Source organism: Galeopterus variegatus, unplaced genomic scaffold (assembly GCF_000696425.1).
Source record: "Galeopterus variegatus unplaced genomic scaffold, G_variegatus-3.0.2 Scaffold5263, whole genome shotgun sequence".
NCBI lineage: Eukaryota > Metazoa > Chordata > Mammalia > Dermoptera > Cynocephalidae > Galeopterus > Galeopterus variegatus.
The window spans coordinates 1-62,971 of NW_007731374.1; the positions used below are offsets into that span (position 1 = coordinate 1).

Sequence of the window (62,971 nt, forward strand, 5' to 3'; positions counted from 1 at the left end):
CTCAGGATCGCGCTGTTTCCTGACACGGGTGCTCCAGACCCGTCGCCATTTTCAATCTCAGTCCAAACTTTGACCCTTCCTAGTTGTGAAATCTTGGCCCTCAGGACTAAATAACGCCTAGCATGTAGTACGGAGCTCAGAATCTGTTAGTATTCTTCCCCATTTCCCCTCTTCTTCCAAACAGTGAGATTTTAAGAACAGATTTTGATTGGATTTGGCAAAGCTGCCCATAGCAAAAGCTCAGAGTACCTGTTAATTGTCAATAAAATGACACTGTTTCAATTAGTGAAATCTCTCCTAATAATCCATTTCATAATGAAGAGGAGGAGGATTAGCAAGTATGGCAAGCAAAAACAATAAACATAAAGTCAGGTGCTAGCTGGTTACATGCAAATTATTCGACTTCATGCAAGCTGCTTAAATTCCTGAGACTCAGTTTCTTCATTTGAACCTGGCAGGTGAAAGAGGAGGAGGAAACATTCCTGGTTCAAAAGAATCAAAATAAGTCACTGTCCAAGAAAAGCTGCAACAGGAGAATCCAGCAATTAGGGATACTATAAGCAGAGTCCAGAATCCTTAACTGCCCAGCCCTTATCTCTTGTTCGCGTCGTTCTCCTTAATTTTTTTAAAACAAAAAAAAAAGGAGTTATCTGCCTCCCGTCCCTCCTACCCTGAGAAATGTTGAAATTTTCACACACTTTGATCTAGCTCTTCCACTTCTAAATCTAGAAAAATTCTTGCACGTGTAAATAAGATCTTTATAAGATCTTGTTGGGAATAACTTCAAAATGAAAACTACCTACATGGCCATAAGGAGGAAATGGATATGTCTGGCATGTTCCTATGACGTAGTATTATGCAACATTTAAAAAGGAATAATCTAGGGCCGGCCCGGTGGTGCACTGGAGAGTGCACCGCTTGGGAGCGTGGCGGAGCTCCCACCAAGGGTTCGGATCCGATGTGGAGACCGGTTCCCACTCACTGGCTGAGCGAGGTGCGGGCGCAACACCGAGGGTTGTGATCCCATTGCCGGTCCCCGGTACGGGCGCGACACCAAGGGTTGTGATCCCGTTACTGGTCAGTAAAAAAGACAAAAAAAGGGAAAAAAAAAAAAAGGAATAATCTAAATCTATATGTACAAACATGGGTAGATATCTAGCACATAAAGTTGCTTAAGAAACAAATGCAGAGTAATATATCTAGCCTGACACCACTGATGTAACCTTAAAAGCACTCAGCCACACACACTCAATAATGTTGATGGATATTTAGTGTAAATAAAGAAACACCAATGAGAAGGAGACATCCTAAGTTCCTGTTAGTGGCTGCCTCTGGAAGGAGAGGGAGAGAGAAATGGAATAGAAATGCCACAATGGGGACTTCAAATTCTATCTGTAATGTATTTTATTTAATAAAAAAAATTAAAATGTCTGAATCAAACATGATAGCATATTAATATTTGTTAGTTCTGGGATGGGCACATGAGAATCTGTTGTATTGATCTCTGTACTTTAGTGCATGTATTTTAAAAATTAATGATAAAAGATGTCATTTCTATATCTAGCCTATTCAAACAACCCTCCCACCCATCAACCCCTAGGGAAGTCCATAAGTAGAGCAGCCTCAGGTGAGGCCTGATCCGATGGGTCTCTTTGCTTTTCCCCTCTGCCTTCCTCGTTGTCTGATTCATCTTCAAGACCCCTGCCATGTTGTCTAAACTGCTCCAGCTGCTCCATTCATAAACTGCAAATGGCTACGGTGCTGCAGACCTCGCATTCTCATGCTGCACTCCAGGGGAAGAGAGAGCTTCTCTCCAATGATCTCCCTCATGAAAGAGAAAGCTCTCCTTCCCAGGAACCCTAGAAATAGACTTCTCATGCAGCTCATGTAGTTATCCCTGCACCAGTCACCATAACCAGGGGAGTGGGCTATGTGAGACATGTGGCTGGCTTGTTCATCTGGACCCACACCCAGGGCTACAAGTATGGGCAACTCCACCTCAACCTTGTGCCTGATCATGAGGGAGCAGTTTTCATAAAACAAAATCAGAGCAGTGGGCACTGGAGGCTGAGATGGCAATTACAAATATTCACTTTATTGACCCACTCCTGGATTCCCATAATATATTAATTATGGCATTATCACACACAACACCTGGCTTATTTCCTTTTTTGGTATTCTCCACCTGACTGTGAGGGCAAAGTGTTTCTGGCTCATTTCTGATGCCAGAGTGTGCCCTCCGAGCTTCTACCACATACTTAGTGCCCAGTAAGAAGTTTTTGAATGGAGGAGTAATTGCCATCCATCTGATGGGTGACTTGAAAGCCTCAGAGAGCACGTGACATCATTTGAAAACAGGGACCTCAGAAGTTTCTGGTTCTCTGCATTATAGGTTTAAGTTCTTTAAAACTAACAAAGGTCTTTTTATGATGACAAACAGAAACCTATGTCATGTTTGGCTCTTAGTTTCTAAGCCCCTCACTTGCTTGGGCCTCAGAAATGTGTTTGGAAAATTTGCTAAAGTAAGGTATTTGCTCACAAAGGTTAAGAACGCAGTCTCTCTCCACCGTAACTTCTATCAAACCTTCTCATATGCTGGGTCGTACTGAACTGGCTATAGCATTTTGGGGATCCAGCTAAAGGAAAATTAAGTTACAGACACATTCAGTTTGGGTTCAGTAGGTTACATATAGGACCGGTGTGCTGTTGCTTCATTACATAGTTAGACTATTACTACCCATCCAGGAATATCTATTTTCCATTCAGTGTCATATGCAGAGATAGAGGACTAGAGACCCTGGCATACCGTGCCTGGCACTGCAAGTAGTGCTGGAGAAACAGATTTGAGCATGTATGGAGCCAGCTGCTAGTCTGAGAAAAAACGTCTTCCAATCATGAGGTGTGTATGGTTCTAACTGGAAGATTCTGTTGTCATTGGTGCTGAATTCAAACCAGCAAAAATAAAACATACATTTTGATTAATCATGTGACTAAATTATATTTCAATTACATGTATAGGAAATTATGTATTGTTGTTCAATAAAGACATGATCAAAGAGTACACAGCCAAAAAAGCAAAAAGTGGGCAAAACGTATTGTAATTAATACAAATATTACTTTTTCTGGATTTGCTACTGTTGTCAACTTTTCTCATTCATTCTAATAAAAATGTCTCATTTTAATACGTAATTTTGAATTTAAAACTTTGCATTTTGTATTAAAGAGGACTCCCCTAATTATATGAGTTTCAGGCCCCATAAAACCTAGATCTGTCCTTGTTCACATCATACAGATAAGCCACACAGAGACGCTCAAGCGGGTGTGGTGTCTTGGAACTGTCTGTGGTACTGGACCGGAAGTGCGCCTGGCTCTCTCCGTGGTACTTACTGCACCTGCCCTGCCCGTGTCAATTGATGGTGTCCGAGATTGAGGGGTTTATAATTGAGATCATGGTAAAAGTCAAGAAATGAATGCTTTTGCCCATGCAGAGAGTTTCTAAAGAGAAGAAGGTTGAGGAGAACACCATAGCTGACTCCCAAGTGTTGGGGAAATCCAAAACACAGGGGCACAAAGAGTGTCAGCTCAAGGAAAACACTGACCATAAAGCCATGCCTGAGTCTAGACCAGGAGCAGAGAGGAGGAGGGAGGGACCTAGCGTGAGAGAGAAGTGCTAAAATACAACACACTGAGGGTGGCGCCTGTCTGGAAGAGGACTGAGAGGGGTGGTCCTGAGAGAGAGCCCTGACGGCCAGAACAAAGACCCTTCACAGTGAGTTGCTGGAAGATGAGTCGGCTACCACTGAGGTGTCACTCCCAAACCCCCAGCCACTGGAGAGTCTGCATGAGTTGGAATAGATACACATGATGGTTTTGTACATGGCTTCTGGCATCCATGAGTATGTAGGACTGACTATCAAAATATTGCTTTAGTTAGCTTTTTTTACTTTAAAATGGGCATTTGGTTTCTTTAAAAGTTGGAGTTGTTTAGGCAGGAAAAGGAAGTCAGTGTCTAACCTGCTTGAATGAATTTAAGAATTTCATCTGGCTTCACCAGCTGAGACTAAGCCCCATAAAGATTTGGATGCTGTGGGAGTTGTGATCTGGCAGGCATGAGGGGTTTAAGCCTCTCACCCCCAGATCTATCAAACTGCCCCCCCATGCCTGCAAATAAACAATCTAAGTAAAATCAGTGTGCCAACTCAGCTGGTGAAGCTTCAACCTTTCTTGCCCTTTGTTCTGGGTAGGGCTGGGTTTCCCCAAAAGTTATATTAAAGTCCTAACTCTGGGTAACTGTGAATGGGACCTTACTTGGAAATAGGGTCTTTGAAGATGTAATTAGTTGAGGTCATGCTGAATTAGGGCGTATCCTAAATCCAATATAACTGGTGTCCTTATAAAGAAGGGTAGGATACACAGAGACACAGACATATAGGGAGAAAGCCACGTGATGACAGATGAAAAGATTGGAGTGGTGCTTCTACAAGTCAAGGAATGTTGAGAATTGCTAGTAATGCAAAGAGAAGAGCATGACGCAGATCCTTCTCTACTGCCTTCAGAGAGAGAATGGCCCTGGCATGCCCTGATTTTGGACTTCTAGCCTCCAAACTTGTTAAAATAAATGTCTAAGACACACAGTTTGTGGTCATTTGTTACAGCAGCCCTAGCAAACTAATACACATTACATGTTAGTTCATTTCCTATCTTAGTGCACTTACTCTTGGTGGTCCCTCTACCTGGGATGCTCTTCCCATAAATGTCAGTGGGGTCAAACAGGAGACGACCTAATGAGGCTCTGAGGCTCGGAATGCTCAAATGCTTACATGCTGCACCTCTGGCCTTCCCTGGCTGCACTATCTAAAATAGCCCAGCCCAGCCCCAGTACTCTCTACTCATTAACTGCTTTATTTTCTTCATGACTCTGTCCTCGATCTAACATCACATTCTTCCTTCATTTACTCACTGACTGTGCACAGTAGAATGTGAGCTCATGAGAGCAGGGACCTCTTCTGAGATACTTACCAGTGCCTGAGAACAGTTCCTGGCACACAGACAGCACTCGAGAAGCATTTGTTAAATGAAAAGTAGGTGCTCGATAAATATTTGTTGAATAAATAAATGAAAGCCACACACCCTATTGCCACCATCCTCCTTCAAAAAAGATTGACACTTCCAAGACTCTTTTTATGGAAGGTCAGGAAAGAACAATTTCGGAGGCCAAGAAAAATGATCTCTACTTGAGTGTCTACAAGACAAACCTAAACAACCAAAAGGTTGTTTCTGGACTTAAAACCATAGTGCCTGTCATATGCTAAGGACTGCCTCTCTGGCCTAGAATGAGCGTGTGGAAGAGCTTTCAGTGAGTGAGTTTTACACGTTGAATTCATAACCTCACATGCAGGACGAGGGTGGGGTGGGGGAGCCATCTTTGTGTTCAAGGCAGAGCTGCTGCAATGGGCTGTCCGTGAGGGAGCAGCCTCACAGAGATGGGAGCCTCAGAAGCATCTCCACTGAGTTCACTTGAGGGTGACTGACAGGCAGGAATTACAAGCCCCCTTTCCCCCTGAAAAAGCAACATCACTACTCTGAAGATCCCCCAAATCCCAAAAAGATTAATTGGTGTGATTAATTGATTAATCAGGGCACAGAACCCCCTTAGGAAATGCAGCCCATGAGAGAGACCACCCAGGATGGAGGGAAACAGGAATGATACAGCCCTGTCCTCCCCAGAGACTGGGCTGGGTTTCAACGGGCAGCAACAAGCAACCCCTGTCTTGAACAGGCAACTCTTGAGTCATCCTGTGGTCCAGGTTGAAGACTGCACCCATGCTTTGCTCTCAATATAGTAAACTGAGACACCCACACAGCCACTCAACCTCTAGTCTCCCACAGGCGTGGATGAGCCGCTTGACCACCATGGGACTGCCCAAAGAGGCTAGGGTTTGAGATGATGACATACAACTGTTCCATTCTCCTGTTCCAATTGTACTAAGATGCAATAAATTGCCGGCCTTGCAGTGAGCCGTGGCTATGTGACTAAACACTGGCCATTGAGATGTAAACAGATATGAGGCTTCTTAAAAGATGACTAACGTAGGAGGAGAGATCCTTTCCTTCTCCCATTTCCCTCTGAGTCAAGTGACACCCAGGGCTCCAGGAGCCATCTTGGACCATGAGATGACCTGGGAACTGGAACTCACGTGATAAGGATGGAGGAGCAGATAGACACTTGAGTCCCTAGAGACCAGGAAGCCACATCAGCAGCTCTGGTTTATCTACCTCTGGACTTGATATGAGAGCAGTAAACGTCTGTCTTCTTTAAGCCACTTGTTATTGGGGTTTTCTGTTATAGCCCACTGAACTCAATCCAGTTGGTCCAGAGACAGCCTTATACTCACTTTGATAGAGACTAAATAGACATACATAGGCAGGTTTCCTTTGGACCTTTTCACCTCCTGTTCCTGTCACTAGCCCAAGAGGAAATGTAAATGAGGGGTCATGCTGCCGATGTCCATGTTTGTTCTCTGCCTCCGGGGAAGTTAACCCCTGCCAGGCCCAAGGTGCACACGCAGGGGCTGGGATTCCCACCCAGTATCCTTGGTTAGAGCCTCAAGAGCAATGGTTCTTAAAATATTGTCTTCCCAACAGCAGAAGCACCTGAGAACTTTTTACAAATGCAAATTGTCAAGCACTACCTCAGACCTACCAGACCCAAAATTTTGGGAATGGGTCCAGCAATCCAAGTTTAAACAACCCCTCAGAGAACACTGATGCAGGCTAAAGTTTAAGAACTGCTGGGCTCCCAAGAGGAATGACTCACACTACCAGTAGAACAGAGCGTCGTCAGGGACAACCAGGAGTCAGCATATCCTTTTGAGGGGCTTGGGAGAAAAGAGGGCTGGAATAGTCCATCAATATGAGTAGGGGAAATGAGATTTAATAAGCACTCACAGGGACTAAGGAGTCTGATGATCTTCACAGCTGCCAAGAAATTCAAGCCTAATATAAAATTCAGGCCTTTCAACTTACTTTTGGCTCTTCACTCTTGCTTCTTGAATGCAACCTTCCTACCATGCCCAGAATGACATGAAAGCTACGAGGTGCCAAAGCCTGTGGGGCAAGTTGCTTCCATTTCTAGGAAACCAAGACTTCCAAGTGATCTTGTCAAGATGCATGATCCTTGCAGATCCTTTTGAGGCCAAGACTGGTCCTTTACTTTTCCAAGTCTGTCCTAAGCTTGTTCAGGCCCATCCTCAGACCTCGCCCTCAGGATCAAAGGTCACAGTGCTTTGTAGACTGGATCACTCAGGGATAATATGATTTTGTTGGACAGTCCTCTCCCCCCCCACCTCCTTTCCTCCCTACCCTCCACTTCCACCAAGTTACAGGAAAAGCCACCAGGAAAAATGATAAGACATTTATTGAGTCACCTACAGCAGACTGACATTCTTAAAATCCCGGACAAGATTGTGAGCACAGCATTAGTGGCAGCAGCAGTTGCAGTGAGGTCTGTGGGGCTTATCTTTATTGAGGGAGATGAAACCCAGGCAGGTCCAGCTCCCACGAGCGAGCCCAGAACCATGCCTGAGATACAGGGCTGTGCACTCCAGCCCTGATGGGGCAAAGCTACAGAAGACAGACATCAGACACGACACACACAGCTGAGTGCAGACGCATCCAGGGCCTCAAGTTCAGGGAAAGAGAAAGGGATGGGCACACGGCCCATTTAAGAAACATCCCAAATCCTTGGAGGATTCCCAGAGGCAGGGCAAGGAAGTGCTGACATCATGTACATGGAAGTCTACCCACCCTAATCCCAAGAGCAAGCTGAATCAGCTGATGAAAATAAAGCTGGAATTCCATGCTCGTCAGGGCCCTCTGGCCTTCCCCCACCCCCAATGCTGGTGGTTTTACCAATGGGAGGGCTCAAAGCAGTAGACACACAGCAAGGAGTCCCTTTCAGGGGTCTTCACCCTGGTAATGAGCCCATAGCTGCAGTTTCCAAAGCCCTTTCACACACAAGGGCACCTCCCTTCACCCTCATCACTGGCTTGCAGGGTAGACGATTCAAATCATGTCCTCCCACTCCTCAGACTAGGAGGCGAGGCCCAGAGAGAGGGGGAGCCCTGGATCAGAGCAGGCCTCCCCACGCCAGGCTGACTCCATCACTTCTGCAGTCCGGCGCCTCAACAACTTCCTGTAGCTGGAGCCCCTCTCCTGTGCAAGGTTGTGTCATTGTGCGGATGCTTGGAGTGTCATGTCCTGGCTCACATGCAGAGCTGTGCACATACTGATCCCAGCACAGTGGCAAGCGCCCTGCTAGGCTCACCTGTGTTTCCCCATCAGCCCTATGGGGAGGTTTGACCTGCAGATCTCAAAGTTTCTTCCCAGCTCTAGCAGTCTGTGAGTCTCCCCAAAGATATATAGGGGATAAGTCAAAGTCAAATCCATCAGCCCTATGGGGAGGTTTGACCTGCAGATCTCAAAGTTTTTTCCCAGCTCTAGCAGTCTGTGAGTCTCCCCAAAGATATATAGGGGATAAGTCAAAGTCAAATAGTCAGTGGCATAGCTAGGAGCCCAGGGCCCCCCACTCCTTGCTCAGGGCTCTCCTGGAGGGCTTTCACGGTCCCTGGGCTCAAGTAGTAATTCACGATGACAAAGTGCTCATTACTTTCACTTTGGAGCGTTCCTGAAGGGGGCAGGTACTCAATTCAAAAGAGAGCTTCTTCTAGCTTCCCATTCCAGGAACAGCGAGGGTCAGATCAAGGAGATGGGTCGGCACCCAGGGTGGGTGAGGAAGGACATGGATGTATTTCAGGCTTTTGGCTTGGCTCTAGCTCCTGACCCCTTCCCCAGAGAACCCAGTTCGGAGGGGGTGAGGTTACAGGAGGGAAGGAATCACTGTGGGCCACTGGTTGTTTCAAGGAGGGTCACAGCTGCCCACTGAGACTGGGAGTGTAGCCTGGCCTCAAGCACGGCAGGGAGTCCTGAAGCCCACAGTGCTGGGTACCAGAAGAAAGCCACTGCACCACCCACATCCCACACTCTGACCCCAGCTCTGACCCCAACAGCCTCAGCATTGCTGACTTGGAATCCCACTTCCCCCAGGTCTAGAGTCCCCCTCCTGGCACTGCCTGCTCACCCCATGGCTGGACAGTCATGACAGCAGATGAGATTGCTTCATTCCAAGAATTCTCCCTCCCACGGGTGAGTTTTGCCCTCTAGGTTTGCAGAGACCAGAAGAACCCCTTACCCAGTAATGATCCTCTATTGGCATGGAGTCTACAGCTCTGTTCCTCTCTAATCTGCACTTTCCATGTCCATACAGCTCTCTTCACAACAGGATTTCTTACCCTTTCCCGGTCCAGGCAAATGCCACAACCCTTGCCTGGGGCCCATTCCCAGTAGATGGCTGGTGTTTAGATGGAATTCCAAAGAAGCACTGGGCTATGAATCACCTAGTCTTACTGCCCATTTTACAGATTTGAAAACAGAGGGTCAGAGGGAAGAATTCTACTCAGACCTCAAGCTGCACCCCTCATTGCCTGTGACCCTAAAAGCCAGAACCTCCTGAAACACTGAGAATACAAATACATCAGGCACATCTGCTCACGGGATTGGCAAAAATTCATCCAGACAGAAAAATCAAGAAACCGATAGGAACCCAGAACCTGAATGAGAACACAGGCCCAGGGCTCAGGAAGCAGCAGGGTGAATAGGCTCAGGGTTGATTTTGACTTTGCTCTTTTGTGATGACGTATCTCTGAAGCCAAAGTTTCTTCTTCCACGGTGAAGCACACCTGCTGGTGGAGGTGATGACCAATGAACAGGGCCACACTCAGGGGACAGCTCCTTGCAGGCGGGGTTTGCCCCTGGGGGTGGTGCCCCACCCCAGCCACGTATGTAGAGCTGGGTCTGCACGTCATGCCCAAGGCACCTGTTCAAACAGCCATGGCCTGATCCTTCCAGCCCACCAGCTTCCACCGTGGTGTCCCAATGGAAGAGACAGAAGTTCCATTTCTAAGAAATGGAAAATAAACAGCGCTCCCCCACCCCACACACATCCCAGAACCTGAGATGGCACACACAACAACGATGCATGCCTTTCACCTGCCTTAGTCTTGAATTGGAAAATTACTGAAGTGCAGAGCTTGGAGAAGCATTAGAAGTTGACTCATCTCACATGTGGGGAAACTGAGGCCCAGAACAGGGAGCATTGTGTCCACAGTCACAGCAGTCTGTGCCCAATGGAGGCAGATTCTGGGTTTCTGAGTCCCATGCTGTGGCTCCTCCCAAGCAGCTCAGGCCGCCTAGCAGTGACCAAAGTGTATGGTGGCCAGTGGACACTTGCTTGGGTAATGCACCTGGCTCCCAGAGCAGGAGAAGGCGATCACAAGGTCAGGTGTAGAATGGAAGAGCCATGGACACCTGTGGCCAGCCCAATGTGCCCAGGAAAGGGCAGGCAGCTCATTTCCCATTCTGGCTTTGGACTTCGCTGGCCAAGGATATAAGGCTCATCTCTAAACCACAGCAACTAGAGCCTTCTCCAGTCACTCTGAAGGCCTCTCCAGAAGCATTTTTCCCAAGTCCCCCAGGCCCCTTCCTCTTTACAAAATCAAGCAAAGCAACATCCACCCAAACTCCCCAAGCATTCCAGAACATGGTCATGGAACAAGCCCACAAATACATTGGGACAGGAGCACCACCAAGAGCTGACATGGAGAGAACTCAGCCCACAGGGCTGTGCTCTACAGCACTTTCCTGTACCTTCCCCACGCCTGGTTCTGCCCTATTTGAAATTTTTAAGCTGCGGCTGGAGGGTGGGAGTTGGGGGACAGCCACTCCTCCTGTTGGCAGCTTTTGCTCAAGGGCATGCTGGGTGTGGCTTCCCCACGGTGACTCACTGTCACATGGCACACAGGGGGAGGTCTTTGCAGAGGTCTCCGGAGATTTCAGTATTTGAGTCCAGGCCGCAGGAGCTGGTGTCTGGGGCTCCTCACCACCCACAAGGGTGAGGTGGGGGAGCCCTGGGCCCTGGCTAGGGCACATGGAGGTGAAAGTGCTTCAGGATTCGCTGACATCACAGGCAGGTGGCTGGCTCATCCTAGTCATGGCTTTGACTTAAGGGCAACATGGGTAGGGGGAGGGCTTGGGGCTCTCTGTGGTGGGCATGGTTGGGGAGCAGCTTCGCTGGGCATCCACTGGGGGCTGGAGAGGCAAGAAAGGAGCTACCAGATGAACCCTGCCCATCTTGAATCAGGTAAAATAATGGAGATGGTGAAGGTCTTCTTCCATGGGTCTCTCAAATTCTTTCCATCTCCTTCACAATCACATCCACATTTCCGGCTCTCAGCTCTTCTTGGATCAAATGAAAAGCACCAGAACTTTCCCTGACGCTCAGCTCCCCACCCAAACTGCAGTCTCCAATAAGAAGAGCCCTGGAGCTGACCACTGGCCTGGTATCCAGGGTGCTGGGGAAGCACGAGGGAGCCCCAGGCTGGCCTGCACTGAAGGGAACTGTGGCCACCCAAGCTAAATCTCCAGCAAGCCTCAGGGACTGGGCCAGGCCTGAGAAGGGCCCCACAGCGGTGAGCAGAATGGAGGCATCCACATCCAAATCAGACATTGCGGGGACTGTCAGGGTAGGCACCACCTGGCCTCCCAAAAGCAAAGTCTCTGCAGCCTGAGCTCACAAGGCCTCACGCCTGGGGTCAGGCCATCACTGAGGCTGGCCAGGAAGCAGCGGGTAGAGCTGGGACCTGGCTTGAGGTGAGCAGGGCACTGGGGCAAAGGACAGAGGATGTGATGACTCTTTCAAATGTGAGGAGTATTTACATATCTGGGGTCAGGGTCCAGGGGACCGTGGTGGCCAGTACCAAAACGGGGAGGGGCAGTAGCAGTCTGTGCCCTGCCTCCTTCACCTGCCTCGGGGAGCCAGCTTCCAGCCCAGGGCCTGCCCAGGAGAGGGAAGAGGCACGAGCACGCGAGGCCAGCGCCTGCCCGCAGCCCCAACCTGTGTGTGGAGGAGAAGCGAGGGCTGCGGCTCAGGTGGCCAGGTTGTCGGCCGGGAGGCCGGACATGCGGATCTGGGAGCTGCTCTTGCTCAGGATGGAGAGCTGGGTGCCCCCGTTCACCCCGCTGCTGGCCAGGGACGGGTGCCGGTGCTTGAAGTCCACAGTGAAGTAACGGTTCACCTTCCAGCTCCGCCATTTGCGCTTGATCTCCGCCTGCACCTGCAGGGAGCAACTTGGTGGTCACTTTGGGTGGACATCCTCTCCAGCCACCAGGTCCTGTCCTGGCCTGGGCCTTTCCCCAGACTGGCACTGTCACCTCCAGCACCTGTCCTGTTCCCCACATGCAGCCTGTAGCCTTCAAGGCCACCAGTGGGAGCTGTTACCAGCCATGGAATGGAATGTCTCTGAGGAGCTGACCTGCACAGCCCCTTCCCCCAAGCCACTGTCTGAGAAAGGCCCTCTAACAGCTTCCAGTTGTCAGTGGGCAGAGACTAGCCCATAAGGTCTTTCAGGAAACCTTTAACAAGCAGCTGCTCAGGGCAGATGGGTCAGGGCAAGGATCCCCACTCACTGACCATAAGCAGTAAGCTGCATAGTAGTCACCAGGAAGCTTTAAAAACTCCAGGTGCCCAGACCATACCCCAGAACAATTATATCAAAATCTCTGGGTAAGACCTGGACATTCATATTTTTTAAAGTTTCCCAGGTGATGCCAATGTGCAGTCAGGATTGAGAACCACTAAATAATGCCCCCCTCTGGGTGAACACACCCCTGTGTAGCTCTTAGCACAGTGAGTGGCGGCCACATCAAGTCTCAGCCTCCGTATGCTTCCTAAACCCAGCACCTTTGTGCAGCACAGGAACTGTCCGACTGGAAGTGGCGCACACACCCACGCTCTCCAGCTCCAGCCCCCACTTCTGTTGTGGGCCCTTGACAGGCTACACATACTCCCACCTCTTGGCTTTCCCAGCCACTGCTGCAGGGCCCGCTCTACCTCTCCTTATCTGACCCTTCTGCAGGTTGTCTTAGAGATCACTGAGCTCAATCTCATTGTTTCTCAGATGCAAAAAAGAGGAGGGGCCTACCCAGGTCAGAAGGTAAGACCCAAGTACTAGTGCAAAGATTCCTGAACACTCTGCAAACCCACCCCACCCATCCAGCCCCCACCCCTGCCTCTGTACCTCTGTTCTGGGCTATGCTCAAAGAACATCACCCCAACAGGATAGAGGGGGAGTCTCTAAACCACATCTGTGGAATAGAAGCATTACCAGAAAGTTCCAGGTCTCTCCCAAATCCTCACAGTTCCCACTCTTCCAGGGGACAGGTTTGGCCCAGACAGGCTGGCCTGCTAGGGGCAGCTCCAGCTCAACAGCTCTGCCCAGTGCAGCCTCATGACTGGCAGGCACTGTTCGCTGTGCCTGGCCCTTCCATACTAAGGGGTGTCTTACAGGAGAGCCCCTCCCAGGAGATCTGCACTCAGCACAGCTGATGCCTTTGCTAGGGGAGCTCTGCTCTACATGCCGGGACAGCTGGCAGAATGGGAGAGATTCTGGCACAGGGTAGAGAGTGTCAGGAGCCCCTAGTCCCACATGATGCTAGTAGCTGTGTGACTGGCCCCCTCCACTCAGTGCTGGGAGCCCGGCAGGGACCTCATCTGGGAAAGAAGCCCTGTGTGTCTGGCAGGCCACTCCCCAGCACCCCCACTTCCACTGCTGAGAAGCCAGAGGGCCAGGGTCTTACCTCCCCATTCAGAAAGCAGTAGAGAACAGCTACCACAAAGCCCTGGGGAGAGAGAGGAAAAAGAAACCTGAGAAAGAACACCAGAGTGGGATGGGGGATGACGCCAGGAAGCAGAAAAATACCATGACGTGGGCAGGGACACCTGCCCAAAGACCTAGGGTAAGACAGGACAAGCTCTGCTCCACCAAGGTGGGCATACCCACAAAACCAGGTGGCTGGTGGGTAAGTCCCCTCTCACTGCTACACTCTGGCTTTGGACCTCACACTCCCTTGCTCAAATCTTTCTCAGTCCCAAAGGCCAGCTTTCTCCCACTCTCTATCAGAAGCCTTCGCTGAATGCCCCAGAATATTCTCTAAGTTCCCCAACCAGCCTGCAGCCTCCTGAGGGCAGGGCCCCTCCAGGACAGAACAGACCTGTGTTGTCCACTGCCCCCTCCCCATTCTGCCAGACACTCTTGTACACAGCCACACAAAACACCACGCGGAGCAAGTACTTGGCACAGAGCATGCACTTAGCTAGTCCACACATATCCTCTACACCTACACCAAACAAAGCAGTAACATTTTTGGAAATGTTGCAAATCAGTTCTTCACCATCCCTGTGCCCTGTGCTATCACTTGAAGGTGTAGGAGAAGTGATCGCTTGAGGCCCCCAGAATATGTCAGCGAGCACAGAGACAGGAGCCCGGGGCTCTGATCCCCGGGCCAGGGCTTTGTCTGCAAAATTCCCAGGCTCAGCGGGCTAAAAACCTGAATCAGGTAAAACGGACTTGAATTAAAATGGGGGAAGATGGATTCAAGGCAGATGCACATAGTAACCTTCTGACCATCAGGATCAAACACCAGCTTAGATGCTGGCTCTGGGAGAGACACTGTCCTGGGATGCTTGAGGGAGCCATCCCCACCCCCGTGGACCCACTGCTCTCAATGACTCACCTCGTCACCATGACTCCCTCGCATGTTTCCAGCCCCCTACTTACCTCTTCACGCACACAGGCTTCATCCCATCCTCTCTACTTCCCATGCTCTCCCTTATGTTCCTCTTGCTCACGTACCTGTCCAGCTCACCTGCTCCCTGTGGCCAGGTCCTAGGCTGTGGCCCTGACTTGGGTAGGACAGAACTCCAGCCCTCAGGATGAGCACAATCCAGCAGGCCAAAGTCAGGATGTGGACCCACAGGGCTCTGAGGCCACTCCACCCCGCACCCAGGCCGGTGGGAGCTGCCCTCTCAGATCACCCAAGGGGAGTCTGGCTCAGGACACCCAGACACAGCAACAGCCAGACATTAGTGTCTTCCTGCAGGAGCCCAGCGGACAGATGGCAGACAGGGCTCTCTCAGCTCACTTCTATCCTAGCACTGTTCTTTCAGGGACAACACTGAGGCCCAGAGTCTGGGCTAAAGAGGTCCCACAACCACCAGCAGGTTAGAGGCCAGAGCCCTGCTGCCTGCTAGTTCTGCCCTCCACATGTGCCAGGCCTACCTGGAAGGAGCCCAGCCCCAGCTCAAACACGAGTCTCTCCCTCTTGCTGACATACTCTGGGGAGAAGGCGAAGACCGTGTAGTGGATTCCGAACAGTGGGATGAGCAGCAGGGTGGACCGGGCGAGCCGCCTGTCGGGACAAAGCAAGACATCTGCTGCAGGCGCTGCCAAGGCTTGGCACCAGAGCCGCAGAGGGCAGAGAACTCAGTCCCAGCCCCTCGCTCTCCCCCTGAGCTGGGGGCCCTGTCCACAGACCCCCTCCTGCCCCCAGCATTCTCTCCAGTGCAAGGGGCCTGGGAGGGATGGAGGCCAACCAGAGCCCGGGCTTCCAGGACTCCCTAGGAACTGTGGGGGGCATCCCCGTCTGCAGGGCATCCAGCCAGCATCCTGTAGAACCACTAAAAATGTACACGCAATGTACAGGGACCCTTGTGTGATGTGCAAAATCCTAGTGGAAGTGAAGTCAGGACAAGACACGGGGACGGGATTCAGAGGGCTTGAGGGAAGCAACGGTTGTCAAGCAAAGCCAACATTCTCCTGTTCTGTCAGGAAGCTCCATGGACCAGTGAAGAGCAGCCCCAAAGGGGCCACAGGGACAGTTGGTTTTCTTAAGTCTGGGGCTAGCCAGGGCCACTCAGTGACAGTGACCAGGACGTCCTGTGACAGGGAGGGAGGGATTCTAGAAAGAACTTCTGACTCTGGGCATCAACAATGTCCTGTGAGTCAGAGGAAGGAAGGTCGTCTGCTCTGAGGCAGGATTGGCGGGGAGCAGGGCTCAAAGGGCCCACCTGCCTGCACTGGCCCCTGGGCCCGCACTGGGTGGGGCTCTGTTCTGAGGGTGTGGGGCACAGAAGCCCACGGTTAGAGCATCAGAGCAGGTGCACTCGTGGGTCCTGCTCTATGGGGGAGGGGGGCCCCCAGGGGTTCTCCAGAGTGGGACCCATCTCTGCCCATCCAGCACCCCGGCTCCCTGGGGATCTCCAGAGACCACCCTGCTGCAGACGGGCCCGCCCCCTCTGTTGCACCAGCCCAGCTCCCTACCCTCTCCTGGCAGAGCTCGGTTCACAGGGGCAATTACACCACAAGCCCCTCCTTCTTCCATCCCACCTTTCTGGGAGAGACCATTCTGTGAAATGTGGGAGTTCTTTTCTTTTTTGGAGGGGGCAGCTGGCTGGTATGGGGATCCGAAGCCATGACCTTGGTGTTATAAGGGTATGCTCTAACCAACTGACCTAACCAGCCAGCCCAGAGCTCTGGATTTCTAGAGAGATTGGATGGAGTGTGTGTGAGGCCCTTGGCTTCACAGCTTCTGCTGATGGAGAAGGAAGGAGGGAAGGGAGAGGAAGAAAGAGGAGGGAAGGAGACAGAGAGCAAGAAGCAGAAACAGCCTGAGGACACCTCCAGGCAGAGGAAGCTCAGCCCAGAAAAGAAGAGTCCCCTCAAGTATGGGGCCCACCCGTCCCCTCCCTGCTCACAGGAAACACATTCTGCAGGACCCGGGAGTCACTGAGCCAGAGCTAGGGCCAGCAGGATCTGAGCTGGTCCCTGCTCTGAGTCCTGATGCGGTCCTGAGTGGTCTGTCCTTTCTGTCTTCTCTTATCTCTCCGTCTCTGACCATGGCACCATGAAGGCAGGGGCGACCTGCCTTGTTTATCTCTGTTACCTTCCATGGCAAACACTTGCCCGGCTCGGAGCTGACACTCAGAAAATGTTTGCTCCATGAGAAGATAAATGGACCACACAGGCCTGGTGTGAGAGCCTCAGGTCCTTAAAATCGAACATTCATCTCTCTGTGTCCTATGCCTGGCACCAGGAGGCAGCAGGGAATGTTTGTCAAAGGAGATCCAGGAAAGCAGAGGAAAGTGGCTGGGAATGCATGCACATGGATGTCTTGGGGCTCCTCTGTGGCGCTGCGTAAAAGCGTTACTTTAAAGAGATGTTTCATTGAAGGAGATCAGGAAGGGTGCCAGCCCTGCCTTAGGCCTGCGGCCCCTGCCTTCCTCCCATCCCATGATGGATCTGTTTCCAGCTGCTTGTCTCTGCAGTCTCAAAAGGGCCCTCGAAACCAAGAGGTCAAACCTCTCCAGCTTCCATGGTGGCAGTAGATGGGTCAGGCTCGGAGTGTGAGAAACAGGCCCCCTCAGGCGTGGGCTCAGGCCCTTCCCAGCCACAGGATGGGTATGGTGACTGCAGCGCAGGCAACACCTTCCCTCCCAGCAGCCCCGGCAGTCAGGGATTTCTGCTGGGGACCCAGGGCGTGCCAGTGGCCCCACTGCAGTAGGGACAGATGTGGAGGCCTCTAGAGCCCAGGGGTCTGGGGCTTCTGTAGTGCTGAGCTGCCCAAAGGCCTTGGAGTGGGGACACATGATGTGAGCCTCACACTACAGTCTGAGTAACTCAGAGACAGTGACACAGGCTCAGTCCTGTCCTCCTGCCCCAAGGAGACATCAACAGGCAGACGAGTCCTAAAATACCAAGCGCTTCCACTGGTCAGGCTGCCCAAGTTACAGCAGGCTGCCCAGGGATGCAGCGGCCCCCAACTTGACGGCACATCCACACTGAGGCCCATGTTCTGGTCAGAGATGCCTGGGGGCACAGCACTTAGCACTCCCTGGTTTAAATCCTCACTCTGCCAACTGTGTGGTCTTGAGTAAGTCACTTCCCCTCTCTGTGCTTCAGCTTTCTCATCTGTAAAATGGAGATAATCCAAGCACCCATCTCAGAGGATTGCGTGGGCATTAAGCGAGTTAATGCCAACGCACACATGAAGTGCTGGAAACACTAGAGTGAGGTCCCCTGCCCCATGGAGGGGGACGGTCTGTATAAACTCAAGCTCTAAGACCTACAAATAATTTCACAGCTGCCGAGACTGAAGCCCAGAGAAGTGGGGGTTGGGGGAAGACCACCTACGAGGCAGCACTGGCAGCACAAGCCAAGCCCCAGAATGCTCCCACCACAGGCCACGGCTCCGCCTCACACCCTGCCCTCCCGCCCCATGGCACCAGATTGCAGAGAACTCACAAGACACAGACATCAACATGCAGCAGCCAGGGCCGGGAGGCACAGGCTGGCTCTCCATTCTCCTCCAGCCTGGCGGACGCAAGCTCAAGGCAGCGGCGGTGGCAGCATGCGTCCCCCTCCCTCCAGGACACCCGACCACAGCCACGGCCACGCACACTTACAGAGTGATGGTGGACAGTTCTGACATCTTGCAAGAGTGCTGCTGAGCCCGCTGTGGCTTGCAGTAGCATTTCTGCACGCAGCTGCTGGGTGTGACAAGATTAGCACTTGTGTCAGCTGGGGGTGTCAGGCAGTGAAGACACTGAGGTGGGGCTGGGGAGGGCATAGGAGGGTGTGGAGAAGGTAGTCACGAGTGCCAACACAGGAGCAGCTCGGGACAGAGAAATGCACATCCATACGTGTATGTGGGCACGCACACACAAGCACTCACGTGGGGCCACTGACAGGCGGGTGGGCTTGGAGGGCAGGTGTGTGTTAGGAAGACGGGGCCCGGGCCGGGCCTCGCACAGGAGCCAGAGGCTGCTTCCAGAGCCAGCTCCAAACTCAGAGCACAGCCTCACCAAAGGTCACTCAGCAAGGTGCGCAGCTGAAAACTCACGCACGGGGCTCACACCCCAGCTCTGTGCTTGGCTGCAAAGGCAGATGTGGGTGTCCACTGGCCTTCCCCCAACCCTCTGGCCCACACCTTCCTCTGTGTCCCCAGGTACCTCCTGTCAGTGCACATGGGGGAGCAGAGATAGGTAGAATTGAACAGACTATTAGCCTAGACCTGCACTATCCAATCTGGTAGCCACTACCCATGTGTGGCTATTCGAATTCAAACTAACAAAAATTAGACCAAATGAAAAACCCACTTCCTCAGCAGTCTCAGCTATTTTTCAGGGGCTCAACAGCCCCGTGGAGCTAGTGGTTACCAGATTGGACAGCACAGACAACGGGCATTTCCATCACTGTGGAGAGTCCTACTGGACAACCCTGGGCTAGTCTTCTGAGAAAAGTTCAAAGTTCTGGGGGCTAAGAGGAGCACTTTGAAACTGCAGACACAGCCCTGCAAGGAGGTGGGCGCAGCCTCACTCTGCATCCCACTGGGTGGGGCCAGAGCTTCCATCTCCTCAGAGAGGTCTCAGGCTGATTCTCCACCGCTCCAGCCCTGCACAGTCCTGCTCGAGCACGGGCTGGCACAAGCCATGGACGCTTCTTTCTCTTCCCTGACAGACATAAGAGAGATGGATTAAGAGCTGTGTCATCTCATCAGACTACAGCAGAGCTGCCATCTCACTCACCCTCCTCAGGTGCCATGTGGCGCTCCTGGTACAGGCCAGCGAGTCAATAAACCGGGTGTGATCTGATGCGAATGAGGACAGACATGCAGAGAGACTAGACCTGTGGCACTCCTGGATTTACTGCTTGTGACTCCCACTCTTTGAGAGGAAGTCTGAAGGTACTGACAGGTGGTGACATGTCATTTCGCTAAGGCAAGAATTTGTACCACCCACTTCCAAGATGGGTCAAGCCCAGGCCTGCCCAAGCATCTGTGCCTCTTTGGGTTTGTGGTTTTCACTTAATAAGCAGCAGCCTTCAGCTCACCCCACACTGGGAAGAAGAGAAACACCCCGTTTTCTAGAAGAGGAGCACAGAGAGATGGTTCGATGCTTCGCTACGCAGACTGTGTCCCCAGACCATCAGCATCAATCAGCTCCACCTGAGGGCTTGTTAGAAGTGCAGGCTCTGGCACCACCCCAGACCTGCTGGCTCAGAATCTGCACTTCTTAACAGATACCAGGTGATCCACAAGCACATCAAAGCTTGAGAAGCACTATCGTGAGGCCTTCATGCACCCAAGAAGTTCCACGGAGTGTCAAAGGTCTGTTTCATACACATACAGAGACGGACTCAAAGAAGTCTGTTTTTTCAATAACTAAAAGAGCTTCACTGAGTATTTAGGAGTGGTAGCTATTCTATTCTTCAAAAGCATTATCTTCTTTGCCCAGATGAAGGTGAGCTAGTCTCTCCTATGCCCAGTGACCCTTAAATCACACCCTGAGTGAACCACAGAAACCAGGGTCCAGGAGCCCAAGACCCCAACCTAGAGCCCCTGCCTCCGACACACCAAGCTCAAAGCCTCACCCTGAATTCTAAAGCTTCATCTACAACCCTCTTTCTTTAGCTTCTAAATTGTCCCCGCCCTTCTTGGGTCCTACATATTTTGACAGTAAAAAAAGACTCTTCTGATTTTTGGAAAGATTGTTTGGAAGTGTTCTGAAGATCATCTAGTGACAAGTCAGCCGAGAAACCCTGCACTGTGTGCAGGTGCCTGGTTCTGACAGGGACGGAGGATGAATAGCCGGCTGGGTGCTCAGGACAGACGGATCTGGGAGGGAAGTCCCTGTCCTCCCAAACACTCCCCTGACCCAAACTTTCTGTGACTGTGCAAAAGGATTCACTGAAAAGAATGGTGCAAGAAAGGGTAGAAAAGCCAGAGACAGAAAGAGATGTTGGAATCTCTGAAAACTCAGGGCAAATAGTGGAAAGAGAAAAGAAACTCAGGAGGAGGACACAAACCTAGGCTGGCTGATGAGGACAATTCTGAGTTGGATCCAAGAGAGGCTAAGAAACTCAGGCAAGGGCATTGAGTGGGAGCTGCCTAGAGAACAGGGACAGCCTGAACCGGCAGGTGGGAGACCCCCACAGCAGGTGCAGGGCCACCACACCCACGGCTGCACATCAGCGAGCCTTGCCTCCCAGCCTGGCTGTGCCATGGCTTTGCTGTGTGTCCGCAGGAAGGTCAAGGCCATTTCCACGTCTCAGCACTCTCACCTCCCACCCAGGGATCCAGCACCTGGTTTCCACGGGGGCCAAATTCCACAAAGGCCTCAGTGGCCTTTGTGTGCAGGGCTGCCTGGGCTGCAGACCTAGGAAACAGCCAGCAGGATGCTAGACAGAGACCCATGTGGGGAGCCCTTCGCAGGCAGCACCCCTGCCTCCTTCACCTCTGTGACCCTAGGGATCAGTGTAGTACTGGACACCTGGACGTCCACAGAGCATGGTGGTTTGAGCTGAATGTACTCCAGGGTCCCTCCTGATGCTACGATGCTGGGTACCACCAGAACTCCACCCAGTCCCCAGGAAGCACTCCCCACCACACTGGTACCCCAGCCAGAGCACAGCTCAGCAAATCCTGGGGGCTTCCCCGCCCACCTCCAGATTCTCCCTGCCATGAGGACACACCAGCCCTCTGTTCTCCTGGACAGCACGGAAGGGCCCTGGTGTGGGGTCGGGGCACCTGAGCTCAAGGCTTTGTTTGGCCACTGACTTTGTTTGGCTGGGTGATCTCAGGTGGTGCCACTTTTCTTCTCTGGTCCGCAGTTTCTCCATCTGCAAAGCGAGGGTAACAATTCCCTGCTGCTGACACCTAACAGGAAGTGTGAGGCTGGGGTGCTCCTAGGCAGGGGGGCGGTGCTCTGGAAGTGGAGAATGGAGCCCCACATGACCCAGGAGCCTCTGGCTGTGGGTGAAGTCCCTGGACTGAAAGCTTCCTGGCTGCACCTCCGCCTTGCCATGGCATGGCTTGTCTCCAGAGGTGTGTGTCACCCTCCCTGATGGAGCTGAGGAGACTCGGAGGAGGGTAGAGCTGGGTGTTCCCTCCTCCCATCCCAGATCCAAGATGCAGCTTCCAATGCCCATTTTCCAGGGGGAGACCACCGGGAATGAAGCCAGCTCACTCCAGAGCCGGGGCTGAGGCTGTCCCTGCACAATTGGTGTCCACCCTGGAAACCACACCCTTTCCCCTTCTGAACAAGTTAGTTGTTCACAGAGCTAAACTCTAGTCCCTGCCCTGCCCCAGGCTGAATGGCAACCCCAGCCTCAGACTGAGCCCTGTCCCCTGCCCCAGACCAAGTTGCCCGTGGGCCATGCTGAGCCCTGACCCAGCCCCTGACTCCACCTCTGGCCACAGCCCAAGTCCTGAGCCCAGCCACTCCTACCAGGAGCACCAGGAGAGTGAGTGAGTGCAGGAGGCACAGTGCCACTGTCCCCTGCGGGCCCCAGACCCCACCAGGTCCTTCTGATGTGTGGTCAGGAGCATCGGCTTGGTCTACGGAGGACAAACCCTTATCACCTGAGCAGCTGGAACCAACCTACAGGAAAGGGAGTGAATGCTGGTCTGAGGGCACAGGCAGGGGGTCCTCTCGGGCTTTCTTGGGGACTCCCAGGCTTAAATTTGTTCTGGAAACAGAGGAAAAAACCGGAGAGTGGTTGTGGGCAGATCTGAAGGGGCTTCTCAGCCCAGCACATAACTCTGGTGCCCAAGGGGACTCAGGCACTGCCCTGGAATCTCCCTCTCCTCCCACCCCCTTCCCACATTTTTCTCCCCTCCTCCCAGGGCAGACGCCTCCCAGCTCAAAGCCAACTCTTCCTCCAAGCACTCTGGGGTGGGGGCACTGTTACACAAGGCTGGAACCTGCCGGGGGCCTCTATTTCCAGGAAGCTTTATTTTGTACACCCGCTTAACACCATCTTCCTGTCTGTAAACTCCTTGAGGACAGGTATGGTGGTACTGTCAAGCTTGGAGTCAAGGGCCTGCCTGCATTGTAGTTATGGCTTCAGTCCTTCCTACCAGATTCATGCCACATCGCTGATAACCAGTTCCCTCAGGTGAAAATGGGGATACTACTCCACAAAGTGCTTACCTATCCCCCCAGACTCGCTGGGTGTCCACGAGCATTAAATGCGCACAGACCGAGCTGCAAGTGTTTTTAAGTGCTCTCTGCAGTCCTCAGCGGCATTGTCACTCAGACTATCACTCACACTCACCAACAGGGTCTCCGCAACCCTAGAGGCGCTCAAACATGCTGCTGAGTTTAATGGGATCAAGCAGATCCCTTGTCCTGCCCTGGCCCTCCCACCTGGCTCACAGACCTCATCCACCTGAGTTTTTAATCTTTGGGGCTTTGAGACTAGCAGAAGTTTGGCTTTCTCAAAAAAATATAAGGATATGCTGAGATTGCAAGGGGATCTTTTACACTATATAAATAAACCAACTAGTTGGTTCTCTAAATGTTGTGGATTAATACTTACATGCATAAAGCATGTGCAAATTACAAACGGTTCTTATCTATGCATTAGGAAGGCACTGGCAGCTCCTAGTCTGTGAATAACCGGAAGCCCTGGCCCACACATCTTTCCCACCAGACCATGGGGGTGCTTGCTGCCTGGGATAGGATGTCTGAGCTGGCAAAGTGTGTTCAGGGTTCAGCAGAGTGTCCTTATGTAGGCTAAGGCTGACCCCTGTGTGTGTCCCTGCACAGGTAGAGTCAGGGGAGGCTGGGAGGACTCCCCAGAGAAGAAGTCCCAGGGGGCCTCAGAAGAAGAAACAGATCCTCCTGGGAAGGGTGGAGAGCAAGGCTGCTAGAGCTCAAATGAGAGATGAGACCAACTTAGCTACCTGCCAGCTTTAAGAATCAGAAATAAGTGTTAATGTGGGAGCTGACCCACAGTCAAGCAGGAGAAATGGAGGCCAGACACAAGGACATGGTTTCTGACACTGGACAGCGAGGGGAGGGCAGCAAGGACCCTATTTTGTGAGTCCTTGAGATGAAAGCAGGGATGCTCTCTAGGGAAGTTTAGGCAGCAGCAGGGGCCCAGCTCACTAGCCCCCAGTACAGGGCCTCTGAGACTCAATAACTTAGATCAATGAACAATTTTCTACTATGTAATATACACATATAAGCAGGGGTTGGTTAAAACTTGCAAAAACATGAAAAAAACAAAAAGACAGTAAATGGATAGCAAAAAAAAAAAAAGGAGTGTCTTTTCCAATATAATGTAATTGTTGCACAGGCAGAGAAAAAATGGGTGGACAACCCAGGCCCTGTGTTAGTCCCCAGCCCCAAGAGCAAGCTCCCCCTCCTCAGGAAATCCCCAAGGAGCCTAGGCAAGGAGCTTGGATTTGGTCTCTGAGTAGTTCTTGCCTCTCCTTCTCTCCAGAATGGCTGGAGGGCTGGGGGAGCCCTCTGTGGGGGTCTCTCTGCTGTCCCACATGCTGTCCACCAGGCAGCCATTAAAGCTGTCAGCTTCAGGTCAGGGTGTCTGGGGAAGGCAAGACTAAGCACCCAACAATGCTATGGATATACCTCAGCTCCCTCTAACCCACTCTCTTCTGAATGAACTGAGGAAGCAAGCCTGGGGTCGTGCCCTGCCAATGGACAGACCCCCAAAGCTGTCAGCTTCAGGTCAGGGTGTCTGGGGAAGGCAAGACTAAGCACCCAACAATGCTATGGATATACCTCAGCTCCCTCTAACCCGCTCTCTTCTGAATGAACTGAGGAAGCAAGCCTGGGGTCGTGCCCTGCCAATGGACAGACCCCAAGGACGGCCCTCAGAATCAGACTGTGCCCATCCAGCCCCTCCAGCCAACCACAGGGGATAACCTCCCTCCCTCCCTGGCATCCCACACACCCAGCTGGTCACACTCCTGTTCATGAGGCCAGAAGGGCAAGGCAGAAGGTGCTCTGTCTGATTCCAGAATGGGACAGAGCCAGGAGAGGGGTGGGACAGAGCAGGCTGGGGCTAGCTGTTACAAACATGGTGCAAAAATACTTCTGGGACATCAAATGGCTACAGTGGAGAAAGCCCTATACTTAATAGTAAGAGGCTGCCCTCAAACACCAATAATCCCAAATAAATCAGATGTCCTTTGGCTCAGGAAGGAGGCGGTTGAGGAAGTAGGAGCAGGTGCAGAGGTAGAGCTGCCCCAGTGGAAGGTGGAGGAGAGAAAGAATCCCCCTTCCAGCACCCAGACCGGTGAGAATGGCAACCTGACTCGCTAGTGGGGACCAAGCAACTTCTGCACACTAGGGGTGGGGAGAGCAGGTACCCAGTAGTGTATCCAGTAGTGTTTCTGCACTTCCCACAGAACCAGGATCCCTGAAGGAATCCCAGCTCTAAACAACCAAAACCCTAACTACCCTGGGGAATTGACATTTGCCATCTTGGCTTTCCTAGTGTCACACAGGCTCTGTCAGTCTCTTTCTCTCTCCCATGTAATAACCATGAAGATCAGCAGCTCCTGGGTTGGCTGAAAGCTGGGAGGGCAACTATATCTTAAAGGTACTGTAACCAGAAAGAAACCTTGCAAATGCCCATGCTAGGTCACTCTGTCAGCAATGCTCAGGCCTTCTTCTGCCTGTGATCTAAGTGCAGGGCCCACACAGCTGTCGGAAATGGCTGGGCATCCACACAGTGGTACTTACAAGTAGATGCTGGACTCATTGCCTCCCATGTCTGGAGACTGAAGTTTCTGCACAAGGATGACAATGATGCCAATGAAAAGCACAAAGTTAACCTGAGGAGCAAAGAAAAAGCAGTTGGGAATGATTTCTGGGCAAAGACTTTCTACCCCACTGCCTCTGCTTAGGCTATTATTCCCCCAACAGGACACTCCCCTCATCTAGCCAAGATCCCACCTAGACTTCTAATCCAAGACGGCAGCACGAGAACTCTCATTTCTCTCCCCAGCCTCGCACAGTATCACGGCAGCAAAGGAAGACAGAGAAGAAAAAGGATTCCACAGGAGTCCTGGTAGGTAGGAAAGGGTACCCTGAGTGAGCCCAAAAAGAGAGCAATTTTTGAAAGAGAAAGAGAAAACAGGATCAGGGTGATGGGAAAACTACAACCCAAAAAAGATAGAGAGAAGGCAATTTTGCAGAGGTGAGAGCTGTTTTCTGGAGAAACTCCAAGCTCAGAGTCATCAAATATGGGGAGCCAGAAGGGACAGCCACAAGTGTTACTAATTAAAAAACTGCCTGGGACTAGCAGTAGCAGCAACTGCCATCAGATAAAGATCAGGGACAAAAGCTTCCTAAACTATGTGGGAAGTTCTGTGTATGGTGAGAAAGGAGGAGGGAGGGTTTCTATTTATTTAAATAGAAATGAGGCACAATGAAAGGACTACACATGGACGTGTTTGGGATGTAGCCAAAGCGGCCCTTGGAGAAAAAAATGGAGAGCCTAAAATGAGCTCATTAAAAAACAATAAATACTGAAAATAATTAAGCATTAAAATCTAAAGCTGAGCAAAGATTACCACAAATTTAACTTTTGCAAGAAGGAAATTAATAACAGCAAAATTTCATAAAAAAAGAAATAGGAAAAAATAGGAGACTTGATCAATAAAATTAAAATTTTGTTTGTTCACTTTTACAGATCATGTAGAATGATAAAGCACGTTCCGTGAAGGCAATATTCTGTCAATCTCGTTCTCCACTACATGTTCTCCAAACATCTAATCAGTGCCTGGAATTTAGCTTAGTAAACACTGCTAACCGCATGTGTTAAGTCAATCAAAGCAGAGAAAATACAATTAAACAAATTTAGGGGTGAGAAAGAGGACAAGACAACAGATGTACAGAATATTTTAAACTGTAAGAAAAAATCAAACAAAATGGAAAAATTGAAATTATCACAATTAACTTAAGAAAATGTAAAAAATCTGAGTAGAGTAATAACCTCAGAAGAAATTTTAAAAGTAGTCAAAGATGTATGCACTAAAAGGCACCCAGCCCCCGTATAATCTGATGGAACAAAAGTTTAGAATACCTTGAAGGAAGATGTAATCTACCTGCTGCTTAATTGTTTTAAAGCAAATAAGAAGTTCCCACATTACCTATGAGGCTAACAAAATCCTGCTACAAAAACTAAAGACAGAAAACAGACACAGACACACATACACACACACACACACACACATGCACACACACATGCACACACATGCACACACACATGCACACAGAACTTATGAAGAGCAATGCAGAAACTAAACAAAATTTAGCAACACATTAAAAGGATAAACAGATCATGACCATAAAGATTTTATGCCAGGAATGCAAAAGAAAAACTGTACTAATATTTGTTATAATTGCAGATTAAAACATAAGCTTCCACTATTCCCCATAAGATTGGCAAATAACTCAGTAACAGGAACATCAACAAAGATTTGCAAAATATCGGAAATGAGCACTCCTGTACCTTGCTCATAGAGGGCAATTTAGTATCCATGAAAATGTTAAACGTACACACCCCTTGTCCCAGAAGTTCCACTCCTAGAGATTTATTCTAAAGACATATTCACACATGCTCAAGATATGCACAAATATATTCCTTCTAGCATTGTTCGTGATGAAGAAAAATTATAATACTATACATGCCCATCACTAAGGGAATGATTATTTCAATGAATGTCTCCAAAACACATTTGCTAAAATTCAGCACTCATTCTTGATTTTTAAAAAACACACACTGAAACAAGCCAGGAAGAGAAACTAATTCAATGAAGGGTAACTGCCAAAAGCTACAGCAAGTAGCATCCCCTATGAAAACAAGGAATAAAGGGGACAAATATTGGAAAGGAAAAGCAAACACTATTTTTATTTGCAGATTATACAATTTTCTACCTAGAAAAACCATGAGAACCAACTGAAAAGGGGTAAGAACTGGTATCAGTCCAAAAATGTAACTAAGAAAAAATACAAAAAACCCAACAGCTTCCCTATACATGCAGCAACCCACTAGAAAATATAATGAAAAAATAATTCCTAGACCCAATAAAAGCCCAAACGGGAAAACACCTTAGAGGTAAGCGTAACAAAAACAAGGAAGAATACTAGAAAACTTTACGAAAGTGACTTAGTGAGAAAGACCAAATAAATGGAGAATCATGCCACATTCTTGCAGAGAAAGACTCAATCTTTTAAGAAAATCAATTCTCCTCCAGGTTAGTCTATAAAATCAATGTAATTACTATACAAATTCCTAAAAAAAAAAAAGTCCCAACCAGACTTTTTCTTTGAAACTTGATAAGTCTACCTCAAAGAGTAAATGGGGAAGAGATTTCGAAAGAGAAAAAAAAAGAATAATGAAGGGAAAATTTGCATACCAGGTATCGAAACATGCTACAAGGTTGCAGTAACTAGCACTATGGGGTATCTGCCATGGGAACAGACATATAGATTAGCAGCACGGAACAGAACTGTCTAGAACCAAAGATGAGTACGTTGAGTGTTTATTACAAAATAACATTTCAACATAGTGGAGAAAGGATTCAATAAAAAGGATTGAGAGGGTGGAATGTCCACCCACTAAAAAAATAAAACTAAATATCGTTTCAGACCAGTCAAAAAATAAAATTTCAGCTGGATTAAAGATGTACAGTAATAGTTCAACCCACAAAAGTGTTACGAAACAATTAAAAAGAATCTTTTTATATCTTATCTAGGAAAGACCTTCCTAAACAAGAAATAAGGCTTGGAATTCATGAAGAAAAAACCTTACGATTAGACTGTATAGAAGTTACATGGCCTTGGAAATACACTTACCACGTACATGACCAGTGAAGTGTTACTATCCTTCAAACAGTAAGAAAGACAATTTGCTAGAAACATGAGCAAAACGAATAAACAGGAATATGCAGAATAGAAAAAAAGTGTCAATAAATGTTTGGGAAAAAATGCTCAGTCACACTAGCAATATGGAGAAATTAAGACAATTAACTACCATTTTTCTCCTTAGACTGTGCAAAAATGTAAATGATTGATGTTACAAGTGCAGACAGTGTCATGGGGACAGAAGCCGCTCTTCCTGAGAAGGTGTAAACTGTTAAAAGGTTTCTGTAAGACAATTTGGGATCTGAAATTTTAAATGTGCACCCTTTGTGAGCCAGCAATTCCACTTCTAGAGATTTGTTCTAAAGAAATATATCCACATGCTCAAAATTATTCACAAAACTAGCCCTAGAACATCTTTCATAATGAAGAAAAATGAAACAATATAAATATCCAGCACTAGAGGAACAGCTAAATAATTTGTGTGTCCATATCCAGTATATAATACAGCCATGACAAAGGACAAGGGTCACTTGTGTGGCGACCCTTTCATTTCCCCTCCTCACATGCCTGTCTGCCCAGGGCCCTGTCTCTTCCCTGCCTCTGTGTCCCAAGGTCACTCACCATTATAGAGCCAACCACAGGACCTTTGATCACCCACCACAGAGCCGTGCTGTCATTCATGTCCCAGCAGCTGAAAGACGGACAGACACAGAGATCAAATCCAGGGCTCAGCCCAGACGCCTGCAGGACACTGCCCTGGCTAGCTGGGTGTCCGTCACTTTCTTCCCCCCACATCCCCGAGGAGGGGCTTTGCTAGGAGAGCTCTCCAGTGGGCTGCAGACCAGAACCCCAATCTTCCCCTCTGCTGCCCTGTCACGGCAGGGATTAGAGCCCAGGAGTCAGGGTCACCAAGGGGCTCCTGGGAAGGGTCATGTTCCCCTTCAGACCCAGGGCTCTTGGGTGCGACCTCACCCTCCACATTCTCCCACCCCTCCCTAAAAGGTAAACAGACACAGAGCTGGGCCCAGATGCAGAGAGGGACTCAGAAACCTTGCACATTCTCCTGCTGGGTTGCTGGCTGAGACGCGGGGGTGGGGGGTCCCCCTGCACAGGGCTGTGTGGTCGTCAGGGGGCAGTTCATGTAAAGTCAGAGCAGCCATTGAGAACCCATCCCTAAGCGTCTACTCTGTGCTCTGGGCAAGTACTCACCCTGTGTCATCCAAGTAGAGCCTCAGCGTCGCCCACACCGACACACACACAGTGGGGGTTCCTGGAAGGGCACGAAGAAGAGCCCATGGTAACAGGAAAACCAACATGCCCAGCGTCCCCTCAGGCTCAGAATTCCTGGGGACCCTGTCCCTCACACCCAGACCTCCTGGGGTCTGTGTCTCCCCCAGTCCTAGGGCTATCTTTCCCTTCAGAAGGCCTCCTGGGCATGACGTCCCCCTCGGACGGTGGGCTTCCCACGGGCAAGAAGAGCAAGAACGGGCACTAGCAGCAGCCATCAGCCTAGTGTGGGGCAGTGCCCCTCCTCACCTGATGCGCCCTGAAGCGGAACCAAGGACACACTGGCCACGAGGCCTGAGCCGTCCAAGCCATGCCAGCGACCTACCCCAGCCAATAATGGTGTACCAGTAGAAGTATCTCCTCTCGGGGAAGAAGGTCTCCACCAGGAGGGTGAAGAGATACAGGCCCTCGATGAACAGCCAGAAGTAGTTGGACACGACGCAGTAGTGGAAGAAAACCATGACAGCCTTGCACTCCACCTGCAGGGAGATGCCAAGGCGAGGGTGGTGTGAGCTCCTCGCCCCACCCCCACGCGAACCGTGACAATCCAGCCCAACAGTGCCAGGGGAGGATCGAGGGCCCTTCGGCTCTAGCGTGTTCAGCGCAAACATCCCAAAGATCTAAGAAACCTCACAGAGACCCCTGCCCAAGCATGCCCTCTCATTCAAGGCCTGGGCTCCAGACTGTCCTTCCTATTCAAGCCCACCAAATCCCAGCTGCTCTGCACACTACGGTCTCCAAAGGTATCAACTTGGGAGGTGTCTGGAAAGACCCCTGGGCTCCATCACAGGCTAGTTAAATGACCAGGGACCAGGCAAGCCCTCTCTGAGCCTCAGTCTCCTCGTCAGTCAAGTAGGACTTGCCAGTCCCACCCAACCCTCCTCAACTGCTCTGCAAAGTACAACACCCAGGCCAAGGGACAGAAAGCATTTTGGCTGGAAGTGATGTTGACATTGGCTACTCATAACTTCATACTGACTCCTGGATTTCCAAGTTAAGCAGGGGCAACGCTTTAACCTGCAGGAACACACTCAACCTGCAGGGTGTCACAGGAAGAGCGAGTCCTGGAGCGGCAGGTCCCGTGCAGCTCACTCACGGTGGAGATGAAGCAGTGGTTGCTGTCCTGCTCCGCGTACAGGATCCAGTCTTTGATGAAGACAGAGATGGCCCTCAGCATGAACGACACGAACAGGTTCATGTGGATGAAGTTGCGTGTGCAATGCAGCTTCCTACACAAGCGGGCCAGGCAGGAAGAAGCCTTGAACCCAGCAGTGAGCTCCAAAGCATTTCACACCCTCCACTCAGAAGGGACTGCTCCAGACCAACTCCACGGCTTTATCTCAAGGGGTCCCCCTATGAGGCCACCCCCCTTCTTGCCACCTCCCTAAATCCTCACTGACTTCCAGGCCCCTGTAATCTGGCCCCACTGCGCAACACGGCCAGACTTCTCCCTCCTGCAACCACTCTCTATCTGGAAGACAAAATGAGGTCTCCTGCTTAGGTTCTGCCTGGCAGTGTGGCCCTGGACAAGCTGGTTACCCTCTCTGGGCTCAAGTTTCCCATCTGCTATGCTAGGGGTGGGGGAAATGCCTTCCAGGGGAGCTTCCAAGATGATATCCAGGTGGAGGAGGGGGTGTGGGAGAGATGAGCAAAGCCTCTGAGGCCCCGGCCAGCTCTGGGCAGGGGTGGGCTGCTGCTGGGGGTCTCACCGGAAGCGACACAGGATGACCATGGCGGTGGTGAGGGTGACAAGGGATGTGCTGTAGCCAACCGTGTAGAGGGCCTTCACCGACAGGTAGTAATAATCCTGGAGCAGGACACAGGACATGCAGGGCTCCACGTGGGGCCTGTCCCCAGCCCCAGCTCCCTCCAACCTGCACACAGTTTCCTAGGCAGGCCCAGCCCACCTCTAGGCCCAGCTCCGCCTCCCTCCCTTCTCCTGCTGATCTCGCTCTCCCCACATGTACCATCCCTTGCCCCTCTGCACAGGGTCAGCCGTTGTGCAGATGCTCAAAAAATGCTGACAGAAGGCAAGAGTGCTGACCAATTACGACAGCAGCCTTAGCCTGGTGAAGGGACCAGGTAGTCCCCTGCTGGGCCCTGAACCCTGCAGTTGCTGGGCCATAAGAAGAGCAGCCAGGGTGACAGGAGGCATGTGGTGGGGTGGAGGATTTGGGCACCATACCAGCTGCTTCACAGCCCCCAGGAGTGAATGAATGGCTTGCCCTCATTGCATCTGGCATGGGTACACAGCAGGAGCTCATGAGTACTGTCTACAGACCTAAGTTTCCTTGCCCCCTCCCCCGCCACCTCTGGTGGCATGCAGACACTCACCTGGTCCCCTGTCTCAGATCCATCTTCATCAAACCCACAAGCATCAAAGTAATGAGGGAAAGGCTCAGACCAGCCGTCCTCTGTGCAGTTCCGGCTCACAACCCCCATGACTGCAGTGAAAATAGAGCTCAGTGAGGCACAGAGATGACCTCAGAGGGCTCCAAAATTCATCTGCAAAAATCACTTAAGTGGGAATGCCTGGAAACCCACAGTGTCCAACTGGGAAACCCTGGGACACAGGTTCAAGAATCAGTGGGTGCTGATGATTCTGAGTTCAGCCTTCACTGAGGATGCTGCCGGGAGGCGGGCAAGCTGAGCTCTTAACCTAGGCTGAGGGCTGAGCCTGCCAAATCCCAGCCCGCCTCCCTTTGGGAACATCCCCAAACACTAGCCAGGGAAAGTCCTCCACCCCTCCCTGGGCCCTGCATCAGCACTTCTCAACTGTCAATATGCAGAAGCTCCCAGAGACTGATCACAAATGCACACTCCAGCCCCACTCCCAGGGACGCTCATGCAGGAGATCCAGGTGCACCCAGGAATCATCCCAGGTGCCTGTGGGGTCCTTGGCACACCTTGAAGACACAACTGTAGGTGATGCTTTCCCTTGGCTCTGGGCCTCCCAGAAGCTGTGACATCCCGCACCAAAGGGACATGTGGCTTGCTTAATTAACAACCATCAGACCTCCACTAACCAAGCATAGGATTTTATTAAGATACATTTAGGTTTTTAAAAAAGTTTTGCCTTTTAGGGTTTGGAGATCTGTTTCCTGTCACTAATGTACTTTTCCTTTTGACTGACTTTAAAGGCCATTGTGTGGGACACCCAAGTGGGTGGGGTCAGTCATGGCCACTGAAAAAGTCATTTGCTGGCTGCAGAGTAGAGTCCTGCTGGTGTTCACCCTGCCTGGAGCTGTGTTAGCCTTTAATGACTGCTCAGTTCATTCTCCCCTCACCGATGGTCTGTCTGGGTGGGCCACTGATATTCAGGGGAGGGGAGAAGGCGAGAGCCCCTTTTCCTCCAGCCTGGCATCTCAGGACCCAGACTGACACCTGTTCCCAGAATGGCTGCTGGGGACTTTATCTGGTGTATCAGGACACATGGGGATGGGTCTTCCCTTCACAGGATTCAAGGACCAGGAAATTACGTAGAACAAGAGACACCTGCAGAAAAGGGGCTCCAGCACTCACACCACTGGACAGAATCTTCCCTCTGTGGCCGGGGCCACGTCTGGGAGCTGGGGAAGGAGGCAAAGAGGGCAGTGGGCTGAGCAGATGCTCGGCAGGAGGCTGAGGTCACGGGAGGGGCCCACTCCACTTTTCCAACCTTGTCCTTGCTGGCTGAGTCGGAAGACTTAAGGCCAGTTCTCTTTAGCCAAGAAAGTCAGAAATGCCACTTCCTGGGACTTAGGGATGTGGCAGAGGGGGTGACCCTGCCAGAAAGGAGAGCTCTGCTCAGAGTGAGGAGACTGGCCTCCCCCACATCCCCAATTCTGAGCTCCATGGCGCAGGGCCGGGAGAAGGTTGGCAGGCCTGGGGAGAGGAAAGGAGTTCACTTCTGCCCACGGTTGATGCCAAACTGTCCCTTCCTCCAGCAAATCTGCCTCAGCCGTAGCTGGCACCTTCCTGACAAGTTTTTCTGAACATTTCTTTCATAAAGTCTGAGCATCCCAGGAGAACCATCGCCTCAGCCAAGTCCTTCCCCTCCCTGGGCCTCATTTGCCCTCTGCTGTGCCCACATCAGGGTGGTGGGAAGAGGAAAGGGAAGTTGCTCTGAAAAACTATTTTTTTAAAACAGCATCCTAGAGGGAAAAGCCATTTCCTTTCTATTATTTTCCTTCTTTCTTCTTTTTATAACAGTGTAGGCTCAGAAAAGTAGAAGACTTTTCATTCAGAACAGTTTTGTAAATTTGCCACTCTATTGTTCTGCTAGAAATCTCCGGAAGGTGGAGTGCTCTCCAGATTGTCAAAACCCCGCAGTGACAGAGCCTACTTCACTGGGCTCTTTTGCTGCAGCAACTTCATAGGAGCACAGAATTTTAGGGCAGTGGTTCCCAAAGTGGGCACCTTCCCCAGATCAGCCCATCAGGATCACCTGGGAGACAGCTAAAAATGTACATTCCCAGACCCCCAGGCCTACTAGAGACTGTGGGGTGCAGCCCAGGAATCTGCATTTTAACAAGCCACTAGGTGACTGTGACACACAAGTCTAGTTTGAGAAGCACTGTTCTACACACTGCAGTTCAAAAACTCTCAGGGACCACATAATCCAGGACTTCTTTACTTGGAGTCCACACAGGAGCTTCAAGAGATCCACAGATCCCCCAAAATTGTATGTATGATATTCTGTCTATGCGCTCAAGTACAATTTTCCATGAGAGAACTGGGAGCTTTATCAAAGAAGAAACACATTTCTGCCAAAGAGCACACAGCCACCGAGGGGCAGAACCTGACCTGAAATGAGGAACTCAAAGCTCACATGTAGCAGCAGAGGCCCTCCCTCCAGCCAGCCCTCAGTCAACCTCGCCCTATCCCCTTACCTGAGAGATCCAAGGAATTACTGTCAGTAAAATCAAAATCTGCAAAACACAGACATGGCATGTGTCAAAATGCCTGGCTTATCACTGGCCACGTTAGCCCCTGCTGACCGTCCACTCTGGAGGACCTAGGCTGCCCCCGGGCTGGAGGGACTGGGGGTGGGAGGGTCCCAGCCAAGCAGCAGCACCACACATACTAGCTGTGCCACTTCTCACACCTGCCTCCCTGGGTCTGCATTTCTGTGATGCTCACACTTGTCCAGGACCCAGACCACACCACCCCACCACCAGAAACAGAAATGGGTGTACAGGAATGGGAGGAAACGGAAAAGGAGGACTGGACCTTTTCAAAAAAAAAAGGGCAAAGAACATGGGCCCAGGGCTTGAGGTTTCTTCTTTGGTGCCCAACCCTCCATCTCAGCCTCTAAAACTTCATCAAAGGGAACCCAGAACTCCGAAGACTTCACCCTCAGACCATTTTTCTCCTTCTGTCTCTACTCTTTATTCTTATTACGAACGTTTTCTTAAGCCAAATCCCCTGCTAGCAATAAACCCGTTTCCCCTCCACTCTTGTTTCCAAGACCCAGCTGACATGCCACCTCCCCCAGGAAGCCTCCCCCGACCTCTTCACTATTCTAACTGCATGCTGCATCATTTGGTCTTTTCTGTTTTCTTGCTTGATGTACATTCCAACTTCTCAGCCTGGACTTGGCAGCATCTGCATGGACTCATGCATACATCCACACCTGTAAGTATGCACATGCATGCGCCATATGCACATATGTGGGCTTGTTTTCTAACCCCTCCTTTGTGAGTCTCATCCTCCCAACAGGCCCATGAGGATGCTGAGGTCAAGGTCTGTGTCTTTCATATTCCTGTTTCCCACCAGGATGGCCAAGGTGTGGGGCTGCATAGGAGGGGAGGACCTGACCCCTGCTGAGTCTCTCATTCCACCCCACCCCACCCCAGCAGCCAGAGCCTGGGATCTCCTGAGGTTGGCCTCCTGCTGGATGAACAGATGGACAGTGGTCTGTCCTTACCAGGATTCCTCTTACCGATGGTGTCAGTCTCCCAGACTGAAACAGAGAAAGAGAGAGAGAACACAGGGGTAAGTGTGGGGCTGAAGTCAGGGTCTGCTCTCACAGAGTCCTGCTGCTCACTTCCTCCCCCTAGCCACCCTCAAATTCTACAGGGAGGCTCTGCAGGGGGCCCAGAAGGCATGAGGACTCCAAGCTGGGGAGCAACCAGACACTGGAGACTTCTACCACTACCTCCAGAACAGAAATGGGCAGAGGCATGGGAGAGCAGGAGAGAGGTCGATGCTCCTGTATCTCCAGTATCTCCCACATCCTGCACCGCCACAACTACCATCATGAGCTACCTGAGAACCAAGAAATAAAATGAGAAATTCCGTTCTCTCCCTTCTAAGTACTTAAGGCAAGTCTCACCAATCAAGCTTGTGAACAGAGGTGCCAAAAGGCCCCGCCTTAATGAACCATTCAGAAGCAGGTGTAAGTAACACCGCATTCACGGTGCCATCATGAGGGAGGGAGTCTGCAGCAAAGCGTATCTTAACAAAATCTCATGTTACTGTTGATTCATTTTGCCTTTTGTTGTCATTGTTGAAAAGCAGGAGTCTTGGCATAGAATCTGACCCAGAGTAGATGTTCAACAAACTTTCAATAAATGACTGAATGGAAGGAGTGCACGAAGGGAGGAAGTGATTACACTGGTTTGTATAGGAATGAAGTAGGCACCAGCTGAATCACCAGCTGCCACCAGCTCCTGTCTTCCCTCCACTCACACTGTACCTCTCACTGCAGCACTCCCCTGCCTATCTCCCCTTTTGAAATTCACCCCCTAGCCTGGCCTGGGTCACACCCAGCCCCCAACCCCTCAGGATGGAAGGGTTCAACCGCCACTCTCCTCTGGGCTGGAAGGACGTCTGGAGGTGGATGGTGAGGCTGGCAGGCCCCAGAGGTGGGGTGCAGAGGGGCTGTGGGGTGTATCACAGATAAACCCCACCTTCTCTAGTCCTGATGGGACCCCAATATGTGCCATTCTCTCCTTCTGCCACCTCTTGCAAGCCCCTCCCCTCCAGGGATTCAAGACAGTGGGGTGTTGAAAGTGAATTTGCCTTCTGCCTCTCAGGACAAGGGACAGTGGCAGGCAGGACTCAGTGCTGGAGCAGAGCTTGGAAACGCTCCACTTCTAGAAGGACATGAGCCTAAGCTTTAGGCTGGTGAAGGAGGAAGCTGAGGCCAGGACATAGAGGACCTGCCCACAGCCACATACAACTCAGACCCCTCTGATCCCCTTAGGAGCTCCCACCCCTCCTTCTCAAACTTCTCAAACTAAGGCCCAGCCCAGGCTCAGTGGCGGGGGATGGCTCTTGGTGAATCACCTGCCTGGAGCCAGCGTCACTAGCCCTCCCTGCCCAGCCCCACTCTGCGCCCACGGCCTGCTGTCCTGCCTCCCTTGACACCCACAAGGGGGTGTGGTGGAGGGCCAGGGTCTGGGGCAGAAAGCCAGTGTGGACTGGCCGGACACCAGCTTTCTGTGGGAGCTCACAAGGCTCCAGCCAAAAGGCAGAAACTGGCCTGGAAGAGCCCACAGACTCATCCACAAAAGTGATCCTCAGCCACTCTTCCCCACAGACACCACCCTCCGACCCCCAACGGAGATGGGACCACTAGGGCTTGGTGCCTTTGGGCAGAGCACTGCCCTCTCTCCCCTGCCCTCCTCCCTACATCCCGTGTCAGAGAGCACAGCCAATCTGCCCACCCCATGGCTGCCCGCATGGATCTGCGTATCTCCATAGAGCTTCCATGACCCTGGAAACCGCAAACCAGACACGCTGAAAATGGAGCCCTTCATGAAACCACGCCCACCAGCCTGCCCTTGCGTGGGGGACAGGGGGGTTGCCACCACATACTGACCCCAAGCCAGCATCTGCAAGACATGGACTACACAGTTTCCCGTGTGGCCAGTATCCTCTCCCCAGAAGCCCAGGAGCCCCCAAGGGCAAGACCCCCTCCCTTCCTCTCCTGAGCGCTCACAGCTGCCTAAGGGCAGTGAGCACACAGAATGCTCTGTTAGGCAAAGGTGAGTATGCGCTAGCCTGCTGTGAGGGCCGGGCTCTGTGCCCACATCTGCAGAGGACTGTGACAGAGGTCAGTGTCCTGTGTCCAGCTGCCTTCTCCACACTCACTCTGCCCGAGGGTGTCTAATTGTGTGACCCCACCCACTCGTCTCTCCTGGCTCTGGGAATCTCAGTGGCTGTATGAGTGACAGTCACGATAACATCAGCTAACATTTACTACTGAACATTAAAATTCACCAGGTCCTGTGCTGTGACATCCGTGTTCACTTTTTCACATTACTTTCACAGAGACACCCTGAGAGGGAGCCATGCCACATTCCCATGGGACAGACTAGTCACCCCCATGGAGGGGTGACTGTCTTGCTGAAGGTCCCTAGGAAGTAAGTGACAGAGCCAGATTGACCCCCATGCCTGAGAGCACAGCCCTGCTCCCACACACAGTGACGCATCCCACATGCACCTGGGCACAACGTCGCATCAAAAGAATGCTTCTATGTCCCTCCCCATGTATGCACTGGTGTCTGTGGCTTCATCCTCCCCACCAGCTGCGAGCTCTGGAGCAAGAAATCTCTGCCCACAGTCTCAGGTACTTGTCTCCCAGGAGGGCCTGGGGCCAAGTTGGGGGAACCGGCTGGACCAAGTGTGTTCTGAAGAGAATCTGGGCTAAACCCACCTTGGTCTGGGTTGAAGATTCGGAAGAGTTCAGGGCAGCTGACGAGGACCATCTCACCCACATGGGCAGGCTTCCAACACGTGATGTTATCCCACATCCCAGGGCAGCCTGTGGGGAAGAGAACCACAGTGAGTGGGGGTCCAGGCACACGCAGACACACGCACACACACATGCACACGCACACTGGACACACGCACACCACCACCCACACAAATACATGTGTGTGTGTTCACAAGCCAGGCCCTCGCAGAGGGTGGGCAGCTGTTTCAGGGGAGAGGAGGCAAGACTTCCTATGGAGGGGTGCTCAGCCCTTACTGGAAGGACACCAAAAAGGAGTGGAGACACAAGCCACTCAGAAGCTCCCAGGGCAGGGAGGGAGCCCTCGCCTGACTCACACCACTGCCCCACCCACAGCCCTATATGCCCAGCAGGACTGTGGGGACTGCAATAGTGCCAGCATCCCTGTGGCAGCCCCTCCCACGTCACCCTGGGCGGCTCCAGGCTTCTCCTCGCCTCCTCCAGCATAACGTGGTCTCGCTTGCTTCAGACCCCCTCCTCGGCAGACCCTCCCTTTCCCTGGGGAGGGGCAGGAGCCGCTGGCCCAGGCTGCTGCCCCCAACCCTTGGCCTCCCGGGGTAGGCCTGGAAAGGGGAGCTGGTGATGCCGGCACTGGAGGGAAGAGCACAAGTCTGTCCATCAGGTGGAGAAAAGGGACGGCCATCAGAGGAGCGGGAAGAGACAGGGGGCAAGGAGCGCTTCAGAGGCCAGTACAGCGTCACAGGGATGGGCTGAGGGATAGGAGGGGACGGACAGATGGAGGGGCATTTAGGAGTCATCAGGACTTGGTGACTTCCTTGTGAGGAATACGAAGATGTCAAGTATGACGACCAAATTTTGACGCCCCCACACCCCACCTGTGGAGCTCCCTACGTGCCCACTGCCACCCCCCCACCTCCCCTTCAGGCTCCATCCCTGCCGGGCCAGCTCTGTCCCTCTCTACACTGAACCGCCTCTTGCTGAGGTCACCAGTGACCTCTTCACTGCCAAATCCAAAGACCACCCAGCCCTCACTGGGTCACACCCTGTCCTACCAGACTGATCGTGGGTGCTGGCGGCTGCTCTGCCCTGCCCCACTTGCCTGGCACAAGCTCACCCTGCTCCCAGATGTCACAGAACTGCACAGAGACCATCCCTGGCCCTCGGGCCCATGCACTCCCAGAGGGCTGATCCCGTGGCCGGGTGGCTGCTGTCCACCTGCCTGCAGGGACCGCAGATGGTTCACATGCTCGGCCTCTCCTACTAAAACCCCACTCCGTTTCAGCCCGGCTAGAAAGCTGGGAGCTCCCTGGCTTCATCTGCTCCTGCTACTTGTGCCAAATCGGGTCCCACTGGGCTGACCACCTGGTGGAAGCCATGCCTACTCTCCATGCCCTCTCACCACCAAAGCCAGGTGCTTGTTGTTCAACCCGGGACCACAATTCCCTCAACCCCACACAACTATGACCCTAAGCTTTTCCAAATGGATATCTGGCCGTGTCACATACACAGCCCCCCACACCACCACCACCAATTAAAAGCTTTCAGTAGCCCTAGTACCTCAATTCTTTATCATGGTACTGCGGCCCCTGCCCTCACACTCCAGCACACAGGCGGTGGTAGAGGCCGTGGGATGACAGCGCTCACCCAGGGCAAGGATGGAAAGTGAGGAGAGCACTCAGGAGGGACCCATGGCCTCCCCACAGTTACGGGGTGAGTAGAAGAAGCACAGGCAGTGATGCCATCAAGGGAGTGACAAGTGCGGGGAGGGGCAGAAGTACAGAGCAACAGGCAGCAGAGCTGCAGGAAAGGGAACAGCCTCTGCCAAGGGGTCCAGAAAGATGGCCATGGAGAGGGACAGCGGTAGCCCCCTGCATCCAGGCTGCTGTGAGGATTAGTGAGTTGATACTGTAAAGCTCCCAGAATGGCACCAGGCTTGTTCAGCGCATGCTCACTGCTGTTATCTTCATTCACTGCTCTGCTTCAGTGAGGACTCCCTGGGAGTCACTGCCCAGGTGGGGAAAGGAAGCAGGGACCACAAGGTGATATGAAAGCCTGGGGATGGCTGCTGACATGTCCCAGAGGTCAGCTGGGCAGATGCCAGGCAAGGAAGCGGGCTGTGGCAGGCCCCGGGAGCTCACCGTCTGTCTGCTGGGGTCCGGACTTTCAGGTGCTGTTTGGACCAGAAGGCATCGGCAGCTTCTGGATGCAAAAAACCCTGTCTCTCTGAATGCAGATCTTGCTATTTGGAATTCACTCCCAGTCACACTGGCCTACAGAAATCTGCCCACGGAATGACAGTGTCTAGGAGCCAGAAGTATCACAGAAAGCTCTGAGCACAACCAACCAAGAAGGCAAGGACACTGAGTGGAAGATGGCGGGGGCGGGGGGGAACGGGTCCCAGGTCACACAGCTACAGGCCAGTTATCGATTCCTGTCAACCCATTACTGCAGGACATATAGCAGCATGCAGCTGTGACATTGCATCCTTGAAGGAGACCCAGCACCACACCTTTGGTTGCTGTGGCCTGTGCTGACCGTGGAATGACCGTGAAGCGTGGCACTGTATGGCCCATGCCCCGGGAGCCCCAGCCAACAGATGCTAGCGTAATGTGGAACATTAGGCCTTTGCACAGCCAGCTGCTACTGCCAGCTGACGTTGCTGAGGTCAGGGCCACAATGGACAGAGTGAGCAGGGTCATGAGGGCTGAGGGGCAGGGAGGAATGCAGGGGTCAGGTGGAGGTGGCAGGCAGGGAGAAGGGGGCTCTGGAGTTGGAGGTCAGAGGTGCAGAGGCAGGCAGAGGACACATTCTCTTAACAACTATTTACTGAGTGCCTACCATGTGCCAGGGACCATCTAGGCACCAGGGTTACAGCAGTGGAGAAGACAAGGACGTGAAGTTTACATCTGAGGGCAGAGCGCAGGGAAAGGACTGGGTCTCTCCTCAAAACCTGCACAGAAAACCCCAACACCTGGTCTCCTTGAGTGACCAGAGCTCAATTCTGGAGATGCCTGCTAAGGGACATCTGCCAAGGCTCCCCCTGCTTGACCCCAGGGCCTGGGAACTCTCAGGATCGCAGGCAACTCTTGGTACTTCCTTATGCCGCCAGCCTCAGGTCCCCCCAGAGTCCTGGGGCAATTCCTACAGCACCAGGGCAGGTGAGAAGCCTAGAAAGAGACCACATGACCCCAGGGCCCAAATCTCAGTGTCTGGGTCTAGGGGCAATGTCCCTGACCCCATGGGGAGCTCACAGCCCTCTGCCCACCCCTGGCCCACATCACTGGTAATTCCCAGAATGCCCCAGGGCACCTTTCTGCAGTTAACACCTCCCAGCTGAACCAGACAGGAAGTGGGCCTCACCTCCTCCCCCTTCTAATGAGACCTGCTCTGGCCTCAGGGGCCTTGGAGCTCAATCCTCCCAGGGGCTCTTTTCCCCCGAGCTTAGGAGGACAGGAGCTGTGCTCCTGAGAAAGCCTTGAGTTTTTCTGACTAAAGACAGCAACTTATTTTCTTTCCACTCACACAGAACACACCCAGCTTGTATATCCCCATACGTCTCACACTGCAGTCTCAACAAAGCCTAGCTTTGCTGGGGCTGGAAGATTTCAAGGTGCCTTTGCTCCTTTTCCTCTCCCACCTCTTTTTACCCATTTTTCTTCTCCCTTTCCTTGTCCCCTCCCCTTTTCATTTATTCATGAACTATTAAGTGCCTGTTCTGAGCAGACACTGCAGTTTTTATTCCATACAGGGTGAATAAAAAGGACCCAGTGCTTATAGTCTGGTGGGTCATGTTAATGATTTTGGATTTTATGCTAAATGCTAAGAGAAGCCATCGCATGGTGTATTAGTTTCCTATTGCTGCTGTAAGTCTGTAAGCAAACAGTGCCTTAAATGACACAATTTAATATCTTATAGTTCTGGAGGTCAGGGGTCCAAAATGGGTTTCACTAGGCTAAAATTAAGGTGTTGGCAAGGCTGCATTTCTTCTGGAGGCTCTAGGAGAGAAGCCATTTCCTTGCCTTTTCCAGAATCAAAAGGCCACCCACTTTCCTTGGCTCATGGCCCCCTCCTCCATCTTCAAAGTCTGCAGAGTAAGATCCTCAAATCTCTCTCCTTCCTTGACTCTCTGCCTCCTTCTTTCACTCATAAGGACCCTTGTGATTATACTGGATCCACCCAAATAACCAAAGATGAACGTTCCATCTCAAGATCCTTAACTTAATCACATCTGCGAAGTTTTTTCTGCCATAAAAAGCAACACATTCACAGGTTTTGGGGATTAGGATGTGGGCATCTCTTGGAGGGGGTAGGCATTATTCTGCCTACTATGAAGGGGTTTAAGCCGAGGAGACACATGGTCTGATTTGGATGTGTGAGGAAAAATGATATATTTCAATGGCAGAAAAACAGACATGGGGAGACCTGTCAGGACATGCAGTAGTCCAGGAGTGGAACAAAGGGGCTTGATTTGGAGTGACGGTGGCAGAGATGGAGAGCAATCCCGTACAGGCTCGAGTCTGGAGGCAGGACTGACAGGGCTCAGTGAGTGACAGACTGGCTGGACGTGGCAGTGAGCATGCCAGAGATAGTTAGTGCTCGCCTGCACCACGTGACTTGTTTCTCACCCATAGTAAGGGGGTAGAAGTGGGTGAGTGGGTAACGGGCCTCACAGGTGTCTACTGCCTTCCTCTCTTCCCTCTCTGCAGCACCTCTGGAGGCCACGTGTTGATGGAGGCAGCGTTCCAAGAGAGAAGGAGCCTGGATCCCAGAATGACTGTGTGAAGTCAAGCTCCACCTCCCACTTCTGCTGACTGTACTGGCCTGTGACATGTGCAAGCAAGAAATGTCACTAACTAAGTCTCTGAGATTTAAGATGTTGACTACTGCTACAGCATAGTCTAGGCTAACCTGACTAACACACTGGAGAGGAGAAGTACCCAGGAAGTCAGCCAGGTTTCTGGCTTGAGTGTCTGGATGGGTGGGTGGGTGGGTGGATGGATGGATGGATGGATGGATGGATGGGTGGATGGGTGGATGGGTGGATGGGTGGATGGGTGGATGGGTGGATGGGTGGATGGGTGGATGGATGGATGGGCCATATACCACACTGGGGAGGGCTGGGTGAGAAGCAGATGGTGAGGCAATTAGGCAAGTTGGAAATCAAGAGTTTAGTCTGGGATATGATCCCTCTGAGATGGTGCTCACAGCCAAGTGGAGACAGCTGTCAACCAGGCAGTTAGATCAAAGTCTGGAGTCGAGAGAACTAGGGCAGAGGGCTGGAAGCAGGCAGCACAGGGGTGCTGGTTAGGCTGTGGACAGGGTGGTTTGTCTCACGAGAGAGCATAGATCAGAGAAAGAGAGGGGAGGGGAGAACAGGCCTAGCCCCACCAGCAGAAGAATGCCAACATTCAGAGGAGGAGTGGGCAAAGAAGACAGAGGAGGAAAACCAGGGCAGGCTAGTGACACAGCAGCCAGGAAGACGTGTTTCAAGGAGGATATGGTCAAGCACAGCCAAGGGCAAGGTCCCCTCCTCCTCTCCCTCCCCCAGAGGGAATGGAGATCAGAATAGGTCCTGCACCTGAGACCTCACCAATCCCCAGCCCCTCCCGTTCACCTCTCCCTTTTAGCTCAGCTCCACACCAGCCCCTCCCAGGCCCTCCTGGCTCTGCACACAGGCCCCCTGTAGAACTTGGTCAGAGGAGTTCAGACAATGGGCAGAGGCACCTGCTCAGTGGGAGGCACTGTGTATACTCTCTGTGGCTGCTCCCATCTCAGATATTATGCACAAAGTAGCCCAGGAGTGGTAGTAAATTGTGACAGCGGGAGGGAGCATCCGCTCAGGCAGGCTGAAGGAGAGAGACTGCAAGAGCTATTAGCCTTCCATGGGAACAAAATCAGGAGCTAATCTCGGGTCGTCATGGTGATGATTTTGTCCAAGTCCACACAGTGCTCAAAACTCATGAGACCAGAGGCACCAAAGAGACTCAGACAAAGCCTTGGTCCTTGCTGCGAGAATCTACCAAAGGGTTAGAACAAGGCCCCCATTTCAGCACACAATTCAAGGGTAAAAAATGATTGCATTTACTAAAACGTACTCTACAGCCAATGTTTGTTTCATAAAGTAAGGACCCCTGCCCCCTGAGCTGAGTGCTGGAGGCTGAGGGTAGGACTAAAGATGACTTCCCATTTGGAAGTCATGGTTCTCAGTGTGGACCTCAGACCAGCAACAGCACTTAGGAACTTGCCAGAAATGCAGCTGCTCGGCCCCACCCAGAACTACTGAATCTGACACTCGGGGTGGGCCCAGCAGTCTGTGTTTTCGCAAGTCTTCCAGGAGAGACTCAGGCACACTTGAGTTTGAGAACGACCAGACTAAAGGAAACAGGTGTGAATGGAAAGGGACCCCTCTCCCACATCTGGCATAGAGCCCTGCAGGGAGTCAGTGCCTGAGAGCGAGAGTCCCTGCAGACCTACCAGCTTCCCCATGCTTAGTACCTGTTCAGTCCCTGAAATAAGAAACTCCTCCTGCTCCCAGGACTGGGGTGCCTGGGCCCAGCCCTGAAGTGGTTCCCTCCTCTAGGCCTCTCCCCTTTTGTGAGGGTAGAGGGGGCTGGTTCAAGGCACTTGGCACCCTGGACAGGCCTCAGAGACTGGGTCAGAACAGCTATGAGCAGGCATCCAGGTCCTCCTTCCAAACCTCTCCCGCACCTGCCCCAGCCGCCCCAGGCCTACCTCTTCCATCTCCTCCAAAGAGTGGGGACATCAGGGAGGACCTCACCAACCAACCCTGCTCAGACACAGGAGAACTCCAGGCTGATGGAAGCCCAGCTCTGAAAGAGGAGGTGCAGTGGGTCCCGCCAGCCCGCGGCAGGCAGGCTGCCTGGGCTGAGCAGAGAGAACAAAGTGACTGGCCCAGCAGGCAGTGGCTGTGGGCTACATAAGCCTGGGGACACTGAGGAGCAGAGGAGCCAGTTCCCATGCACAGTTCCCACGCAGGCCAGTTTCTCCTTCTCTCTGGCCACAGGAGCACTGCAGCAGAAAGGGCATTCCCTGGCCAGGACAGCGGACCTAGGTCCCATCCCAGAGCTGGCTCTGGTCTCCACTGTGACCGGCCGGCTACGACCACCCCTGGCCTCTGCCTTTCCTGTCACATGGCAGAGCTGCTCATGTTGGATCCAGTTCCATTTCGCTTCAAGGGTTTGGAATGAAGGACAAAACCATTAAATACATCTCAGGCCTCCTCCTCTTCTCAAGAAACACCTTTAAAACATGCTGGGGACGTTGCAGGCAAAAGGACCCAGTGAGAAAGCTTCCACTCCCCATGCAGCCTCCCTTACCTAGACTTTCAGCCTGCTGACCAGCTGCCTGCTGAGCCCGGTGCCACCCCCTTAGCGTGTCTCTGTCTCTGGCCTCCAATCTGAAGGCCACATATATGTCACCAGCCCATGTTCTCTTGGGGGAGCAGCAAGGATTCTGGGGAATGCAGGTGCCTTTCGGGGGGCCCCCCCCATCTCCACAACCACACAGAGTCATGGACACCTCACCTCTAACAAATCAGAGCTCTCATTCCAACTGACTGAATTTACTAACTAGATTTAAAAGATTATGGGACATACACAACGTATACATAAATATATTAAAAGTGTGTAAAAGATACATACTCATGTGGACATACAAGCACTACAGTGAGTCCACACTCACAGGCACTCAAACAAGCTGTCAGGCTTTCTTTATCCATTTTCAAGTGTTTCAAGGGCATCAGCTGACCTCAGGCCAGCTTTCTGTGCACGATGTGCACTTAGGGACATCCCGGGCAGGGGAGGTGCAGAGGAGGGGCGCGGCGGGAGGGCTGTCCTCTCCCAGTTCGCCCCAAGCACAGATAAACAACATAATGCACACCTGTGATTCTCTGCTACTCTCAAATTTGACTCTTAGCTAGAAGTGAGCTTCCCAGCCTGGTGTACCTGTGCCTGGGGGGGCTGTTCTATGGCCCGAGATCACAGAAACACCCTGGTGCATCCTGTTCTCTGCCAAACTAGTGGCTCTCAAACCTGGATACACTTTAGAATCACCTAGAGGCTTCTTATACATGCCCATGGAGCCCCCCCACCCAAATGCTGATGATGTTGGTCTGGGGAGGGGTCTGAACAGCAGCATCTTTAATGTGCCACACAATGCCATGAGATGAGCCACTGCCCATATTTCAGAAGTGTCTTTAATTTGGAGCCAGGAAGCTCAGCTCCAACAGTGGATGCCCTAGGAGCAGGCCTGGGGCTCGTATGGGCCACAGGAGGGAAAGTAGGGCCCTCCCCATGGCAGCTGACAGCAGGTCAATGATCTCCCAGGAACCAAGCCCTGGAAAGGCACCCAGAAGCTGCCTGCTCTGAAGCCCCCTGAGGAGGGTCCTCCAACCTCAGCCTGCAGTGATAAACTCTCCCAGGCCTGAAGTGAGCCAGGATGGACATTCTTCAGGTCAGCCTTCCCCAGGGGGCGCCCCTCACCCTGCCCTGTCCCCTTCCTTCCCAAGAAGGTCACTAGAGGCTGAGACCTCCTGCTATCCCAGGCTGTAGAAAAACAAACACCCTTTGGCCTTTTCATAGGGAAGAGAAGTGCAGGCCTCTGAGCACATCAATGCCCTCCCCAACACTCCTCCGCAGCCTCATTTCCACTTCCTCTGTCATATGACCTTTCACTCCAGCAAGGCGGAAAACTGGGGGTGGGGGGATGTCCTCACTGCTCTTCTGAGCCGCAGTGCACACTGCATGGTGAGGAGCACAAACTCTGGAACCTCTGAATGCACCTGCCCTCCACCCTTCCTGCTGTGGGACTTCATAGGTAACAGGCAAGTAATCCAAACTTATCCCCACCTGGACTTTTCTTCCCCTCTTCCCATGCCTCTCCATCTGCCTCTGAAGCCTGGACCTGGTCCCCAACCCCTCCCTGCTCTGCCAGAAAGCCTTCCCAGATTGTTGCAAACAGCACTGACCTGTTTCCTAGAGATGTCTCTGTATTCCCCAGAACTCAAATCTAGCAGAAGATGGGAGACCCTGGAGACTGTCGACACTGTAAGATGACAACTCTTAATAACTACAATGTCTTTGTTGAGTACCTAGCAAATTCCACACTCTGTCCTTAGCACTTCCCACAGATTTTATCATTTAATGCAAAAATCCTATGGGGTAGGTACTATTCTTTCCTCCATTATGCAGACAAGAAAATGAAGGTGTTAAGTGCCCTTTAAAGGTCCCATGGCTGGTGACTGGGTGGAGAGAGGGCTGGGACTCAAAGCACGTTGTTCTGAGGCAGTGTATACCAGTGGTTGAAGGCAAAGGCTGCCGGACTCCAAGTTCCACGTGTGCCTCTTAATGGACTGTGTCCTTATTCAAGATACACAACCTCCTTATGCCTCAGTTTCCTCATCTAAAAAATAGGGGTACTAATAGACCAACCCTCTAGGTTGCTGTGGTGGTAGACTAAAAAACCAGCACAGGCCCTGGCACATACTAAGTGTATACAAGTATTGGCTATTAACATGACCCATCCCACACCCCTCATTTTAAAAGAGGAGATCCTGAAGGCCAGAGCAAGGAAGAGCCATGGAGCTGTGGTCCAGCTGGGCCCTCAGTCTCTTCTTCCACATCTAATGGCTGCCCTTTGCTTCTGCTTAATTAGCTCCCAGTTCTGTCCTATAGAGCCCCACCCTATGACTCAAAGGAGAGAGGAGTAGGGAGAGATGAGGGACCCTCTCCTCAAGCAGATTATGGGAGGGTACAGCCTCCTCTCTCCACTGGGCACTCAGGGTTAGAAAAGAGCTGTTCCCTCACCTCTTGCCTCTTGGAGAATTCATACCTGCCATCCTACAGGCCTGATATGAACACATCCTTCCTAAAGTCCCTCCCCCAGCCCCCAGCCCATCACCTGCATTTACCCTGCCCAGCAGGAAGTGGTTTCTGCCCCCTCCTCCCTATGAATTCCCACAGCACTAGCTCTGAACTTCGAGTCAGGGCTACAATCAGGGCTATTGGAGTGCAAATCTCTCTCTGCACTTCCCTACTCTGGCCTTGTCCTCTCTGCACCCAGGCCAGACACCTAAGATGCCAGCTCTTCTTGTGAGCCCAGTGAGTGAACGAGAGGGTTGCAGGCCTAAGTGAGAGGGTGAGCCAGTGAGCAGGTGAGTGAATGAATGGGCAGTGGGTGAGTTTCTCCCACAGGATGGGGGCCCCCCGCCCAAGTGGAGGTTTGGGGGTGACTCATGGCTGGCCCTGATCATCGTGCCCTTGAGGAGGACCGGGCGCAGTCCTGGGGGAAGCTGCAGCCCAGTGGAGCCAGCCACTGCTGTCCCCTACATGAAATATCCAGACTCCTGCTCCCTGGGCCTTCAGCCACGCCCTCTTGCTAGCCCTCCAATTCAGGGTTACTCACTGTCCTCCAAAATGTCAGGCTCCTGCCTCCTGGCCTCTTGCTCCTGTAGTCCTTTCAGCCTAGAATCTTCTCCCATTCATCCATCCCTCGATTCTCACCTGCCGCCAAATGCCTACCCACCCCTTGGGCCTAGCTCAGAAGTTGAGTTCTTAGCTCTAGCTTCTGACTAGAATCATCCAGGAAGCTTTTAAAAATGATGGTGACTACGGCAGGCACGAGGTTCTGGCTCAGTCAGTTTGGGCTGTGGCTTGAGTACATAGCTCTGAAAGATCCCCTGGTGATTCTCATGTGCAGCCAGGTTTGAGAACCAAGGGTCAAGTTCCAACGCCACCTTCTCCACAATCTTTCCCCACCCTCCCCACAGAGAACTCACCGTTTCCTCTCCTAAACACGCCTGGAGTGAGACCTCCTCCTGGCCCTGGCCTCCCCACTCCTGGGATGATGGCATCTGTCCTTATGTCTGCCTCTCTTGCTTCTGCCAGGACATCTGGTGAGCAACCCTGCCTTGTCCTCTCCTAGCTCAGGGCTCAAGGGACCAGTGTGCAATAGGACAGCACACAGCTCACCTGCGACCCTGCCCCCACCCTCTGCCCCACCTTTACTCTCCCCGCCCCAGATGCTTTTACTGCTCAACCCCAGATGTATCTAAGACATGCCAGGCAGGACACCTGGGGTCCAGACCCACCTCGACCACACACTACCTTGTGGTCTAAACAGTCACTGCCTTCACGGCTCCATTTTCCCATCTCCAAACAAGAGACTTGGACCAGGTAGGCACTCTTCAGATAGCCTTTTGGTCTCCTCCAGCTGTGCACCCATCTGGTCCCCCTGATTGTTTCCCTAGTTGGTGGGGCTTAGAATCCACTTTCAGCCTCAGTTAGGGCCGAGCAGGAGCTTGGCTAGAGGGAAAGGCCGTCACAGCCAGGAGCAGCTGTACGACCAGTATAATATTCACCAAGAAGCAACTGGCCGAGAGCTCAGTCCAGTGGGACCACTACATTTAAATGGGCTGCAGATTAATCACGCACTTAAACAGATGGTGCTCAGAGAGCTGGGAGGATCAGAGGGAAAAGTGGATCCCTCTGGCCTGAGCAGAGAGCCCCAACCTCCAGCGGACATGGAGCCAGCCCTCTAGCAACTGAGGCATAAGTGAAGCTGTTGAGGCCTTGGGACGCCCACCCCTAATCTCCAACTTCCCCGTGGGTGGGAAGCTGAGAGTGCCTCTGCCTCTGTGGGCCTTAGCTGCACATGGGGGAGTTAGGAGGATAGGACTTGCATAGGACCACTGGCTCTCACCAAAGGCTGTGCCACTCCCTTGGGACATTTGAAGTGTCAGAAGGCAGTTTTTGGTTGTCACTGGGATCAGGGGTGTTATGGCCATTTAAAGGGAGAGGCTAAGGATGCTGAAGGTCCTGCAATGCATGGCCCCATCCAGCACAAGGAAGCAGCACTACCCCCAAAGGCTCCCAGCAGCCCTGGCAGAAGCACTGCACCACACAGGCTTTAGGACTGGGTCTCCTGCTGCCACTTTCTTCACTGGCTTCTGATGCAATGAGCAGAGGAGATGGGACACAACCCCCCACCACCTGCCCTGGGCTGACCAGGTGCTCTCCAGCTCAGCCACCAGCAACAGCTGTGTCCCTGCTGCCAGGCCCAGACTTCTGCTAACAAGCTCTCTGACAGCCGCTGCCCAGGCACCGGCTCTATCCCAGCCCCGTGGGAAGGAAGGCAGCAACATTCAGCCCCCCAGAACAGCCCCAAGGCATCCAGGCAGACAAGCCTCAAGAGGACAACCCCAATGTCACTGCCCAGAGCAGATCCAGGACGCCATTGCCCAGAGGGCTTTCTGCAGGTCCCAGAAACCTGCACCCTCCACCACTCTCTGCGAGATGGGCTAGAGGCTGGGAAACCACTCTGAAGGCTGGCCTGGATGTGCAGGGGATGCCGTGCCCTCCCCACAACCTGCTCACCTGGGGAGGAATCATTCAAGCCCATCAGATCATTGGCCCTCTGGATCTTCTCCAGGCACACGGCTTGCTCCTTCTTGAAGATGCAGTCTGAGTGCATGGTGGTGACCTGCAGGGGACACAAGGGAAGGATGGCAGGAGGGGCAGGGAGATCCATCTACAAGCCCTCCTACCCAAGCCCAGGGGCAGTTCCGGGGTACAGCAGGGGCAGAAGCAGGAAAAGGAGAGTGACAGAGATGTCAGGGCAGCAGGGGCTCAGATACCATGAGAGCCCTTCTTGGTAATCAACTCAATGCATGGCCTTGGGCAGATCCCACTTCTTTCTCACTGGTTTCAGTTTCCTGCATTTCTTTCCTGGGTTTTAGTCTTAGAATATTAGCAAACACAGACATAGCACTTTACTAGGTGCATGCGTTATTCTGACTGCCGTGTGTGTGTGTGTGTGTGTGTGTGTGTGTGTGTGTGTGTGTGTGTGTGTGTGTTTCAAAAGTACTATGAAGTAGGTACTATTTTTTTCATTTTCCATTTCACAGATGTGGAAAGTTAAGCAATGTTAAATAACTTGCTCAAAGTCACATGGCTTAGTAGACTGCACAGCCAGGATTTGAACCAGGTGGTCTGGCTCCAGAGACCATGAGGCTACTACTGCACTTTAGAGGAGAAGGCAAATGGCGGGGGAGAGGGCAGGGTGAGAAAGTTCATTGTCTCTCTCCTCTGAGGGCTCAGGAAGGAAGTGCACCCCCAGAAGCTACAGGCGAAGGAGTCCTGGTAGCATTCAGTGGGGCCTACTTGCGACTCTTATTTACATAAGAGGAAACTGAGGCTCAGAGAAGTTAAGAACCTCCAGCCCAAGGTCACAAGATTCCAGCTCAGGACCAAGCAGCTTCATGGCCCATGAACTGCTGTCATGACAGCTGCCTCCCACTAGTGTCACTTTAACTCAAACCCCCAGGGCAGGGATGGTTCTCTAGAGGAATGTCATCACAAAGTATCTGAGCTGTCAAGGGTCATGTTCAGGGATACAAACCAATCCCAGCTGTTCACAGATGTGCAGACAGCTACCAGGGAGAGGAACAGGATTGCCCATGGTCACACACAGAGGCAGAAAACAGGCAGGACTGGGACCCAGGGCTCTGAGGACAGCCTCACCCTCTGCTGTTCTGAGCTCCCAGATCTAGTGGTGAGGCCAATACTAGGAACCCTCCGTTCCCACTCCCCACCTCCACCCTTGCCCAGGGAGAGACATGAGCAGAGGGCAGGCTTCTGAGTTCTAACCTGGCAGGACCTTGTGGGCTAGGACTAGAAGATCAAAAGTCTTCTGCAGTCCTGAACAGGGCTCTACAGTTGAGCAGGTTGTGTACCGTACAACTCTGAAGGTTACCACACATATCACCATCATGAGATTTGTAAACTTCATAACAATTTCTGGTCAAATCAGTATGGAATCTTGGGGAAGGGACACCTTTTCTAATTTGCACAAAGGTACTGGATGGTCCAGTGGTGGTGCTGGCAGAGATACTAGCCAGGTGAATAGCTTAGCTGAGGGCACACAAAGGCACAGGTTCTCAGGCGTGGGGGCTCAGGTGAGCTTGGGGCTCCAGCTGGTCATGGAAGGGAGGGTCCTGGGCCCTTACCACAGGTAGCAGGAGGAGAGCAGCCAGAGAGACCCATGCAACAGCAGCCATGGTGCTTCTGGGCCAGCACTGTGGGCCTCCCACTCACAGCAGCCACTGGCCGGCCCCCAGGTGTCTGTGGGCTGGAGAGGAAGGAAAGGCATAAACCCTGCAAGTCCAGTGCGGTGGGCAGGGCAGAGACCGCTTGCCCTTCCTCATTACCCTCCCCTACCTACAGCACGGCTCTCAGCCTCCAAGGGTGACCCTCTTCCCTGCCTGCATCTTCCTGTTCTTTATTCTTCTACCCCACAAACACCTGCTAAGCACTCAGTCTGTGCTAGGCACTCAGATCCAGGGGACAAAGCCCCCCACCAATCTACTGGCATGGTCGAGAATGGCTTTCTCCTCTGCAGGGGAGGAGTTGGCCCCCCAATCTTTACACTCTCCCCTTCTGCCATGGAGATGGTTTTAGCTGGTCCACACATGCCCACCAAGAGATGACATTTCCGGTCTCCCCTGCTCTCAGGTGATGCATGTGATGAAGTCCCCACCTATGGAACGTGGGTGAGCCACATTGGCAGCCCCTGTCCACGAGGGCACGGCATGTTCTCCACGCCAGCTCTTTCACCCTCCCCAAATGCTGGGCCCAGCTACAATGCAGACAGGGACAGTAGGGGGGTTGAGGGGTGGGGAGCAACACTGAAAAAGGAACCAGGGCCCCCAACTGACCTCATGGAGCCAAGCTACCTCCAGCGTGGACAGCCTACCTGGCTCTGTTACGTGAGGGAGAAAGGAACATGTATCCAGCTCCCTCACTCTGTTCCAGCCACCCAGCGTGGTACCCTACCAAACACACCCTCCTCTCGCCCTCCCTCACCCGCTTTGCTTTCAGGATAAAGCCTTGAGCTGTGAGAGAAAATGCAGTGACTGCTGAAGAATGTGCTGGAGCCTCAGAGCTGCGGCAGCTCCGTGCAGGATGGCGCCGCTGGTGGGGACCAGACAGATTTCAGGGAGTCGCGTCGGGAGGCTCTGGGAGCCCAGCACACTCCCAGGGGAAGAGTCTACTCTGTTTCTGCAAGTGCTCATCAGTACACATAACCTCCAACCCAGCGATTCCACACCTGGGAAATATCTGCTGTTGGACCAAAAGCAGCATAGGCAAGGATATTCACCACAGTGTCACTTAAAATAACATCCGCGACAAACAAGGGGCAGCAAAGCACCCATCAAGCAGGCACCGCTGAACAGATCCATACACCACACGCTACATGGTTATTTTTAAATTGTTATTATTATTAAATTGTTAAGAAAAACATTGAGCAGGTCCACAGCAGAGGCACTGCTAACCCACAGGTGCTGGGCCAGTGGGCCGTGGAGGCTGGAATAAGCCCTTCACGTGTATCAACCATCCGTCTGTGCATGCCCCCCACCAGCGGGCAGAGCTGCCCTTACCCGGCTCCTTTGTGCCCCTGGCTCTCGGCCTAGCCACACCTCCCTCTCCTCTCCTTGCCTCCCCCAAGGCCTTTCCAAGCTCCAGCAAGCACCCGCAAATGAGAAATAAAACCAGCTGTAAAAGGGCTGAACAAAAGGGAGCCCTGTCTTACCCACCTGCTCAGGGCTCACACAGACATGGTCAGAGGCCCCAGTATCCCCGAGATGCTCCGAAAAGCCCAGGGGCCCATGGCAATACTGGCCCAGCCTCTTCCTGCAGGCCAGGGAGGACCAGGTAGGCTGAGGAAGCACTGGCCCCAACACTCCTGGGCACCCTGAGGCCCAGGCAATGCTGGGCACTCAGGCTTCAGTCTCTGTACTCTCTCTCAGAGCACTCCACACCCCTGGTGGGCACAAGCTACCTCTGGTGTGACCTGGCACTAGTGGCCCCGAGGGGTCTCATTCCCCCCCAACCACCAGCCCTGGGAAACCCAAGGCCCTGCCTGAGGAGAGGTGGCCCTGCTGAGCTGCCTGGCTGGAATAGAGGAATGCCTCACTACAGTGCCTCTCAGCAGAGGTGGAGGCCATTCTCTCCTGGCCAGCAGAGGATGAGAGAAGCCACAAGGCAGAAGGCCTCCGAGGTCAGGGGTTGACTCTCCCGTACCTTGGACAGCCTCCAGCCAGAGATGACAACAAAGCACCTTGCTTTCAGCGATACCCTGAGATGGCAGCAGTGACACCCCCTCCAGGACTGGGCTGCCCCCCAGGACACTCACTGCCTCCTCCCCTGAGCTCTGCCCTCCCAGTCCAGCACGCAACCTGGGCTGCCCACTAGAATCACCTGAGGAGCTAGCAAAAATACCCTGCCCACGTGGATCAGAATCTCTCAGCTGCAGCCTGGGCAGCAGCTTTGTTTGAAGTTCTCCAGGTGATGCTCATGCAGAGTTAGGATTGTAAAGCCTCTGTTTTTACCTTTTTAGAAGAGTTAGTGGCTTGAACAGCTCTGGTGGAGGGGGAGCAGGTGGCAGGGGCAAGCAGAGAAGAGGTCTGTGTTTTGAGGACTGCCCCATTTCTGATTCTCTCTCTCTCTCAAACACACACACACACACACACACACACACACACACAGAGAGAGAGAAATAGGTCCACAGAGATGACCATAAAGCCATTTTCAACCTCACAGAGACAAACAGAGACATTTACCCCCAGGGCTCCCACTTGAAAGTATCTGTACACACTCCCATGATGGGACATGCAAGATGCAGATTCCTTCAGGGATGACAGACAAATCACATACCCTGGGAGACCAAAGCAGTGTGCAGACGCAAGCACACAGCAATTCAGATGTGCAGGTATGCTTCTTAGACTGCTGATGACCATAAAGCCATTTTCAACCTCACAGAGACAAACAGAGACATTTACCCCCAGGGCTCCCACTTGAAAGTATCTGTACACACTCCCATGATGGGACATGCAAGATGCAGATTCCTTCAGGGATGACAGACAAATCACATACCCTGGGAGACCAAAGCAGTGTGCAGACGCAAGCACACAGCAATTCAGATGTGCAGGTATGCTTCTTAGACTGCTGACATAGATCATGACACACACACACACCTGCACTCATTCTGCAGGGTCATTCAAATACATAGAAGCAACCAGACACACGTGGGTTCAGACATGGGTGCGGGCACGGGGACGACACAAAGGTTCCCATACAGGGATGCCCAGGCTGCAGGGTGCTCACTCCCACTCCAGGCGGGGCAGCTCCTCTGCCATAGTGCAGTGGATTAAAAACAAGCTCGAGCACAGGCCCCAGCCCCAACCCACCCCAGCCCTCTGCTTTATCACCAGGCTACTCAGGCAATGATACAAACCAGGAGGGAGATGTGTCCCAGCCCAGTGACTCAGGACATGGGCCGCCTCTGGAGCCAGAACCAGAGTTCTTGACTCCCATTGTTACCCTCCCCTGCTCCCCCCACCTGCCCACCTGAACACAGACACCCCAGCAAAGAGGTGGAGAGACAGAAGCGGGGAGCTTAGAGGCCAAGGCTTCCCATTTGCCCACCTCAGCTGGGGACCTCAGGGATCACCTCCTGCTGCCCCTGAAGGCGCTTCTGCCAAGGCCCCCAACCTGCACCGCCCCCTGCTGGACAGCGCTCAGAGCTTAGTCTTAGGCCGCTTGTCACAAACCCAGTGCTCCTCTGGTCACACGCATGGCTCCTCTGGCCCTGGATAGTACTCCGAGGTGCGTCCCCTGGGTCTGCCACCCCAGCCCTGTCAGCTGCTCCTCCTCTGGACTCCCTCAAGCTGTCAGTGAACCCCCATAGGAGGGGCCAGGCCCAACCACCACAGCCCAGGGTTGAGCTCTCCCCTGCCTGAGGATGGACATTGGGCCCTGCCACAAAGTGGCTCAGGATGACTTGGTTATCTCCTATCTCCAGGCTCTCTCTCGGTCCCAGGCTCTGTTGGGGCCACTGGTTTTTGAGAATAATTAAACTCTACTTCCTGGTATTTAGTGCAGCAGACTTAGGGACCACTGTGCTAGAGTTTTTAGTCTTAAGATCTCGGGCAAGCTGCTTAACCTTTCTCTGCCTCTTTTGTAATCATCTGTAAAATGGGAATAATAGTAACGCCTGTCTCATAGACATTACTGCAAGACACCAAAGGATTTATGTAAGAAAACTATAGAGCATATACTGCAGTCTGGCACCCAGTGAGGGCTAAACGTGTTAATTATTATCATCTTGCCACTTTGTGTTCGGGCTTTTTGCACCCTCCTGCTGTCAACTCTACCCCATAGCCCTGTGTGACATTCAAAATGGGAAGAGCAGGATTGCTGTACCTTTACTTGCTAATGGCTAACATTTATCACACACTCAGTAAGTGCCAGGCACTCTTCCAAGCAATAAATATGCATTAACTCATTGAACCTGCCTGAAACCTATGAAGTCGATTCTAGCATCCTTATTTGATAGCAGAGAAGACTGAAGCACGGAGAGGCTAAGCAACTTCCCCAAGGTCACACAGCAAGTACATGGTAAAGCTAGGAAGTAAACCCAAGCAGTCTGGCTCCAAAGCTGGTACACTCCGTGCCCAGGCTTCTGCTGCCCTCTGATATTGGTAAAAAGAAGGTCCACCCAGAGCACACTGGCGTCGCATCAGTGACCCCCTCACACCTCAGGGGCTACTCAGGCCCTCTGCCAACCCTTGCCCACATATCTATATCTACTTCCCTTCTTAGGAAGAATGAGTCACAGACACATTTCACACCTGAAAGGTACCTTTGAGGCCACCTCTCTATGAGGCAGATGAGGAAACTGAGGCCAGAGCAAGGTCGACACTTCCCAAGGTCACACAGTGGAGAGGCTTGCCTGGCAGGAATGGGGTGTGTGACGGATACCTGGACTGGAGGGGAGTTTGGGGGCCCCCAATGGCACTCCATTCCCCCTTCCAATTCGGGAAAGCTGGCGCTCCTCAGGCCTCACAAGCCCAGCGACTGTGCAGAGAGCAGGGACAGACACCAGCAGCCATGTCCCCTGTCAGAAGATGGCATCATCAGTCAGCACCGCTCACTCTGCTCCAGTGACTCACCGGGCTTGACAATTTCCCACATTTCAGAGTGGAAGGGACTCAGAGACCCTCCAGCCAGCCCCCACTGCCCCAAACCTGGCAGGAGTCCTTCTGCACCACCCTGGCTGCAGGTGGCCTAGCTCCTGGGATGGGCTGCTGCCCCATCCCCCAGCTCTCAGTGGGGAACACTGACGTCTTCCCGCATCCTTCCCAGCCAGCCCTGAGCAGCACAGGTTCCTCTGCCTCGTGGAAGGCCCCACAGAGGTATGAGGACAGCACCCATCCTCTGGGCCACACAGCCCTGGGTCCCTCATCTGCCCCTTATGGGGCTAGGGCCATCTGAGCCACCTCCTAGTGGAATCCTCTGGCTGCTCAGAATCCCTCCCCCTCTTGAGGTAGTACCCAGCCTGGACACCAGACAGAAGATGGCCAGCAACGTGCCTCACTCGCCTCACCTGCACCTCGCACGCTCTTCATTCGTGAGACTGAGACCACGGCACGACCCACCCCCCACCTTCTCCTCTCCCTCCCAGGCAAGGAGTCAGGAAGAGAAGGCTGAAAGATGAAACCCTGACCCCCACCCTCAAACTCACCCCTCAAAGGAAGGGACTGAAGCTGCTCTGGGGGGAGAGGGAATCTCTAGAATCTCTTACCTCCTCAGTAAGGCCAGAGCTGATGAAGGGCAGACCAAAGTCCTGGGTGAGGGGCTTCCTGGCTTCTGGCAATCACGAGATCAATCATTAATGCTGATGCTCCTCTTTGGTTTTCAAACCTTCCCCCTTCAGGGCCGCCTGGGTCCCTTCCACAGTGGGTGACAGGAGCCAGGTCACCAGATGGGCCCCCGCATTTCACACATGCTGGAGTGAGGAGCTGGGCTCAAGGCAGGGAAGGGCCCGGCTGGGACACAACTATGAAGGATCCCAGTATCATCCTATTTCACTCGTGAGAGTCTGAGGCCCCAAGAGACCAGGAGACCTCCCCAAGGTCATGCTGCAAAATCCTTTTCCCCAAAAACGTGTCCTAGCTCCATAATAAGTTGAACAGGGGCATCTCCCATCCTGCAGGAGTCAGGGAGAACTGCCCCTGGGCCAGGCAAGAAGAGAGGAAGGACGAAGCAGAAGATAAAAGGTGGGGGAAAAGGAAGGTGGGAGGGGAAGCGAGGGAAGTCGGGGAGGAAGGAGGGGAGAGGCAGCAGTTTTTGCTGACAATGTTTACTGAGCACCTACCAGGCAGGGCTGGGGCTCAGGGTGAGGGGCAGCGGTTGCTACTGAGGGCACTTCTCCCTTAAGGCTGACACTTGCTAACCAGCGGTACTTCCTGAGTAGCTGTGGGTCCAGCCCTGATGTGCATGGCACCTGGCACAGGCAAGGCACCTGTTGGGTGCCCAGAAAACTCAGACGAGTGCCTGCTGGATGGCCTGGGAAGGTGATGCCAGGTTGTCCAGGAGCAAGACATCAGCAGGTAGGCAGGTGAGGATGGAGAGGGAGGAAGGTGGTGCCAGTCTGTGGAAGCCAGGGGAACTGGGGGTTGTTCCATGGGACAGGGGTGGAGTGATGAGCTTTGCACTTGGGGAACATCCCCCAGAAGGTTGGTGAGCAGGGTGGAAGGGGAAAAGTGGAGGCAGAAATCTACCTTGAGGCTCTTTTCTGGATCTGGGGTACAGGTGATAGGGACAGCTAAGGCAAGGCATGTAGTCTGTGGAGAGCTGGGATGAGAGAGTCCAGCCATCTCTTAAGACCAACCCGACCTCCTAACACCACTTCCAGGAAGCCCACCTTGCTGTACCTGCCCCTTCTGACCTCACTTTCTTCTGAGAACCCCCAGCCCTGAGATGAGGATCTTTCTCTCCTGCCTGGACTGTTTCAGGTCTTGTCATGCTCACTGTGAGTTTCAAGTCTCGTCCAGAAACAACAGGCATGCCCAGGTATCAGGGTGATCTCCCTCCCAGTGTGAGTGGGCCAGAACTGGACACGGAGTATAAATGGGAAACAGGGCTCAGGAACTGTTTGGCAAGCTCCAGTGACATCATTTCATCTTTCAGTCATGAATGTTATCTCCAGGTGACCTAGAGTGGGGGATTTACTACACAGACACAGCAGAAGCTGGTCTGTAATAGGGTGCTGAGGCCAGGCAGACTCTCCTGGGACTGACCATTAAACAGATGGGCATCCAAGCTCCAGGGAGGATGGACTGAAACATCTAAGGCCTCAGCGCTAAGCCCTTCCTTTCTTCTACCTCTTTTCTAACCTTATAACCCAAGAATTGGCAAACTCTCCCGGACAGGCAGATCCAGCCTGTACCTATTTCTGTATGGCCAGTGAGGCAAGAATGGTTTTTACAACTCTAAATAATTGGAAAAAGTTAAAAGAATCATATTTCATGACATGTAAAAATTGTATGAAATTCAAATTTCAGCCTCCTAAATAAAGTTTATCAGAACATAGCCATGCTCATTTGTTTAAGTATCATCTGCAGTTGCTTTCAGGCTACAACAGCAGATTGAAGTAGTTGTGATAGAGTATATGGCCACAGTGCCTAAAATAGTCACTATCTGGCACTTTACAGAAAAAGACTGCTGATGCTTGTTCTAGGCTCATGCAACACACTCACACACACACACACACACACACACACACACACACACACACACACAATCTTTCTCCATTCAATTCAACATACATCTGGACTGTCATTAAGGAAGGCTTTTGTGATCTTCCTTGGCAAATGCCTGTGAGTCCCCAGGTGTGCCCAGATCTGTGAGAGAGGGTGTATCTCCATGTCCGTTTGGTCTTTCTGGCGTTGCATGTCTCTATTTTGTCCCATCTCCCTGGCAGGTGTCACGGGAAGTCTATATGTCTCCCTGGCTGTGTGTCACTCCCTCTCTGTGTGTCATTGTGGGGGTGGCTGTCACCGCGTGCCTCTGACGGCATCCAGAGCTCAGTACAAACACATCGCAGCTGAGGAGTTTCCAGTCCCCATGTTGCCAGGCAGCCAGACCATGGACACAACCCATTCAGACCCTGGAATCCTCTATTCAGAAGTGGCCAAGTGTTCCCTAGGCCTCTAGCCCTTCCAGGGTAGAAAGTGCCCAGGCAGCCCCAGTCTGGGACATCAGACCTCTCATATACCTCCTCAGACAGGAAACTCAATGTCACCCATGTCAGCACCATGGTGGTGGCTCTCAGGAAAGCATGGCCTTCCTGGCACTGAGCTGAGCTTGTGCTCTGCACTTGGTACACCTTGGTTCTGCCCTCTGGCAGACAGCACAAGGTGTCCTCCACTTATTTAGTGCCAGCCCCCAGTCAATAAAATGTTCATCCCTGGAAGGCCAGCAACCTGGACACTCAACCTAAGCCATGTCTGCAGAAGGAAAGCCACCTTGTGGTCTTATCACTTGTCTTTCCCAGCCTCTTAGCCGCATATACTGACCTGTAAGCACCCAATGTGTGTATTTCTTTATTCAACACAAGTTGAGGGATAGTCCCAAAGTAGGAGCATGGCAGAGGAGTGGGTGGCCATGTGAAAAAGGATGGGTCCCAAAGTGTTTCTCCAGTCAACTCCTGCCAGCCTGAACCTTACACAAAACAGGATTTTAAAGCATTCTTTAGCCTGGTTCAGTCCTTCAAGAGGGTCCCCACAGACACCTCCCCTCACCACACACAGGGACAAACAGACTCACACAAGTCTTGCTCCAAACATGCAACCACAAACAAACCACGGATGGCAGGAGAAGGGACCGGTTCGCCTCCCTGATCACCCCACAAACACTTGTTGATGGATTGGTTGGAAGAGCTGGCCTAGGGCCCGCCCCAGTGTATTCTGTCTCTAATTTGTATGTTTAAATTTCGGCTTGTGTCCAGACTAGCGCCTCTGCCTGTCCTCCCCAAGGTCAGTGAGGAGCAGGAGTCCCAGGCTCAGCTTGGGACCCGGGACTCCGCTAGCCCCACCTGCACTCAACACCAAACTTAGACTGGACCCTCCTGAGAAAACCTAGGGGCTGCCTGTTGCCGCCCCCTCCCCACAAGGCTCGAACATAGTTCTGCATCCTCTTCGGAAGCCCACAGCCACCCGAAAGCCTCCAGCCTAACCTTCAGGATGCTTGGGTGCTTCTGACCAACTGCAGTCCCAGGGCAAGTTGCCCTCCACCTTGTGTAGAGCCCCTTCCCATCCATCCCCCCACCCCCTGAAGCTGCTCACAGGCAAAGCAAAATGCTGTGTCTTGTTTTTGTTTTGGGGGGCGGCGGGAGAGCGGGGGTGCTTTGTGAGACCGAGACTGAGGGAGGTTAAAAAAAAGGGGGAGGTTTCTGACGCAACTGTACTAAAAGCACAGAAATGGTCGGAAGAATTAGCAGGGGTCTCCCACCCTACACCCCAGGATCTTCCAAAGGGGGCTTGAGTTCCTTGCAGGGGTGAAGCTCCACTCCCCAGCTCCACGTGAAATGCAGCTAGCTGACGTACGGGCTCCCTCCTGAGGGTCCAGTTCCAGCCATTGGCTTCCTCGGCCTTTCTGAGACAACCCCCCCCCCCAACACACAAACCGCCACCGAACCTGCCAAGGTCCCGCCGAGGACGTGGCTGCCGCCCCCCGCACCTGCTTCAGGAACCTGGGCCTTTTAGGCGGCCAGCAAGGGTCTCGGATAGGCCCACTTCAGCCCGGAGGGGACCCGTTCGTTTCTCCCTCAGGCCCCTTAGGGCGTTTCCTCGCGGGACCGCCGAAGCCCAGGCATTCCCAGCCCCAGCCCCTCCGCGCCGCGGGAAACCGAGAGACGACTCTCCTTTGAACAATCCGGAATGTATCACCACAAGGGAGCATTCTACGCTGGTGCTACCGCACCCCCTATCCAGCACGTTGCTTGCTCACCCCTCAAACCCCGTGTGGACTGCGGTACCTAGCCCCGGGGAACCCTCCAGCGTCGCCTTCCCGATCCGTATAGGCGCGTCCGTCTGCCTCGGGGGTAGGAAGACAGGTCCTTTTTGGTCCCTCTGGCCACAGTGCCTTCCCTACCCGTGGTTCTCCCTTCTCGGCAAAGGGAAGGAAGCGAGATGGCGAGGCCGACCCCCACCCCGGGAGGCTGGGGAGGACCGTGGCCCCAAACAGGGCCCCAGACACTTGGCGGAGAGTGGGGGTTCATTTCGGATTCGGGAGGCTCACCCCGCGCTGAGGACGCGGGTCGCGGAGACTGCCGAGCCGGAGGAGGGGGTCCGAGGTCTCGGTTGGACGAAGGTTCTGGATCAGGGAGAGGGCAGCCGGGACGTGGGGGGGGCGGGGGCAGCCCTTACCTGCTCACTGCGGGCCCTGGCCGCGGGGCTGCGGGTCGCCCGGGGCAGACTCCGCGGGGAGGGCGCGCAGCCGGAGAGTCCG

The 62,971-nt window shown here is 52.7% G+C and overlaps 1 protein-coding gene across 2 annotated transcripts; it reads right to left on the reverse strand.

Moving 5' to 3' along the window:
• Positions 1-9,606: 9,606 nt before the first annotated feature.
• On the reverse strand, positions 9,607-52,728 carry ADCYAP1R1 (adenylate cyclase activating polypeptide 1 (pituitary) receptor type I). Of its 2 annotated transcripts, none has more exons than XM_008589160.1 (15): positions 52,627-52,728; positions 50,996-51,101; positions 38,565-38,672; positions 35,844-35,864; positions 34,792-34,830; positions 32,255-32,364; positions 31,630-31,727; positions 31,017-31,149; positions 30,246-30,399; positions 29,843-29,903; positions 29,255-29,324; positions 25,505-25,596; positions 18,416-18,499; positions 15,234-15,363; positions 9,607-12,230 (listed from the first exon to the last, which is right to left on the reverse strand). In XM_008589160.1, the coding sequence occupies exons 1-15, from the start codon at positions 52,675-52,677 to the stop codon at positions 12,042-12,044; spliced, it is 1,446 nt and encodes a 481-aa protein (XP_008587382.1). In that variant the 5' UTR covers positions 52,678-52,728; the 3' UTR covers positions 9,607-12,041. The 2 variants fall into 2 exon arrangements, with proteins under 2 accessions (XP_008587382.1, XP_008587381.1); XM_008589159.1 differs by having other exon boundaries at positions 18,416-18,496; positions 52,627-52,724.
• Between the last annotated feature and the right edge of the window lie 10,243 nt (positions 52,729-62,971).

Excerpts from the sequence above, each read along its gene's own strand:
- ADCYAP1R1 (XM_008589160.1), bottom strand. The coding sequence starts at position 52,677 with ATGGCTGCTGTTGCATGGGTCTCTCTGGCTGCTCTCCTCCTGCTACCT. Across the intron at positions 30,400-31,016 it reads ACCACTGCTTCATCTCCACC|GTGGAGTGCAAGGCTGTCAT; the intron begins GTGAGTGAGCTG and ends ATCTCCCTGCAG. Across the intron at positions 12,231-15,233 it reads TGGGGCTGGGCTCCTTCCAG|GTGCAGGCGGAGATCAAGCG; the intron begins GTAGGCCTGGCA and ends TGCTCCCTGCAG.